This window comes from Miscanthus floridulus, chromosome 15 (genome assembly GCF_019320115.1).
Source record: "Miscanthus floridulus cultivar M001 chromosome 15, ASM1932011v1, whole genome shotgun sequence".
Classification (NCBI taxonomy): domain Eukaryota; kingdom Viridiplantae; phylum Streptophyta; class Magnoliopsida; order Poales; family Poaceae; genus Miscanthus; species Miscanthus floridulus.
The window spans coordinates 15,685,076-15,756,523 of record NC_089594.1 but is presented as its reverse complement, the minus strand read 5'-3'; the positions used below and the strand labels follow the sequence as shown (position 1 = coordinate 15,756,523).

At 47.2% G+C, this 71,448-nt stretch overlaps 3 protein-coding genes, 1 long non-coding RNA gene and 1 pseudogene across 5 annotated transcripts; 3 read left to right on the top strand and 2 right to left on the bottom strand.

Moving 5' to 3' along the window:
- The first annotated feature begins 14,213 nt into the window (after positions 1 to 14,213).
- LOC136509587 (uncharacterized) lies at positions 14,214 to 16,457 on the top strand. The gene is made up of 2 exons (XM_066504341.1): positions 14,214 to 14,399; positions 15,705 to 16,457. Exon 2 carries the CDS (start codon positions 15,720 to 15,722, stop codon positions 16,182 to 16,184), a length of 465 nt encoding a protein of 154 aa, XP_066360438.1. The 5' UTR covers positions 14,214 to 14,399; positions 15,705 to 15,719; the 3' UTR covers positions 16,185 to 16,457.
- Positions 16,458 to 22,511: 6,054 nt separating this feature from the next.
- On the bottom strand, positions 22,512 to 23,629 carry LOC136507072 (uncharacterized). The gene is given in 2 exon segments (XM_066501912.1): positions 22,512 to 23,054; positions 23,138 to 23,629. Coding segments are annotated over 2 exon segments (1,035 nt in total).
- Positions 23,630 to 27,603: 3,974 nt separating this feature from the next.
- On the bottom strand, positions 27,604 to 29,155 carry LOC136507071 (protein ALP1-like; annotated as a pseudogene).
- Positions 29,156 to 31,194: 2,039 nt separating this feature from the next.
- On the top strand, positions 31,195 to 34,027 carry LOC136509511 (uncharacterized). Its single transcript, XR_010772365.1, has 5 exons — positions 31,195 to 31,517; positions 31,583 to 31,653; positions 32,238 to 32,364; positions 32,479 to 33,003; positions 33,633 to 34,027. It is a non-coding gene; the product is annotated as an uncharacterized lncRNA (long non-coding RNA).
- Positions 34,028 to 42,737: 8,710 nt separating this feature from the next.
- On the top strand, positions 42,738 to 47,808 carry LOC136508667 (probable serine/threonine-protein kinase PBL8). 2 transcript variants are annotated; one of them, XM_066503402.1, is made up of 6 exons: positions 42,738 to 43,099; positions 44,395 to 44,729; positions 45,417 to 45,552; positions 46,325 to 46,461; positions 46,563 to 46,686; positions 47,045 to 47,808. In XM_066503402.1, the coding sequence occupies exons 1-6, from the start codon at positions 43,045 to 43,047 to the stop codon at positions 47,488 to 47,490; spliced, it is 1,233 nt and encodes a 410-aa protein (XP_066359499.1). In that variant the 5' UTR covers positions 42,738 to 43,044; the 3' UTR covers positions 47,491 to 47,808. The 2 variants fall into 2 exon arrangements, with proteins under 2 accessions (XP_066359499.1, XP_066359500.1); XM_066503403.1 differs by having other exon boundaries at positions 42,739 to 43,099; positions 44,443 to 44,729.
- Positions 47,809 to 71,448: the final 23,640 nt, after the last annotated feature.

The window sequence follows — 71,448 nt, the reverse complement described above, 5'->3', positions numbered from 1 at the left end:
TTCTTGAATGGGGAACAAGAAATAACATGAACCAAAATGAATCCAAACGTATCAACTTCTCTAAAGGTCATGTCATAACATTGTGGAACTATTTTGTAGATTGCTTACAACTCTTACTAGCTACAACTTTTTACACCCCCTCCTTAAAAGGCTAGTATCCATTATAGTCTCTCTTGCATTGCGACATATATTACTTTAAACCTTAGTGATTTTTTACAATGCTAACAAAAGAGCTCTCTTTTCATAAGAGCTCCCTTTTCATACGGGAAACCAACATAAAGGAAAAAAATATAATCACAAAATTATGTGAATTGCTTGTGGTATATGAATAGTTACCTCGGGGCATATAGGGGCTATTAGGTTACGACCACAGCCTGCCACGCTTCATGTGCGGTGACGCTGTGGCTGTGGTGTCAAAAACCAACGCCACACTCTGTGGTGAATTCCTACTTTCTTTTTGCATGGTTGTCTCAACTTTTTCAATAACCAAACACGAACCTTAATTTTGTTGTGTCATCGCTAGTTTGTTACATGGTAAACGGTGGCGGTGTAGAATCAAACAACCTCATATATCTCATCATACCAGATAGGCAGGTAACATGGTCGAGCATCTTAGCCACCAAATAGGCAAGATCGATATAGTCCCATTGTTCGCAAATCTCATGTGGCACCATCGAACCATTCCTCCCTATTGCAAGGACCAAACATCAATATTTAATTCTCCTTCTCTTGTTGTGTGCAATTCTCTATTAGAGCACACATCACTAGTTAACTATTTCGAGTAGAAAGTAGACATAGAATGAAAGAAATCACTCACATATGGTGGACACAAAGAAGAAGATGAAGACTTGCGGATGGCAGCGGACTGGCGGATAGGGAAGCTGAAGAAATCACTCACATATGGCGGAACAAAGAAGAAGATGAAGACTTGCGGATGGCGGTGGATCGACGGCGGTAGGGAAGGTGAAGAAATCGCTCACATATGGTGGAACAAAGAAGAAGATGAAGACTTGCGGATGGCGGCGGGCCGGCGGCGGTAGGGAAGGTGTTGCGTATGCCTATTATATATGGGTGGGTAGGCGGCGATGTATAGGGTAGGGTTGCGAAATGAGTAAGCTTCTAGGGTTCGATCGTAGCTTTGGGCCTGTTGATCCAGCCCAGATAATCTTTTAATCTTTGGCCCAAGCCTCACCCACTTACTCTATACCTTTCCATATTCAACTCCCAAACTTTTTAGCTTGCATCTTTCACTGCCCGTCCAATTTGAACCTAGCCACATTCTTTTTTTGACTCCTCGTGGCACAATGAGCGAATCTGTGCTCATGTGTACTCCCAAACACTTTTTTGTTTGAATACGCCATGTAAATAAGATGGGGGTTTGTTATACTATATGGCCTAGAAAAATAAAGCTTTAAAATAGCACACACTCACCCTTAATACGAACCTTACTCCCTCGGACCTGAAATGTAATCTAGTTTTATCGTAAATAAAACTTCTCTATTTTGGACTAACACCGTAACATATAGAATACAAAACAAATGCACTATCAAGTCATATTCCAAGTTAGATTTAATGATATTTTATAAATTGAATTAATCTTGACATAGGCTACAAAAGTGGTTGCATTTGTGCTGCCTGTATCCATTTTTGTTGTATGAAACATTAATTATTAAAAAAACTTTGTTAGGTTACAAATATGTTTAATTCTATACAAAAGTGAATTATTAAAATTTTATTTCAAAACATCAAAACCTATTTCAAAAAATTTGGTTGTCAATTTTAAAATGCTAATGATTATAAATGTGTTTTAAAACTTATTTGGTTCGAAAAGGTTTGAATTTAAACATTAAAACAAGTTTACAAAAAAATTAAAAATAGAATTTGCTACATTGTGTTTTGGGCTGAAACCCCTTGGTCCTAATCCACAAAACCTTATTATTTTCTTCTTCTTCTTCCTTTTGATTCAACCCTAGCCCACCAAATATTCTTGTCAGGCCAGTTCTAGTATGGTTTGTGCTTCTCCCGCTAACGAATATTCTATACGTACTACTGCAGTGATGCGAGTGTCTTATCATCAGTACTTCAAAAAAATTCCTTTTGGAAGACATGGGATCAGCGGCGGTAGGGGAGCCCCACCCCCACCGATGGATCCGTCCTATGGTGATATGTGGCAATTGTTTTTCTTCCGTGTTTGTAGAGTAAGACTAATGTATGACATCGCAAAGATTCTTGAGGTAGCTAGGTCTCTAATTATAGGTCTTGTTAGCTACACAGCCATATCATATTTTTTTGCGATTACACAATACAACGCAGACACTCACAACACACGCACACTCACCCCTATGAATGCACGCGCGCAAACCCTACCCCTATGAGCATCTTATTCGAAGACTGAGCCGACAAAACCTCGAGATGGACGAAGCCTCGCTGTCGACGGGTACGTCGTCTACCACTGAAAGCACAACGCCGTTAAATTCTGAAAATTTCACTCCCACGGAGAGTCAAACCCAGAACATGAGGTGCTACTGAGACTCTTGTAACCATTACGCTACGCGCCCTTTCACACAGAGTCATATCATATATTTAGTAAAAGCAATAACAAAGCCAAGTTAGGTTACTATTTGATCAGACAGTTGTTATATATCTGATGAAGAATGACATATTTTCCTTGAAAGATAGAATAACATCTCTGTCTTGAAGGTTTTATTTTGATTGCTCTCTGCGTTTTGCCGTAAGGTATTTCAGTCTTAGGTTCATTGTTGCAGTAGATCTGTTCCTAAAAGACGAATTGTTGAACTTGTTTTTCTTAACTCTGGTTTAGATCAAATCCGAGCACTATTGTTTCTTGGCATCTGAGCTAAACTCGATTGGATCTAATTATAAATGGAAATACAGGGCAGGCAGCTTCATTAATGTTTCATGGGAAACTTGCTTCTCTATAGAGGACAAATTGTTTCTGTTTACTTTGGGCATCTGAGGGAGGACAAACCTTAAAGATATCCTCTGGTGCACCGGTAGACTATCCTGCATTCTCCTGGATCAGGAACAGACGCCAAAGCAAAAGTTTTTCTCTGACGGCGTTGGACTAGAAAGACTATCACTACTACACAAACTTTACTGGAGCGCGGGCGTTTTCGGTTTCCCGCGGCGGGCAAAGCTGTCCGCCGCGGCCTAGAGGCCACGGTAAATCGTGGCTTAACTGCGGCGGGCGGCTTTGCCCGCCGCGGTTAACCTATTTACCGCAGCGGGCGGTGTAACGTGCCCGCTGCGGTAAATATACTTTTACCACGGCGGGCACGTTACACCGCCCGCCGCGGTAAATTATTTTACCGCGGCGGACACCTTTTGTGGCCCGCCGCGATTATGTTCATTAGCCGTGGTGGGCTTTATTATTTGCCCGCATCGGTAAATTATTTCCTGAATTAAAAAAATACAGCAGGCATATAAATTCAAATTCAAATCACATCTAGATTTCACAGATTAAACTTAAAAAGTATGCAGGCATTACACATGAGATAATATACATATATATACATTCACTTAGTCGTTCTTGTCATCATTAATTCATTACATTTACATATTAAAGTCGTTATACATGCGCTAAGGTGTAATCCTGCGGACGCATCATCGTGGGCCATTTCCTCAGCCTCTCGTACTCCGGTAAAATCGCTAGCGGGCTGTTCTTATTGAAGAACGTGCCCCCTTCAAGCACGCATTTGTCTAAGACAAACTTACATATGTCCGCCTTTGTCTGCTTGAAGGAGTGTTGGGTGCTCTGCACGTCTCTCGACCAGTTCAATCCATTCTTGAGAACCCTCCAACTGCTACTGTACTGCTTGCACACCCTCAGGAACTCACATGCGTAGAAGCCACATGCTTGTGATCCTACCGGTTGTTTGGCACACTGCATGATCGATACACAAGCATTACAACACAGGCATTAGAACGCATATGAACGGAAAGCACAATTAAACCTTTCAAATACTTACCAGAAAGTTGCGTCTGATTTTGATGCGGTTCTTATGCTTAGCCTTAAAATTCTCTGGTCTTCGATCATAGCATTCAGGATCCTTCACGTACTCCTTATAAGCGCTATACAAAATATACTAGTATTAGGCAGGGCATTAGAACGCATATGAGAAGACAGTTCAGTCACTTACACTCTGAGGCAATCTTCAAAGGCCTTGTACCCTTTTAAGTTTGGCACTGTCAACGAATCAAATACGCAGGCCCTGCCATCCTGAGGGTAGATGATAAATGCAACCTAGTGACCCTCGAGGCCTTGGCTGCGCCATTGAAACAAAATACAGGTTACGACGAGAAATAATAATACTAGCTAGCTACCCACTTATCTCTACAGGCATGTCTTCGACTTACCCAAAGTGGTAGGCAGCTAGGATACAACCATTTCCCCTGATCTTCTTCATTGCTCCTAGTATGTACCTTGAAATGTTCAACTTCTCATTGTCCATCAGTTTCTTCCTGTGCGCCTCTCTCTGTCGCTTTGTCAAGTCTTTCATGGTTGGATGATTGTCATCTAGGTGGTAACCAATGATGATTCTTTGAGCAATATGCATTGGAGATAGATAGATAACATCAAGTTTTAGTTCCTTGGATATATAGGCCATCAACCTGCAAGGACAAGCCATCGTGGCATATATAAGTAGTCTTGACCGATTCAAAGGCAGGTGATATGTGAAACTCGCAATTCATCACTTACATTGAGAACAAGGTGACTTGGGCGATGTCAAGGTCTTGTGTCCCGCAGTAGTCTGTACATGTCATGGAAGTCGACGGGGAGTTCTACATCGTTGCCGGGCAAGTGGAAGTACTCCGCCACAACCTTGACTAGAAAACCATGCAGGCCAGCTTTTGCCGCTTCCATGTACCAGAGATGAAACCTCCTTGTCTCCCACCTTTCCTCGTTGACGAGCTGGGCCTTGGTTATCATGAACTTCCCATGCTCGTAATGGCCGGGGTAGTCATCCGATTCAGGAAATAGATGGAAAGGTGATCTCGGCCTGGGATAGAAATGTTAGTACCATATTATGGCAAAGAAAAGTATTTAGCAAATTATGCTCGCCGCTACCATACCTTTCGAACTCAAGTGAGTATGTGAGCTGCCCTTGGTCACCTTTAGTCTTCGCCGGCGGTGGAGGACAGTGGCTTGTGCTCGCAATGGCAGCAGGCGGTGTCTTTGCCCCTGGTTCCTCCGTGCCTCCCGGTCCTTTGCTCGTGCCCTTAGACGGACTGTCGGGAGGTGGAGGTGGACTTGTTGTTGGAGGAGGAGAACGAGGGTGAGGGCTTGTGCCTCGGGGTGAGTTCCTTCCCTTGTCATCCCGCCATTGCCTTCGTCATCGTCGTCGTCGTGATCCGGATCATCGGGGGGACAAGATCCAGCAACGGATGGTTGTGATGTTGGTGTCGCCGTCAGCGTAGAAGTCAGCGTCGAGAGAATGATCTCTATGTCATCCTTGTTCCATAGGACTTTAGAACCCATGGCAGCTCCAAGGATTGTTACCCCTTCTGTAGTTAGATATTCCATTTCAAATTCTTCGTATTCGGTCGCATACCATGTAAGTATCACGACAGCATAGTTGGTAGGGATCTGGTCTTGGTTGAAATCTTTGATATCTTCTTTGGGGTGCATGTAACCCTCACCCCACGGTCAACTTTTTCGCCCTGCCGAACGGGATCATGAGGTGGACGTGCATGGGTTCTCGGATGTCGTTGATGGGGTGCCTTGGGCGATCCTCGATCATCGGTAGTGGCTGCCCTTGTGTCTGCCCTTGTGGAACTTGAGGCACGGCCACGCCAGCCTGGTGAAGCATCTGTGACCTCATCGACACCATATCTGGGTCATTGCTCATGAAGGCTTCTTTTATGGACCAGCTGATCATTTCGGCCATGCCTTGATCATAGCCCTTCTGAAAGATGCCCTCCTTGTACCTCTGCCTTGACCGGTATGTGGCAGCGTCGGATTGCCATGTCATCTTCGACGACATGCCACAGACGCGGCCACGGTGCTCGGGGGTTCCCAGTGCTAGGGTCAGCAAGTTCTGGCCCCTGCAAACCTCGAAGCTGTCCTTGGATTTAGCGGCCTCGATGAGAGCCCTCTCCACCTCCTCGAACTTGGGCTCATTGAACTTGCTCGCGCCCTCCTTGAGCTTCTTCGGCTTGCGGGCATAGATGAAGTCCTTAGCCCTCAAGTCTACACCATCGTACGGATCGAGAAGCCCGGCGACAGCTCTAGCCCTTTCTTCCTCCCACCACTGGGGCCTCTTACCAGCAAACCCAGTCATGCCCAAGTGGTGGGGGTGCAGGTTCTTCTTCGCGAGTGCACTGAACTTGGCACTCTTTGCCTTTGCTTCTTCTGTTGTTCTTTGTTTGCAGAACTCTTCCCAGTGATGTTCCTTCACCATAGTGTATTTGACACAGGGTGACTTGCCTAGCTTCAGGTAGTACCTGGTCAGCATGGACTTGAAGTTTCTAAAGGCTCTTCCTGCCTCGTGCATGACCCACTCCCTGCACTTGTTCAGATCGGCGTCCTCGGGATAATGGAAGCTCCTCGTCACCTCACCCCAGATATGTGTCTTGTAGTCGACCGGGACATTGTTCCACTCCTCCCAAGTGATCTCCACCTTGTCCTTGACTATACATGCCACCTGGTTGCTGAACTTGGCAAGGACCGTGGGTGGCGACAACGGGTTTCCCTCTGGTCCCACCTCATGGATCACATGGACTTCACCGTCAGTTTCCCTCCGATGCCTCCCGTGTTCCCCCCTTCTCAGCTTTGTCCTCTGACCCCCTAGAATTGCCTGAAGTGGTTGGAGATGGAGCGGGGGGTTCTTTGTCCCTAACTTGTTCCTCCTCAAAATTCAATTCTCAAGGCACCACCGGCATCTATTTAGGGTTTGGAGACCGCGCACTTTCAACTTCGTCGTCCCTCGGTTGGTAGGTTGGATCATCTTCCTCCTATGTATGACGTTTCTTTGTTGGCCTCGGGGTCACAGACACTTGGCTCTCGAGGCTAGTTGTTGATGATGCACTAGGGGTAGGGTCGCGCCATTCGCTTATCGGTTCCTCCGCCATTGGAAAGCTACAATGAATACATATTTCAGCTGTATAGACACAGTTATAGAGTAGTAAAGTAGAGTAGTACTAGAGTAGTAAAGTAGAGTAGTACTAGAGTAGTAAAGTAGTAGTAGTTGGCTCAGATTTGCCCCATTGTCATCACATCACTTTTGAATTGGTTGCTTGTATTTGGTATACAAGCCATCCTAGTTTAGCGGGGGCACTCGATCATCATCGCCGCTGCCTCAGCATAAAAGGGTTCACATCATTGCTTATGCCACTACCTCAGCTTAGAAGTGTGAAAAGAATCATCATTGCAAATACCAAACAAAAGCCATCAAGATAGTTTCAAAATTCGGCCCCAAAGGGCTAAGTCCTTCGGCCATCAAGATAGAGTAGAAGACTAGAGGACACAGTGGTAGGGCTAAGTCTTCGACCATCAAACTGAGCACTCACACTTTTGTAGAAGGAAGCAAGGGAATGCAAAATCACATCATAGGCATCATAACCTATTAGAGGCATCATAGCAATTTATCAAAAAAATCATCATAGTAAGGGCATCACATATGCCATTCATCTCAAGTAGGCAGCAATAGTAGACAGCCATTTGCTCAGTTCAAATTAGGAAATAGAAGGCATCACATGCACTGCTCAGTTCAAATTAGGAAAAAGAGTAGGCACTGCTCAGTTCAAATTAGGAAATAGAAGGCATCACAGGCAACATGCACAATAGGAGCAGTAGCTGAACATTGGCAGTGGCATCATTGGTAGTGGCATCTGCTCTGTTCTCAATTAATTGCATCACAGGCAGCAGTTCGAATTCATCACAGGCAGTTCCAGTTCATCACAGTTCCACGTGTAGAAATAGGCATTGCTCAGAAATGGACACAGAAGGGAGAAATCACATACAGTTTCAAACCTCGGAGATGGAGCCGGGGAAGAAAGGAGCGAGCACGGTGCTAGGGTTTCAAACCTCGGAGATGGAGCCGGAGAAGGAGCGGACGGAGGCGGCGGCCCTTGGCGTCGGTGTGGTCGACCAAGGTCAGCGGGGATGGGGCGTCGGAGGAGCACGGGGGCGGGGCGTGGGCAAGGGAGAGAAGGACGGGGGCGGGGCACGGGCACAGGGGAGGAGGCAGCCCTGGCGTCGGTGTGGTCGACCAAGGTCAGCAGGGACGGGGCGTGGGCAAGGGAGAGGAGGACAGGGGCGGGGCACGGGCACGGGGGAGGAGGACGGGGGTGGGGGTCACCATGGAGGAGCTCGGCGGCGGGGGTGGCGGCGGTAGCGCTAAGTTTCGGCAGCCCTTCGGGGTCGAATTCGAGGGCGCGAGACTTAGAAAATTTGGGCGAGCAACGGCACATATAAAGCCACGGATTAACCGCGGCGGGCAATATAAGCCGCCCGCCGCGGTAAATGTTTACTGCAGCGGGCACCTTAGAATGCCCGCCATGATTAATCGATTAACCGCGGCGGGCGCTGTTACGTGCCTGCCACGGTTAATATTTTTGCATTTGCTCATTCAATCTAACACTGATATTTATTATCAATCTAAAACTTATTAATCTAAAATTTATTATTAATCTAAAACTTTTATACTGCAGCGGGCACTGATATTTATTATTAGTAGAGGGTAGTAGTGTGTAAGTAGAGAGTAGTGTTGTGTAGTAGTAGAGTAGTGTTGTGTAGTAGTAGTAGAGTAGTGCTGTGTTCAATAGATCGAGCTATATTATTACATATATGTCTCTGGGATACATATATCATTTTGGTGCAGGTGCTTTCACCGTCCTCTTCTCACCGTCGGGGCAGGCCCACGGCATCATCCTGGACTTGTTGAATCGGTCCTCGACGGCCTTGATCTTCTTTGGATGATCGGTAAAAAGCTCGAGCTCTGCGTAGTTGTTGTATTTTTCGGAACTCTGCACCCCATCAGCTCCCACAATCCGCTGCTTTCCGGACACAACCACATGCCTTTTTGGGTCCTCTGCATATATATAGTAGGCCACTTGCGCGACATTGGTTGCTAGTACCCACAGGTCATCTTTGTAGCCGATACTTTTGAGGTCCACGGTGGTTAGCCCATAACTGTCCACTGCAACCGCATTCGGTTTGACCCACTGGCAACGGAAGACGGTTATGCGTAGGTTTTGGCCGTAGTCAAGTTCCCATATTTCTTTGACTTGCCCATAGTATTGCCTCCTCTAGCCTGTGGACTCTTCTTCGCCCTCGTATCGAACACCGCAGTTCTGTGCCGAGCTCTTCTTGTCCTTGTCTTTCGTGTGGAACCTGTAGCCCTAGACATCATACCCTTGCCACGTGGTGATTTGGCTGGATGGGCCTAACACAAGCCTCTTAACGATCTTCGTATCTTCATCAGGGCATCCTTCAAGGGGTATGTGTTGCTCTTTGAGCCACTCTATGAAATTGCTCTTGTGATGGTTCTGGACCCATGCCTCCGTGCGTTGTTCGTCATTAGCGGCGCGGATCTCTTCCAGGTGCTTTTCAATGTATTTCTCCATGCTCACTAACTGATGAAGGATGTTGTAATGAGCTTCTTGCATCGTTCAGTTTGCCACATCGGTGCGTACTTTTCGGCCTATGCACCCCATCCCTGAGGTTTTGCCTTCGCGGTGATGGACAGGCAGCCCAATCACCCTCCCATCTCTTATGTACCTCATACACCAGTTCACGGCCTCCTCCGTTGTGTATGCCTCGATCATAGAGCCCTCCGGGTAAGCGCGGTTATGGACGTATCTGTTGAGGGTGGACATGAACCGCTCATACGTCCACATCTGGTGTAGGTACACGGGGCCTAGTTGATGGATCTGATCGACCATATGCATCATTAGGTGTGGCATAATATCAAAGTAAGATGGTGGAAAGCACATCTCGAGCTGGCAAAGGGTCTCCGCGATGAACTCCTTCAGGGCAGGCAGCTCAGCCTTATCAATGACCTTCTAGGTGATGCGGTTAAAGAAGTATGACATCCGTGTGATGACCATCTTCACGTACTCTAGACGGATAGCCCTAATCGCAATTGGTAGGAACACCGTCAGCATGACGTGGAAGTCGTGTGAGTTGTAGCCGATCATTATGAGGTCTTTCATGGAGACCAGGCTCTTGATGTTGGAAGAGAAACCAGGCGGCACCTTGATACCCCTAAGACCCTTAAGAAAAGTTGTCCTCTTGTCTTGCATTAGGTTGCAGGCTGCACCCGGGATATCGACTTTACCGTTCTAAGGTGGTCCCGGGTGAAGGTCCGGCCTGATGCCCAGATTGACAAGATCCGTCTGTGACTTGATACCATCCTTTGTCTTGCCCTTGATGTCTAGCAAGACACCGATCGTGCTTTCGAAGACATTTTTCTCCAGGTGCATGCAGTCGATGGCATGGGGTGTATTCAGTGTTTTCCAATACGACAGGTACTTGAAGAAAATTGACTTCTTCTTGAAAGGAACGGCGGCGGGGACTTCCTCCGTCTGGTCCCGCTTTCGCTTCCTTGTCTGCTTGGTCCCCTCTTCAGGCGGCTTCTTCTTCTTTCCAAACTCCACCTGATCCATGTCCTTGACCATCTCATACACATTTGTCCCCCAACTAGTCTGCGTCGGTTGATCACGCTGCGGCTCGTCCTGATTGTCAAAGTATTTGTTCATAATACTTCTTCTATACCTATGATTTTTGGCCAGGAACCGTCTATGCCTCGTGTACACCATCTTATTGGATCCCTTAAGGTAAGTGTAGCAGGTCCCGTCGATGCAAATTACGCAGCCGGTCTTCCCTTTGATCTGCCCCGACAGTGAGAAGAGATCGAGGTAATCGGTGATGGTGACAAAGATGATTGCTTTTAGTGTGAACTTCTCCTTGCGGGATGCATCCACCATCTGGACCCCAACATCAAATAGTATCTTCATTTCCTCCATGAACAGCTCTAGGAACACATCTATATCGTTGCCGGGCTGCTTCGGTCTGGAGATAAGCATGGTCAGCATAAGGTACCTACGCTTCTGACATAGATGGGGAGGTAGGTTGTACATGGTGAGCACGACGGGCCAAGTGTTGTGTGAGCTGCTAAGCTCACCGAATGGGTTCATCCCGTCGGTACTCAACGCGAACCTAACATGCCAGGGCTCCTTGCCAAACTCTGGGTAGGCCTCGTCGAAATCCTTCCACTGCTTGCCATCGGATGGGTGCCATAGCTTGCCATCGTCTTTCAGGCGGTCAGCTGATGCATGCCAGGACATGAGCTAGGCATCGTCCGGGTTCCCGAACATTGCACGCAGGCGATCGGTCACGGGCCGGTACCACACCGACAGTGCTGGACTTTTCCTGTGCGTGTAACCCTCTTCTTCATCGTCCTGCTGAGCTGAGATCTGTTTGGCCGCACTGCTCTTCTTTGCCCCTTCTTGTTCTTCTTCCGACCACCCCGCAAGCCTCCCTCGTCTTCTGCATCCACGCGACAACCAGCATTTTTCTTGTACCGACTAAAGCCGTAGTGCGGACAACTCGTCAAATTCTCATACTCATTGCCCCGATACAGGATGCAGTGGTTAGGGCATGCATCAAACTTTCTAAGCTTCATCGCCACTGGCCGGATCAGCTTCTTGGCCCGATAAGTATTGGCGGGCACCTTGTTAGCCGTTGGGTACATGGTGGCAAGGTAGCTTAACAACTCATTGAAGCTAGTGTCAGACCAACCATGACGAGCCTTCAACATCAACATATGGAGGTTAAAACGGAGCGCCGTGCACTCTTTCGGACAATCGCCGCCGTCCTTATAGAGAGGATCAACTGTCGCCTGCTTCAACTCTCTGAAATTCTCCAACCACTTTGGGCAACCCAACACAACATCGTCTTCATCGAAGTGTTTGACTAGATCTTCAACAAGCTGCACATCCTCGGGTTGGCTCACAGTATCCTAACCATCCACACTGTCGTCGGCTTCGTCGGCCATATCTTGCATTAGATCATCCACCGTGATGTAATCACGACAACTGTTGTCACTGTCGGCTGGCGCAACTGCTGCTGAAGATGATGAGGAGCCGGGTGCTCCTAAAGGATCTTTATTCACCGGTGGTGCTGTCGTCGTCGGCATCGAAGAGCTCACTCCAGATGCACCACCACTCGCATTAACTCTTTCGCCATGAAATGTCCAGACTGTGTAGCCCTCGACGAAACCATACATGATCAAATGAGTTTGCACCTCGCTGTCTCGGTAGGCTTTCAGGTTCTTGCAACGAGAACATGGACATATGGTTGTCATCCGCTTCAGTCTCTCACGGTGAGCTTTACCAGCAGCAATAAACTTCCTTAATTCAAAGAGGTACCACGGATCATTCACTCTATCAATCCGGTACATCCATTCCGACCTATCCATCATACCTGCGAACATTATCCGTCACAATCAACATTAAATAAAGAAGAATTAGGAGAAATTGATGATTTTTACGTCCAAAATCATGAAAAAGAGAGGAAATGACGATGTGAAAGATGAAGCATGCATCTATGATGAATCTAAAGTTAAAGAAATACATGACATCATTTTTCCATTAAAATTGATCTAGATCTATATCTAGATCTAGAGAGAACTCTAGGTGATGGAAATAAAGAGAGAGAGGATGGAAGGAGAGCCTTTATGAACCTCTTATGATGTTCTCCTCCCTCAAATCCAAGCCCTTCAACTCAAATCAAAAGTTTCCTCAAATTTTAGGGTAAAGCCTCCCCCCATGAGTTTGAGAGAGGAAGACCCGTGGAGAAGATGAAGGGGGTGCTATGTATTTGTACAGGCTTTACCGTGGCGGACAAGATAAAGCGCCCGCCTCGGTAAATCAACTCTTTACCGCGGCGGGCAGTTTAAAGAGCCCGCCACGGTAAATCGTATTAACCGCGGCGGGCGATTCATACCGCCCGCCGCGGTAAATAACGATTTCATGCGGCGGGCAAGTAAGGTGGCCCGCCGCGGTAAACCCTTTTCCCACAGCGGGCGCCTCGGTGGCCGGCCTCGCTGGCCGGCCACCGGTTAACCGTGGCGGGCAAAAGAGGTGCCCACCACGGAGCCCATTTTGACCACGCTGCGCAAATTGATTCCTGTAGACCACCAGAGATCCCAAAGAGTGACCCTTACGGTCATATTTTGGCAGACTTTCCGACATGCTCACATAGACTGTCTGTGAGCACATACCATTAATGAAACCCGTTTTTGTCTCATTCAGACGGACTGTCTGTGAGCATATACCAATAAGGAACCCTTTGTGTCCTATTCAGGTGGATCGCCCGTCTACACCTACAGATTGTCCGTAAGAAATAAATTAAGCCTAATCACGCAAACTGTCCGTTTAAACCGAATTGAGGCTTAACCAGTTTACACCGCCTAGAGCTTGTCTTGTCGGGCTGTCTAGCACCACCCGGCGGACTATCTGTGTAGCTTCTACATAGATACACGTATCTCCAAGGATGAAGTTGCACCCAAGCCCTTACATCTAAAGAGGCCTTTTGCCCTATATGATGTTACGCACTAGTTGGCTGTGCCCAATGAACCCGACCATCTATCTCTAATGACCTCCCTAGTAGTATCCCATCAATCCCCTTCAACCAATCAACTTCTCTATCACTTAACTATTGGCACTAAGCTTGACGCCATGGCCCATGCCGCCGAGCCCCTTGCCACGTCGAACATCATGTCCAAAACGTTGATGCGAAATTATTTGGTGCCAAGATGTACAACCAAGGCGCTAAATATCATGGCACCAATCTAGATCTATTTTTTGTAATTCTTTCTTTCACGGATCCATGTGTAAATTTCTATTGGAAAAAGAACTAGATCGTAAAAAATCAGGATACACACACCCCTTCCTTGGTGGAAAAAAAATGAGGTGGGCGATGGGTCCACAGATACACTTTGATTTTTTTTCCTCGGCGATGCATCGACCATCCAACCTAGGGCGCATGGGTGGTTCAATGGACCATCGCCCACCCTATTTTTTCCTTGGTCTTCCCTTTGCGAAACCGAGCACTCAAATCCTAACTGACTTTTTGTAATGGGGTCTGATCTAGATAGGAGCAGGCTCACCTTTATTTAGGAGTATTCAGTTATATTTTTGCATGGGTATTAAAAATAATAGGTTATTCACGAATTGAGCCCAAAACAATAGCCCCCTGCTCTCCCATCATCTCCGTCGGCCCAACTTCTCCGATCTCCTCCTACCTCCCATCATCGCTCGCACCCACTGAGGCCGGCGGCGGCGGCTCCGCGGCAGTGCGGCACCGAGGCACCGTGCCACCGAGGAGGCCGGAGCGCTGAGCAGCGAACAACGGAACACGAGTAGCCGAACAGGTCTGAATACTCCGAGTATCTGATCAATCGCAGCACCTACTGTGAATCATATTCAATTGGCTTCCCATTTACTGATATTATATCAATATTCGATTTTTTTGGAAGCCCGTCAACATTATATTGCTTGTGCGGTGATGAAAATAAGGGCAAAGGAAGAGAAGGGCTAGAGTCAGGAATATACGGGAGAGACATTCCTGTAACTAACCACTTTGTTGTTACCAGGACCAAGATCTTTTCACTGAAAACTGAATTTTTCCTTTTCACTGAAGACTGAATCTTGATTACCAAGATGGTGATATCTACTATTGTTTTGTTGTCGTGAGACAGCTTTGCCTTTGTGACCAGTAATCTTGATCATCTAGTTCCAAGTGTATATGCAACTATGCATGTATTATCCCTTCTAACTTTGATTGTTTTGCAAAAATTATGGGGGTGTACATGTGTGCACCCATGTCCTTACTGAGTCTGCTCCTGTACGTGCTCCAAGCTACTGCGGTTTGGATTCTCCATCAAATGGACACAGCTCTGCCTTTCTAGAGTTCAATTCGGAGTTCTTGTATCATACATAGCACCGATGACCAGAGATCATACCACTGCCCAGGGATTGACATGTTTGTTATTTTTATCTGTTATACAAAGTGTCTCCTCTTCCCGGTTTCTCTAGCTTCTATGAAAATAATATAATCATGCTTCTGCTGACAGAGGAAGCTGTGTCACTGGCTAACTCCTGATGCAAATTCGACAAAGATAGGTCTCTAACTAGATGTGTCCTGTTGGCTAGTCCCAGAGTCATATATATATATATATATTCAGTAAAGGCAACTAGCCAAGTTGGGTTACTATTTGATCAGACAGTTCACAGTTGTTATATATCTGAAGAATAAATCTTTTCCTTGAAAGTTAGAACTTAGAATAACATTTCTGTCTTGAAGGCTTTTATGTGTGATTTCTCTCTGCGCTTGCCATGCGGTATTTCTGTCTTAGTTTCATTGCAGTAGATGACTTTAAAATGACTAGTTGAACTTGTTATTTTGAACTCTGATTTAGATCAAATGCAAGTACTACTATTTCTTGACATCTAAGCTGAACTCGGTTGGATCTAATTGTAAATTGAAATATTGAGCATGCAGCTTCAGCAATGTTTCATGCGAAACTTGCTTCTTTACAGATGATAAAATTGTTTCTGTTTACTCTGGGCATCTAACGGAGGGCAGGCCTTAAAGGCACTTAGTCGGATCTCATTTTCAGCTACTGCTTCATTGACTAATGTTGCACTGTTTGATGGAAACTCTTTTTATAATGCAGACATACGGTTGAACGATGGCAACTCTGAAAGATGCAGTAGTAAGGAAGCCTGTACTGGCAACACTCCGTCTTATCGTCCCAGCTGGTGCAGCCCGTCCTGGACAACCAATTAGTCCAGCACTTAGTTCCTATCGGCTCAATTTGATGGCTTTCTGCAAGGATTTCAATGCTAGGACCCAGAAATACAAGGCAGACACTCCAATGCACGTCACCGTAACTGCCTACAAGGATAACACCTTCGACTTTGTGGTCAAGTCACCCCCAGTATCATGGTTCCTCAAGAAGGCTGCAGGAATAGAAACCGCCAGCGGTCTCGCTGGCCACAGAAATGTGTCATCCCTCACTATCCGCCATGTGTATGAGATTGCAAAGCTGAAGCAGGCTGACCCCTTCTGCAAGCACATGTCGCTTGAAGCGCTGTGCAAGTGCATCATTGGCACAGCCAACTCCATGGGTATTGCGATTGTCAAAGATCTATGAGCAGTGTGTCGCCAGCCTTTTAGTCATGAATTCTGTGATATTTGTCATCCTAGTTTTTTTGTTGGTGCTGGAGAGGTTACAACTCTTCTGTCTCACTGAGCTTCCTGCCAGTGCTATGTCCTTCTAGGAGTATGAAACTCTATTGTGCAATTCCTGGCATATAGCCTTCAGCTCAGCCATTTTCTCTTCTTTTGTTCCTTTTGTAAATTAACTGATATATGTGGTTTTACGGTGGTGTTTTAAATAATACAATGCAGTCATGCAGTGTTGGTGTTTTCCACATCCACATGGATATGTTATACTTTGCATATGGTAAAAACAAAATTTCCTGATTGACGAGCGATGAGCTCAACATGATTTTGCATAGAGCGGCCTGGAATGCAGTATTTGTTGACAAGGGACATGCAAGTCTCTACGGTTAACCCGTGAGGCACGTCCGGTTTCATGGTGAAACGTACATGTATTGCACTATATATTTTTTGTGTGCTTTACTAGAACGCAAAATTGTTTCTTTCATCATGCCTCTGATAAAAATGTGGAGAAAACTCTGTTGCTGGCAAGATGCCCTCTTGCTGTACCTTCTTATCTTTAAAAAAACAATTTGGTTTGCCTTCTTATCTATTTTCTGTAACCACCTTTCTGTCAATCCATAGTTGAATTTGAGGAGTGGAAACGTACTTTTTAAATATCCTCTGAGTTAACAGTGCTGCACTAAATATATTTTTTCAGTAGTAAGTCTGCAAACTGGTGCGCAACTATCTAGCTAGATGGATCACTTCGCCACATTGATGTTTCCTGGCTTACCTAAAACCATTATCAAGAGCCTGTTGTACTAAAGTGCCTGATGTTTTTTTTTTTTTTGAAAAGGAACTACGGAGGGAGAGTTTCCCCGCCTGGATTTCATTAAGGAAACGAGAGTAAGTTCAGTTTGCAGGTACATATCAGGAGCTAGCCAAGCCTTGAGTGGACACACATGAACGTAGATACAGGCGCCAACGGCGCAGACCAGGTACTAGAGAGGCAGAAACAAAACGTCCTTCCCAAACAGAGAGATCATCACAGACACGGGACACTACATTTCGTGCGCTTAGTTGCTCGCAGGGTTTACAATTTCGGCGAAATATCGCCGAAATTTCCGAAATATCGCATTTTTCGCTGAGGTCCGAAATTTTTTTGTATCGGTCAAAATTTTTCGGTTAAATTCATCTTTCACTCTAAAATTACACCAAACCACGCTAAAATGACCCTCCATATCATCTAGTCTTATCAAAGCCCTAAATTTCTTCAAATTTATTTAATTTTCTCACTCACACATTGGACGGCACTAGTATATGCAGCTCGCCCACCGTCAGCACACTGTATTACCGCGGCTCTACTTATGTGATATATTATGTTATTTCATCGATGTTATATAAATTTATGATAGATGATGGATTATAGAGTTTTTCTAGTGAAATGATGCCAAATTTGTTTAAAACTTAATTTAAATTTATTTAAATTTGAACCGATATTTCCGAAATTTCCGAAATTTCATATTTATCGCTGGGGACCGAAATTTTTTTCTTACCGGTATTGTAAACCCTGGTTGCTCGTTTCTGAAGACTGTCCCGTTCCTAGCGTCCCAAAGTCGCCAGAGCAATGCTTGAAGGATCGACGGCCAAATCCTGGGATCCTGACAAGAGGGCGGTTGTAAGGACCAGACATCAGTGTCCTCTACTTTCTGACAGCGTCGGCATGCCAATGGATCTCCACACTTCTTTGCTCAGGGGACAATTAAAGAAGACATGGCACCGGTCTTCAATAGGGTGGCTGCAACGCTGACAAACTGAATTATCCAACACATGCTCGTGGAAAAGATTCGATTTGGTGCTCAGCCTATCCTTGAAGTACAGCCATGCAAAAAATTTAACTTTGTTCGGCACTCTGGATTTCCAAATCCATCTCCCATGTAGATCCTGTACGCTCGGAGAGGGAGCTAGTGCAGCATATGCGTCCTTGGTGTTAAACGGCTTGCGAGTTGAAGACATCAACCTGGTATCTTGCCTGTCCTGCAGCTGAATCCCCTGCAAAATAGACAGAATAGACTCGAGCTCGGAGTGAGCTGCAGCTGTTAGTCTAGGTCGCAGATGCATTTCAAACCCATCGGAAGACTTGCTGCACCGAAACATTAGGCCGAAGGGTGTGCGACAAGAGGGCAGGGTGGGAGGTGGAAATGGGAACGGAGTCTAACCAGTGATCGAGCCAAAAGGCAGTGGAAGCACCATTGCCGACAACAACAGTGGTGATAGAACGGTAGGTTGAGAGTTCATCATTAATGATTTTCCAAAGATAAGAAGGAGAAGAGGAAGGAGATTCAGTGAAGATGGAATCATTACGAAGAAGCCAATCTCTCCATGGAACTTCAGCACCAGTAAATAGCTTGTTGACGAATTTAAGAAGGAGACTGCGATTTTGAAGCTCAAGGTCTTTGAGGCCCAAGCCACCCGAGAGTTTGCTGGAACATACATGTTCCCAGGCGACTAAGCATTTGGAGCCATGGCAAGAGTCCTCACCGGTCCAGAAAAAAGCTCTGCGTCGTCGGTCGATAGCCTTGATGACGGTTTTGTGGATCCCAATGGCCGACATAAAGTGGAGGGGAAGGGCACTAAGGACAGCAGACGCAAGAATGAGGCGTCCCGCCCTGTTGAGAAGAGAAGCTCGCCAGCCAGAAAGGTTGCGGTCGCAAGACGAGATAATGGGAAGACAATCTGCAACAGAGAGTTTATGAGGGGAGAGAGGGAGGCCAAGGTAAGTTTGGGGGAAAGTAGAGACGCTAGCACCAAAGGTGTTAGCAAAGATCAGAGGCAGCCTCGTTGGAGAGACCGACAGGAAGGAAGGTGGTTTTGTGATAATTGATGGACAGGCCGGTGGCTCGCTCGAAGTCACAAAGAAGCTGCAGCTACTAGCGGCGTGCATGCTCGTGAGAAGCGGAGGGGCACGAGCAGGGACTCCCCACGTGCAATCGGGCGGCGTGGGCCCCACGTAGGCGGGAGCGGGATGCAGGTGCGTGGGGGGAGATAGAGTGCAGGCGCGGGCGTCCGGATGCGAGCGTCCGTCCAGACGTCTGGGTGCTAACACTGTGGAGTCTAATAAGGATCATGCTATCAAATCAAAAGCAAATTTCAAAGGTGCTTTTTATTTAAGTGTGTTAGGTACTGTCAGTTTTTTTTTTTTTTTTGAGTGTCTACTAGTGGCGAGCTGGTATTGTGCCATGGGCCAACATGGACGGCCCATGGAGGGCCCAAGGCATACCTTTGGAAACTTAATTGGTTTTGTGACAGGATACGACTGTTCATGGTGAAAGAGAACCATGGTCAAGAGACAGTGCATGAGGAGAATGCCAAGTCCTGTGAACATGAATATGCAAGTTACCGCCTCTGGGCTACTGAACATAGGGAAGTAATGCAAGGACGCCATTGTCAAGAGGCTTAAAGGTCAACTTTTTATGGCAAGAGGTCATTATCCTTGGGTTGCAAAATTAAAGCAACAGGAAAGATTTACACATGAACTGAAGCAATCCATTAACATGGCTTTGTTTCTTGTCTTAGTTCTGTGTCTGCATTTTTATTGAAGCAATAAAGGATGAGCATACACAATTATGATGCTTGTGACTTAATTCGATAAAATAATGCACTGCAATGCCCTCTTTTTGTTCTATTCTCAAGATATCTCTGGTGGCAATGACTGGTTACTCTTTTCAGTTTTGCAAAGAAGCTGTAGAAGATGGAGAACACAACTGAGAGCCAAATCTTGTGGAGTAGGATGCTCGAAAATGTTGAACAAAAACTTAGGCAGCTACTTGATATAACTGAAGATGAAGCTTGCTTCCATACAAGGCAGAGTCAGAGTGTATTTCTATATCATCTTGGGGTCCAGACTATGCCGAAAACTCACCATTGCTTGAACATGAGATTGACAGTAGAATATTTCAAATCCAGATCAAGTCATATGGATCGGTTAAATGAGCAGAAGCTCGAAATCCAGTTGGGTTGCATTGGAGACCCACATGTTATTTTTCCTGAATTGTTGGCTACAACATGAAACTCTGAATGTCAACATGATTAACTATTTGCTGCCGCTAGCTGTTTCCCATCCGAATTGAATTATGAGCATGGACTGGACTGTCTGAATTAAGGCCAGCGATAGCAACCGTGACTGATGGCACACCTGAGCTGGGTTGCTGGATGAATCTAACCCAATGTTGCCATGTTGGATTGGGATATGATGATACGATATGCTTGGAATGGATCTGTGAGTATCTGAGTTTTGTTGACAAAAGGTTGCTGCCAATCAGCTGGGCCTGGCCGGGCTAGCTCTGCCCGACTGACTACTTGGAATGCTACACGTTGTCGCTCGCCGATGGAAACTTGGAAAGGGATGTGCTACCTGTGATGCGATCTGCCTCATTGAGCAGCCCAGGGCCCAGGGGGGCACACATCTGGTGCTGGGCCTGCTTGTGCTTGGTCTCTTGGGGCGTGTTAGGTAGCATGTATGTGGTCGGCCTGGCCTTGAGGCCCGTCCCAGGCCAGCCAAGGCCCGGCCTAAGGGGAGCAACCCCTCTTGTTTGGTTTCCTGTACCACAGCGAACAGGCCCAAATAGAGATGATGTTTAGTTTACAGTTGGGAGTTCGGCTAAAGTCCAACTGCCACCAACTGCCAAAGTGAGATTGTGTTTGGCGTGGGAAAGTTTCAGCCCGGCCAAAAGCAAGAAAGAACAATGCAAATACATAACAGCAATCTGCACAGCTTCATTTGAATATGTAATTGAGTTCCAATGCAATAACAACAGTTACGATAAATTAAGTGTGTCACTAATAAGCCTCAGACCTCATTACTACATCAGATACAACCACTGCTAGCTCCAAGTAATTACAAGCTAAAACGACAGTAAGAACAGAGAACAGGAACCACCAACTAAAGTTTGCAAAGGAGATCAACAGTTTTCAGTCATGGATTAGCTAGGGAAAACAACAACACATGGAGCTAGCTAATTAACTTGTCAAGGTTGTCATCATCGGCCTAATACCATCAGCAAAAGAGGGCCAGCTTCAACAAAAGAGCAAATAGCAACTCTTAAGAGGGGCAGCAGTGCTATCCAATCTTGCTCACCTCCTTCCATATCCCAAACAGCAAAAGAACAAGTGAGATGATTAACACAATCTTCCAATAACCAGCCTTACCATCAGCAGGTGGAATACCTTGGAAAAGCATCTTGGGGCAGATCAGGGGGGCAGGGGAGGTGCTGCTGCCACAAGTGCATTGAAATCTCTCAATGCTGATTGATAAGCTATAAGAGCCTTCTCATAGATACTATACTTCTTGTATATAGAGTTTCTGACCTCAAGGACTTGTTTACTACACTCATGCCAATTGAGGTAAATCCCAAGATTCTTCTCATGGAAAACCACATAGTAATTGCCCATTTCTGTGAAATGAAAAGAGTGTTTAGCCTCAGTCAAATATAATAAATGATACTTGCCATGAGTGCGGAACTTGAAGATCTACGGTTTGTGAGGAAACAAATCGTTGATCTCAAGTCCCTCAATGATGACCAACATCATCAGGTTCAGAGCACTAAATATGACATCACAGCCATTATAAAAAAACATTGGCCTCAGCTTTAGAGTGTGGTGGCCTAATTCATTGGTTCTATCATTGGTGGCTACCATACAAATAATAAACCAGTAGAACAGCAAGTGGAAATCTAGAAGAACCAAACAAGTGCAAATCCAAGCTCATGGCTGCCATGGAACCCTAGTGTGCACATACATTCACTGCCATCAGCATAAGATAGAAGGTGTTGTTGCTAGGGAATGGATGTGCACACGTGGGGTTTGATGACAGTCATGAAAAAGATCAAGAACCAAGTAAAAAGGGCGGCCACCTCATGTATATGTTTGCATCATAGGCCATTTCAATATCCCACAGTTGCCACCAAAGCACAGAAACAAAACCAAGAGTTCATAATTAAGAGAATAAACATCAAGTGGTCTCAAATAAAGCAGCCAACAGAGGCTACAAATAGTACCTTACAACAACAGGTTCTGCCCAACATTTCAGGGCTCAAATGCCTACCATAGTGCCCTCTAGCACATATAGTTAGCCACCCTCCCAGTATAGAAAGCAAAAGGACAGGTGTGAATCAGCTAAGTAAGCTGCACAAAATACCTACAGGAAAGTGTGCTCAACTGTAGTCAAAAGAGGAGAGAGTGGGTGAGGGAGGTAGAGGAACTATACATCTCAACAGTCAACCCCCTCATTGGCCATGCAGCCCAGCAGGTAGTGGAACTAGATGTAGTAGTTCTTGGCTACGTAGTTCCTAAGCCAAATGTCCATGTGGCTGTCACTCATGCCAACAAAGCCCCTGCCTTGGGCCTTATTATCCAGCAGGTAGGTGTAGGCAACTATCAGTGCCTCCTCAGTGATGCCAGGCATCTCCATCACAGCTAGGTACATGTTAGCATCAACATGGGCTGGTCCAGTCTCCCTAAGAGCATTGGCAACATTGTTGACAGCATCAGACATGTTTGTCAACATAAGCATCTCATCCTCAGTAAAGTTGCCTCTCTTCCTCTTTCCACCAACAACTGAGGATAGCAGCTCTGTGGCCTTACTGCCTTCTCCAGCCTCAGTTTGGGTCTTGGCAGCAGGAACTTGGGGAAAGGGAGCACCCTCAGCTTTAGCAGCAACACTATCTGCCTGGTTCACCCCTAGGGCTTCACCTGACCCTTGTGCAAACCTACCAGTGGCCATGCCATGGCCAAAGATGGACTCCATCTCTGTGTAGAACCTTATAGGGCAGTTTAGAAATTCTGCATCCTTAGGATGGTCCTGCAGTAGGGGGGTACATTTTTAGGTAACTAATACAAAGTTATAGGTCCATGTTGGAAATAGGAAAGGAAACCATGATCTACCTTGCAGTGCCCTAGGTAGTGCTCCCCCTCAAGCATGATAGCATTGACACCACTATCCCACAATGCACCACTAAGGTCTTTCAGCTTAGAGATCCTAGCCCACTTCTGCCTTCATTTCCTTAGGTGGTTGTACACCTAAGTTGGGCTAACTGCCTCTCCACTGTACTCCTTAAGTGCTTTGGCCACATAGTTAACATCTTTGTCCTTGAAGACCTTGTCAGGCCTACTACCATCACTAACAAGCTGAGCCATCCTCCTAAGCACAAAACCAGAGGTGTTGTTATTCCACCTCATGGCCCTAGCACCCCTAGCACCAGCAGCACCATCTGCAACAGCAGGACCATCACCAGCTACTGTAGCAGCACCAGCACCAGCTGCAACAGCAGCACCAGCACTAGCACCTGCTGGAGCAGAACCATCAGCAGCACCCCTAACCAAAGCATTCATTACATCAACAGCAACCACAAAAGGCCCCCTGAACACCAAGCACATCAGCAGGGACTAAAGCCATCCTATATTGGTTGCTGTGGGGGTATGGCCCCTAAGACATGGGCCGCACCATCGGAGGTGGCCCAGCCCACAAGATCAAGGCATGCACGGCGCTGCTCGGCGTGCACCGCAAGACATTGTATAGTACCAAAAAGGATATTTTACTTGTAACCCTACCCCTCCAGAGTATATAATGAGAGCCAGGGGTCCTCTACTGGACATGATGTATTCAATACAATACACCAAAGACACAGGACGTAGGGTATTACGTTGATCAGGCGGCCCGAACCTGTCTAAATCGTTGTCTCTGTGCCTTGTGTCACCATCCGGTTCCTAATTACGCGCACCCCCACCGACAAATCTACCATCGCGGGATACCCCTCGGTGGACTGCCGATGATATTCTGTCGACAGTTGGCGCGCTAGGTAGGGGTGTGCGCTTGATCCATGGCGAGCCAGATGGACCTCAAATCAACAGCGCGTTCTCGTCATCAATCTCGTGGAGATCCATGCCGGTCCACGACGACGATTCATCGTTGGCTACACCAGCCCCCGCGACAGCAGATCCGATCTCGAAACCACCTCCGAGGTCGTCTTCACCAACAACCGCGACCGCCGCCATGACGACAGCTCAGAAAGCTCGAGCGTCGGGCAACTTCATCAACGCCGACCAGATAATGCCATACGTCGCCGACCAGACGCTCCGTCTAAAGCTAAGTCACGCTTTAATATTCTTCTAAATATTCTCCAATCTTCGTATATCGCCATAATGTTTCTCCAAACTATTTTCTCCATGTTTGCTCTCAAAACGATTTTCCGAACCCCTGAACAGTCATGTTGATGCTCGGACGCCTCTAGAGACGGCCCTGTCTTTGGCTCCTCCCTACACGTGCACGAGCGTCTGCCCTCTGCGTTATGGGTGGTCGACATCGGTTCCTTGGTCACGCCTGTTTCTCCTACACGTGCATGGGTTCCGCGCTCGACGTTATGGACTATGGGCTAGCTAGGGCTGGAGACTCAGCTACACACTAACTGTTTGGGTGGTTTATATTAAACATAAATATATTTTCACGCCAACTGATCGCCGAACTGCATACGCCGTTTCATCACCATTGCTGATTTTTCTCCGAAGTTCATATATTTTTACATCATGTACTACTCGTTCTACATGTTTCTATTGCAGGATCGTCGTCCAGGTGATCAGATCACCTAGTGCTCGGACTTCTCTACCGATCAACTGGTCGGACCGCTTGGTTCATGGACTCCGTCGCCGACCAGTTGATCGGACTATTCGCTGGTCGCTTCTACTCAATGCTCACTTTGCCGCCGACCAGTTGACCAGACAGTTCATCGCTCATGCTTCATCGCCAGCTACGCCGGTTACTCCTCGGCGCACGGATACTTCATGCTCGAGGACTAAGTGGGCACACTTCACCGCACAGACGTCGTCAGCTATGTCGGTGCTCGAACCTCACCAGTTTCGCCAAGGACTCCTCGGTGCTCGGACATCGCCGCCTACGTTGGGGACTCCTCGGTGCTCGGTCATCGCCTGCGACGCCGGGGACTCCTCGCTCCTCGATCATCGCCGGCGACGCCGGGAACTCCTCGCTCCTCGATGCTCCGACATCGCCGGCGATGTCGGGGACTCCTCGCTCCTCGGTGCTCGGTCATCGCCAGCGATGCCGGGGACTCCTCGCTCCTCGGTGCTCGGACATCGCCACCTATGCCGGGGACTCCTCGCTCCTCGGTGCTCGGTCATCGCCAGCGATGCCGGGGACTCCTCGCTCCTCGGTGCTCGGTCATCGCCAGCGACGCCAGGGACTCCTCGCTCCTCGGTGCTCGGACATCGCCGCCTACGCCGGGGACTCCTCGCTCCTCGGTGCTCGGTCATCGCCAGCGACGCCGGGGACTCCTCGCTCCTCGGTGCACAGTCATCGCCAGCGACGCCAGGGACTCCTCGCTCCTCGGTGCTCGGTCATCACCGGCGACACCGGGGACTCCTCGCTCCTCGGTGCTCGGACATCGCCGCCTACGCTAGGGACTCCTCGCTCCTCGGTGCTCGGTCATCGCCAGCGACGCCGAGGACTCCTCGTTCCTTGGTGCTCGGTCATCGCTAGCGATGCCGGGGACTCCTCGCTCCTTGGTGCTCGGTCATCGCCAGCGACGTCGGGGACTCCTCGCTCCTCGGTGCTCGAACATCACCGCCTATGCCGGGGACTCCTCGCTCCTCGGTGCTCGGTCATCGCCAGCGATGCTGGGGACTCCTCACTCCTCGGTGCTCTATCATCACCAGCGACGCCGGGGACTCCTTGCTCCTCGGTGCTCGGACATCGCCGCCTACGCTGGGGACTCCTCGCTCCTCGGTGCTCGGTCATCGCCAGCGACGCCAGGGACTCCTCGCTCCTCGATGCTCGGTCATCGCCAGCGATGCCGGGGACTCCTCGCTCCTCGGTGCTCGGTCATCGCCAGCGACGTCGGGGACTCCTCGCTCCTCGGTGCTCGGTCATCGCCAGTGACGCCGGGGACTCCTCGCTCCTCGGTGCTCGGTCATCGCCAGCGACGTCGGGGACTCCTCGCTTCTTGGTGCTCGGACATCACCGCCTACGCCGGGGACTCCTCGCTCCTCGGTGCTCGGTCATCGCCAGCGACGCCGGGGACTCCTCGCTCCTCGGTGCTCGGTCATCGCCAGCGACGCCGGGGACTCCTCGCTCCTCGGTGCTCGGACATCGCCGCCTACGCCAGGGACTCCTCGCTCCTCGGTGCTCGGTCGTCGCCAGCGACACCGGGGACTCCTCGCTCCTCGGTGCTCGGTCATCGCCAGCGACACCGGGGACTCCTCGCTCCTCGATGTTCGGACATCGCCGCCTACGCCGGGGACTCCTTGTTCCTCGGTGCTCGGACATCACCGCCTACGTCGGGGACTCCTCGCTCCTCGGTGCTCAATCATCGCCCACGACACCGAGGACTCCTCGCTCCTCGGTGCTCGGTTATCGCCAGCGACGCTGCGGACTCCTCGCTCCTCAGTGCTCGGGCGTCGCCAGCTACACTAGGGAGTTCCTTGCTGCTCGGATCTTGCTACGTCTCATAGGTGTGCTATCAAGCTGCTCCATGCTATTCGGATCAGGGTGCTGATCTTGGGCAGCGCGTCGGGGATCTTGATACGCGCATGTCAGACGACATCGACAAGCTTTCAGACTTCTTTTTCTTTGACCCTGCTACAAGATTCATTCTTCATCTTCCAGCAGGCTCGGGGACTAAGTGGGCACACTTCACCTTGCGGTGAATGTGCTTGTTCTCATCTCGAGGCTACGCCCGGGGACTGGCTGTCTGCTCGGTTGATTTTCTACTTTATGACCCTGGCACCACGTGACTACGTCACCTACTGTCAGGCTCAGGGACTGGCTGCCTGCTCGGCTGGTTTTCTACTTTATGACCCTAGCACCACGTGACTACGTCACCTACTATCAGGCTCGGGGACTAGCTGTGGGGGTATGGCCCCCAAGACATGGGCCGCACCATCGGAGGTGGCCCAGCCCACAAGATCAAGGCGTGCACGGCGCTGCTCGGCGTGCACCGTAAGACATTGTATAGTACCAAATAGGATACTTTACTTGTAACCCTACCCCTCCAGAGTATATAAGGAGAGGCAGGGGTCCTCTACTAGACATGATGTATTCAATACAATACACCAAAGACACAGGACATAGGGTATTACGTCGATCAGATGGCCCGAGCCAGTCTAAATCGCTGTCTCTACGCCTTGTGTCACCATCCGGTTCCTGATTACGTGCACCCCCACCGACAAATCTACCATCGCGGAATACCCCTCGGTGGACTGCCGACGATATTCTATCGAAAGTTGCCCAAGTAAAGAGTAGTACAGTAACATCAGCAAGAGTAACAACAAACAAGCATGTATATCATGGTCACAAATATACAAAAGCTCTGGCCATGGGACACAGCCATAGAACAGCAGCATCATAATTCATCTATGCTGCTACCACTGTATGGCTGAGTTTCATGGCCAAAGACTAGGTAACAGTGACATAATTGAGCAGATAAGAGACACAATTGAGCATAGCATGAACATTGAGGCAACTTGAAACAATGAAGACAAATTAATCTTAGTTTCAGCCATGTCCCACAAGTTATTACACAACCATTACACAAGCATGAGTTCCATAGCAGGGTAATATAACTGAATTCAAGAACATAGTTAATGCATGATTAGATCCTAGAGGTACCCTACCTTCCCACGTAGCATTGCAGATGGCATCCCTCCTAAGAGCCATGGCATTGGTCTCTTGAGACTGGCTTTCACTAAAAGGTAGAGTGTCAAGTGGGTTAGGTTGGGTGCCAGTGAAACCCTCCTCAGCTAGCACAACTTGATCAATCCCAAAACCTAGGATCCAATTGTGCAGAATACAACAGCACAATACCAGCTTGACCTATGTCTTGTATGGGTGGAAGGGCTTGTTGTCTAGGATATGAAACCTGTTCGTCAAAGCACCAAAAGTCCTCTCCACAGTGACCCTTAGGGATGAGTGCCTTAGGTTGAAAAGCTCATTTGCATTGGTTGGGTGGTTTTTGTTCCCATACTCAATCAAGTGGTACCTGACACCCCTGTAAGGGGGTAGAAAGCCACTGCGGCATGCATACCTAGCATCTACCAGGTAGAATTTACCTACAATTGGACATCTACTGTGAGTTTGTGTGCCAATGGTAAGGACATAAGTGCAGTGACTAGGTAGTGCAGTTACCTGGTGGGACAGTGAACCCATCATCCCTCTCAATGGCATCAGCTAGGATAAGTGCATCATGGGCAGAGCCCTCCCATCCAGCAGGGACATAAGTGAACTTTAGGTCAAAGTCTACATCAGCCATGACATTCTGTGTGGGGTTGTGTTTCCTACCCCTGAAAGCAGCTTGCATGTGTCTAGGCACCCTTGCGAACACATGTGTGCCATCAATGGCACCAATGCATTTCTAAAAACCATGCAAGTGAGATGGCAGTACATGTGAATATGTACATCTACCAAATGCAGGAAACTTGTGCTTTACAATTACCTTGAAATATGGATTCCATCTATGGCTTCCAAGTACCTTTGGGTGAATGGCAGTGCTAGGAGGCTTGATCATTTCATTCCTAAGTTCACCAACAGCATACAAGATCTGATGGAAGTGCATGTGGACTGTCTCTATGGACCTCCTAAATGACTGGTGGACAACTCTAAACCTTTGGTTGTGGCCAACAACATGAAGAAACATTGCAACCTGCTCCTCTATTGTGCATCCTTGCCTTTCACATACAAGGCTCCTCTCTCTAAAAAGATTGCATAAAGCAAAAAAGGGAGCTCTAGTCATCCTAAGCATGGAAAGGCACTCTCCATCAGTGGAGTTATAGATAGCATTTAGGGTCTGTTGCCTATGCTGCTCAGCTTCATTTCTAAGTGCATACAGTAGAGGGTTAGGTTCAGTTTTAGGTTCAGGCTTTTTCCTTTTTAAGCCTAGTGGTGACAAAGGAAACCATGGCTGCTGCTTGTTTACACATCATCTCACGGCTATCAGAGGGATCCATCTACATGCATATAACAATGAAACAGGAACTCAGATCATCATACCCTACCTGGCTTCAACATGAATGTACAATGATTAAAGAAACAGATTTAGCACGGCTGCATGTAAAAACATGCCTCCCAAGTGCCTAGGACAACATCATCGACCGCAAGAAAAAATACAGGCAACCATCACAACCATGAAACGCATTTGGTGCAAAATGTAGAGTAAACAGATAGGGCATAATAAGACAGAACAAGCTACTGTAACTACCAACATCAAATCAATAACAAGTGAAACCCTAATCTATCATGAAACAACAGCTTGTACTAAGAACACACGAACGAACAGTGAACTGCAACTAGGATAACAAACCCTAGCATCATCACCATCAAGAGGAAGCGGGGATTGGGGGTTGATTTCACCTCGGGGTGGCCGTCGGAGCAAAGCAGCGACGCAGCTGGGAGAAGAAGAAGTACCGACGAGTAAGAAGAAGCAGATCTGGACGGAGAGGAAACAGACCCGGCCGGGGAAAACCAACCGCACCACTGCAGCAATGGAAGAAGATGGAAGAAGATGGCTGCCTCCACGGAGTACCCGCGGTCGACGGAGCGGCACTGCGTCGAAGCAGATCTAAGGCCGGGGAACAGAGAGGAAGTCCGCCGAGGAAAGAAGCCGCCACGACGGACACCAGCTCTCCAACGTCGTCGGTCTCTCACGTGGGTGGAGGGAGGGAGACGAAGGAAGGAGACGCAACGGAGGACAACGACCGCTTATAAAGGCGGCAGATTTCGCCGGTGGGGAGGGCGCGCGGAGGTTTTCCCCTTCCCGCTCGAGCCCGCCAGAGCCACCCGCTGCCGCACCAAATCGCCCGCCGCGCGCCGCTCGGAGCCAAGCTCCCAGAAAACGAACCCTAGCTTCGTTTCCCCACAGCCAGGCGGAGCCGTCCCTTTTGCATATGCGCGCCCTGGCTTAGGAGCGGCCCAGCGGCCCCAAACACGGGAGTTGCAGCCCACGGGCGCAGCCGGGCCGCTGGGCCACGTCTCCAAACACGCCCTTGGGAGCAACTTCTACAGTATCCTCCGTGGATTGATCGATTTGCTTGTCTTGCCAACGTTGTTTCGCTTTGCATTGATTTCTGATTTGGACACTTGCCTCCTGGTCTCTGGCCGTTGTTCTTCATCTGACTCCATGCATGCATGCAGTGGCAGAGCTAGAGAAAATTCAAGGGAGGTGTGCTTGCCTTGTGAGTGCCTAGACTTTTATTTTGAGGGTGTGAATATGGTGAAAGTTTAGCTATTATCACTCTGTTTTTGCGTGGGTGGGGCTGCAGCCACTAATAATACATCCGCCACCGCATGCATGCATGCATGTTGCATGGCAAGGGGCTGCAGCTGCTGTATGGTAGTAGTAAAAAAAAAAACTTGTGGTTGTGCTATATGGCTTTATGAGCATAGCACACTAATACTCCAGGGTAGAACGAAGAAGCTACAAGCTTTGTTAACAATGGTACCGCTGGAAAGTGTAGAAGAGGGGGAGAGATGATTTTTCGTGATGGATTGATATTATTCGTAGTATGTACGTATGTGTCTGCTGCAGTTTTTGCTGCTACTGCTGATACATACTTGATACTCTGACCTTATGCTGGAGATGGATACGTACGGGTGCCATTTTAACTGATGTATGTATTTACTCCTACACTAGCAGTGATTATATTAATTGGGTAAATTAATGAGTCGCTCCACTTCAATCCAAGTCTCCATCTCCAAGTCTCCATCATCGATCCTTGCATGTGCGTGCTCATATGTGTCAGAACACACATATCAGGACTGATCAAGTTGATGAAGAGAACAGAAGAGCAGGCCAGCTTTAATTTTGTCCTGCAACCGATCAACTGATCGAGCGTGCATGCAACTTTTTCTCTCTTTTTTTAACTTGCATGCACCTAAAAAAATAACCAGGAGATAACACCTAATATGGTACTGCCACCAGAAAAACTTCCTACCACCGGTGGGCGGCTGCGGCCTGCCCCTGGGGGCTGGGTCCTGGGGCCAGGGGCAATTTGGTGAAGATCACCCATGCATGTTTCGCGCCGCCGAGATGGACCAGCACACATGGAGGTGCGCCGTGCGCGGGAGAGGGATCAACGCTGCCTGCTCGACCTTGCAATCGAGTCCGGCTTCGACCCCGACCTCCATGTGGCCGAGGGCATGAGGTCGGCGGCAGCGGCACTCTGCTGCTCATCCGCGTGGTCGAGGGCGCGACGGATCTGCACAGCGGCGGCGCTCTGCTGCGCGTCCACGCGGATGGGGGCGGCGCTGAACCCACCACAGCAGGTATGCCCACCCCTTCTCTTTCCTTCCTGCTGTGCAAAATTGAGGACCACTTTGTGTCCTTGCAGGAATAAAGGACTCATGTATTGCAGAGAAACTGAGCCAAAGTGGTTGATAAAGCAAGATCCACAGTTTGGGGGTAAGTCTGTGTGTCTACCATTTATTTATTTTTAGGCATCGTATAATTTGGTTCGACTGTTAGTAATATATGTTAACTATTCGTTAGAGGTTACATGTTGTTTGGTTTGGATAAACTGCAATCAGATTCCATGTATTGTATTGCCAGCCCAATCCAATCAGTAGGCCATTACCCCCATGTGGTATTTTGGTTTTTTTATGCTACATAAACGATCTTGGTAAAAGCCTATTCAGCGTAAAAGTAGAAACCTAAAAATATCTCTACTTTTATAACTATATTGTATTCTGTAGGATTATAACTGGTGTGCATTTTATAACTTTTACATGACAAGTAGTATTTGATAGAAGTTGTACTCAACTGCAAAAGTCATATACTTTTTACCTCCTATACTATCAAACTGTCCTTCGTGTGCACATGTGCATTGTTGCATTTTGCTCAATATTTTGTCGAAAAGATGAAGCCTTAAGTCAAATGCATTGTCAGTTTAATTGTGGTACACTCCTCTTTGGAATGACAACCTTAACTTTTAAAATTTTCCTATAAAATCAGAAATGCAAACAACGTCTAAAGCTTTTCAATCACAGGACTCTGCTATATTGGCGCTTAACAAGCCACCCAAAGTTCCCAAGAAAGGACATTTGCCGGTACATAACAGCATGGATGTGCTTGCAGGCAGCATTGTCATATGGAAATGAATAGGTTCCAAAATTGGTGAGCTCACGAGTTGCTTCTTCTGATTGACTTTTGGTCACTGTGTATAGTCTTAGGAGCTCTAGAGATCTCTTTTCCCTGTGGCTTATGAGCTCATGTCCATCGACTGGATAGGGAAAGCAGCAGTTTGATTTTGATGGGCAGAACAAAAGAAAGCTTTTCTCTGTTGAGGAGCTACCACTTGAGCAGGTAGGGCTACTAATCCTGCTCGCTTTTGCAGAGCACGTGTGATTTTACCTTCGGCTGATTTATCATGTCATTGCACAAGGGTGCTAAACGCTTACGATTTTACCTTTGGCTGATTTATCTTGTAATTACAGAAGGGTGCTACTTTTTTGTCAGATTTATCAGGGTAAGCTAAAGGCAACAAGCAACATCTTCTCAAAACGATTGCTTATTCGTGCTGGCGCTAAAATATGTTACATGCATTGTCATGATTTTTTGAAAAGTTATTCCTGCTTCATCTTTATGTTTTCATCTTGCCATACATAGTTGTAGGCACTAACAAATTGTACCTTTGGACATTACCTTGTTTGTTTGTTTGGAGCTAAGCCACTAAATCAGGAGGTTCCAAATGTATCATGGCTGAAGAGGCGGTACCTCTTTTTAGGTGTTTCTACGAGCAAGGAAACTCAAAAGGTTGATATTATTATAAAATGGTTTCCAGAATTATTGCCTCTGCATAAACTTCTCATGCAGGTCTGAAGTTATAATAATATTACCTTGTATTGCTTATTTTGATTTTGTATGGTTAGTTGGGTTCACAATTTGTGGCATTATTACATACAAGTAAGTATAATTTTCATTAGACCTCTCATGCCTACGGAGAAAATTGAGAACCGTCTATTGGTGTTATCAGAATAAAAACTAACTGGATATCAGGATCCACATAGCATGGTTAGGCTAACCATCATTTTTGCATATTCAATTAGTCAGGTCTGAAGTTACAATAATATATTACCTTGTATTGCTTATTTTGATTTTGTATGGTTAGTTGGGTTCACAGATTGTGTCATTATTACATACAAGTAAGTATAATTTTCATCAGGCCTCTCATGCTTAAAGAGAAAATTGAGAACCATCTATTGGTTTTATCGGAATAAAAACTAATTGGATATAAGTCAGAACCACGCATATCATGGTTATGCTAACCATCATTTTTGCATATTCAGTTAGTCATTTTACATACTGGCTTCATACAAGAAAATGTAACTTTTTCATGTCATTTAAGCTTCTGATAAAGTTTTTCTCTTGTGTACATGTTTCAGCTCCAAGGCCTCACGGACCAATACGAATACCTGAACAAATGATTGTTTTGTTTACCTGGACTACAATCATAATGCATAAACATCAGGAATAAGCAATCTTGACGGAGGAACTTGTGATGTTTTTGCTCATGATGTTTTTTATATCGGTCGTACAATAGAGGCACTTGTGATGTTTTTTATATGGGTCGTACAATGGAGGCACTTGTGATGGAATTATGTATAAGTCTTGGGAGATTCCAGGGGAGAGCAATATATGGATACTATGAAGAGAATAAGGCATTTTTATTTAGGATCTTTGAAATTAACAATGACTGGTTTGTTTAATGCAAAACCTTCAGGAATAAGCAATCTTGGAGGCACTTGTGATGTTTTGCCCATGATGTTTTTTATACGGGTTATACAAAGGAGACACTTTACTCCTGGGAGATTCGAGGTGAGAGCGTGGTTATTATGAGGAGAATAATGAATTTTTATTTAGGATCTTTGAAATTAATTGGCAAGTATTGTTACGCTAGCAAATAAAATAAGTATTGTTGCTTTTTTCTGGTACTATATTTGTCAAGCTAATATATATTGCTTGTAATAATATACAATAATGTAATATATTATTGATTATCATAACCACAAATATGTGTGTTCCGCACATGTAATGCTTGGTCCTTGGTGTCATAGGAGTAATTTTCATCACAAGTTTAGATACGAATATGCCTTTTCATAGAGATAAATATGTCTTTTCATAGAGACACGCACGTGTCGTCCATGCATGGCCACCAGTTAAATTAAAGTCTCCAGTGAATGAAGGAATCAGTCAATTTTGGCGTCAACTACCGAACAACTAGTGGTAGTTAAGTTAACAATGATATCATCAGCCTGCTTAGGGCATGTACAACCCACAGACGGCTTGCTGTCTGTATGATGACGTCGAACTACATACAGACAGCTAAACAGACAGCGTGTATAGTGGGTTGTCTGTGTTAGCTGTCTGTTAATTATTTAATGTCTGCATGCAGTCATGATCAAGCCTAAATATGATTCATGTATACCATTGTGTTGCTTGTTGATAAAAAAAAAGATTAAGCATAAATAAGACAACCATTGCTACAAAAGATCAAGCATAAACAAATTAGAAATATATTAAAAATAGATGGAAAGTAAAGAAAAAACAATGACAAAAAAACAAAAGTAATGAAAATACCATATTGCTCTATATCTTCCTATCCTCTACCTCTGCTCAGTTGTGACCGTGTGGTTCTTATCTCCGTTTTTTTTCTCTTCCTATCTCTTCTGTATTCTCTCTAGCGTCTCCTCCATCATGATGAGACAAAATTCCAGTGCTTGGCCTTGCTTGGGCGATGAGCAGTGCGGCGAGCTCCCCGCACCGGCCTTGAAGCCAGCGATTCCTCACTCCTCGGCCTGCATACAAGTACCGTCGACGAGCTCGCGGCCACTCACCGTCGCCATGAACAGCAGTGCGACCAGAAGCTACAGGTGGCGTCGCTCATCAGAAAGAGCTACACCATCACGCGCCTGGACCTTGCCTCCCTCGACAGCGTGTGGCAGTTCGTGGACAGCTTCTGCCGCGCAGGGATGCCGCTCGACTCGCTCATCTGCAACCCACCGTCTACCGCACTCAATCCTGAGAATTTGGCGCTCGGAGTCGACGATTCATACAACGCGCGGCGAAGGCATCGGTTTGGCGTGGGAGCACGAGCCGATGCCGTCGTTTCACCAGACGACGGCTTGCATCTCTCTCTTCTTTGAATGCAGTTCGCGAGGGAGTATTTTGCAAAAAATACATCATACAGACGGCACTTGGAAGCCCGTTGTACGTGCCCTTACTATTAATCTAACATATCGCGAGGTGTCTTAAAACTAATAACCATGTGCATGCACACACGTACTCCTAGGACAACAAGCGCTTTGCACGTACTCCTAGATACTAGTATCGTTCAGGACACTCACAATGCAAGAAACTATTAGCACTTCGTTAAGAAAATGCAACTAGTGTCGGTTAAAGTGGTTCATGTTTAATTAAGTTTTTAACAAATGATATTCACATTTATGATTTCAAATCAATTATTATAAAAATACATTTCGTAATTAATCTAATAGTATTTATTTGATATCATAAATATTGATATTTCTTATTTTTAGTTGGTCAAATTTAAGATATTAAAACATGACACTACGTTAAAATTGCATTTTTTTTTTCTAGGACGGAAGGAATACTAGAAATTTAGAAAGATACGTCGTCATTCATTAGCAGCAAGGTGCGATGCATACGTGCATGGCCTAATGACTAATGAGCCGTCTCCCTCTCCCTCTCTCTCTCTCAAATGGAAAGAGAAGCCTGTAAGCAAAGCGCTATAGCTGCACGTTCTCCCCAACTGTCACTGCGGTGCAGGCATTTGTTTACCAGCTGCCTGCCCATGCCCAATTGCCCATGTCCTTGCCAATACTTTTCAGAGCTCTAACCTACTACTACACCGATCGGTGCTGTGTTAATAATTACTAAGCAAGGTGGATTAACAAACACCGAGTACTACTTGATCGTACTCCTTTCTGCTACATAAAATAAAGTGATCTTGTTGCGCATGCTTTGAGACTGATGAAAAAAGTCGATCGCTTGTGTTGAAAAAAAAGAAAGCACGCATGTAACTGTACTCTTCTGCCTGCATGCAGTGCAGTGCAGCTGCAAGGCATGCAATGTAGGGATGCGGCAGCTTTGATCGATGTGGACGGTGCGTGGCTTTCGTAAATTCCAAGGTACAAGATCTTCATCGTCTACTGCTAGTGTAGAAGTCGTCTCTCGGCTACCTGGCTTTTTTGCTCTTTTTTTGGAGTCCGTGGGTGGCCAAAGCCCAAAGGAAAGGCACGCAGTCAGAGACCATCATATGCAGGAACAGAGTGCACTGCACTGGACCGGACTGCATGGCTGCTGCTGTTGCTCCCACTTCCGGTCCCGGCCTCCCATCATGATCATGGCCACACGCCCACACCACAAGTCCACTTCGCTTGCATGCTTTGCCACTTGGCTTGGCAGCTCCGCTCCGTTCTCACAGGCCGGCCGGCTCGCTTCTCCGCGTGCTGCTGCTGCTCTGCTCGTCAGATCAGTCCCCAGCTACTGCTCCTGTTGTTGCCAGTGGCAGGCACAAAGCAGGCCGACGAGGCAGCGACCACCGGCCGGAGGCGCCCGTGCACAACCACAATTGCACACATGCGTGCATGCATGGCATCGCCAGCGCGGCAGCTAGCGCTTGCCCATCCTCCTCTTCCCCCATTGTGCCTGTCCGTGGTCCTCCCATTATATTTTCTCCGCTCCACTCCGACCCCTTGTCCATTTCCATCGTGCAGCCATGCAGCGGCGTTGATTAGGGAGAAGGGGCGGACAATGTGATAACACCTGGTAGACGTGACAAATATATGTATCGAGTGTACGTCTCAACAGTTTTTCGATACTTTTACATATATATTTAGTATTCATAGCGGAAAATCACAGTATTATCAAAAAAAATGGATGAAATGGTATTTTTTGTGCTATATAATTAAAATATTTATATGCTATTAAACACTTTTTCACTGTGTGTGTGTGGGTTGGGTTGGGGTGGGGGGGGGGGGGGGGGCATAGCCCCTGCTGGCCCCCCTGGTTCCACTAGTATAGCGGCACCACTTTGCTATGGTATGGTACTATGGGAGCCTACAAGCCGTTTGGTTTGAACATAGGCAAAGCTGCCTGATCTACACATAAATCCTAGACGTTCGATTTCAGGTCACTCTTCTGGGTCTGGGAGTTGTCTGCTGAGGCTTACAACCCCAACATGCCCTACAAGCATGATCGATTCTTTCATTTTATTAAACACCACGAGCCAGTGTAACTAAGGGCTTTGGTACGTCCGAGCTGCACCCAAATGCTCTGGCATCGCTATGCTCCGACAAAGAAACCCCTTGGTTCGCGCTGAGAGAAGCGAGGAGAGAGAAGAGGAACTGGGAATATTAGCTTCGCATGGTTCCTTGTCGATTCCGTGGGCTCAGTGCGCGGACAAAGTCCAATTTGCCTCGGCGAGCGAGGCCAGCTTGAGCTTGGGAGGTCCAGGGAGCAGACATCAAGCGGCAGCGTAGGGCGGGCCTAGGAGGGTCGATGGCGGCACAGCATGGGGGTGGGCCGGGAGGGAAAGGGCGACACGCCACAGCGAGCCGGAGCTAGAGGGCTGACGCGGTGGAGGCATCAGTGGAGGCATGAGGTTTGTTCGCTTGAACTTATCAGCCGGCTTATCAGCTAGAATCTACAGTATTTTTCTCTCACAACAAAACAGCTTCAACCGGCTTTAATACCAGCCGAACAGGTCCGAGGTGGCGTATGGTGGTCACGGGGGATGATGACATGAGAGAGATCAGGCGGAGAGAGAAGAAGGAAAGAGAGAAAGGGGGGGAGGCATTACAGACGTTTCACTCTTATCAACGACCAGCATAAGCTGTTTTTCTAGGCGTTTTTTAATTAGTAAAGCTAGAGCAAGAAAGAGCCGTTCCATCGAACAAGCTATGTTAAAGTATGCCAAATTTAACATATATACACAGCACCCCTGATTCTTTTTTCCCTACAAGGGCTGAAAAAATCCCTAGCTATTAACCCATATGCAAGCAATGATAATGTCAAATAAATCATCATCATCCAGCAAGAGGAATCTTTGGGAAAGTGGTGTGGATCCCTCTGCTCCTGTGTTCCCTCGTACCTTGTAGTACGTCCTGTCTGGTAGCACTGAAACAAATCTTCAAGATATCCAGCAAATCAACTATTAGAATCCACAATAATAATCTATGGAGCCGTTGGTAACAGACTAACAGTAGGCTCACGCGACTTTGTGTTTTTAACTTTTCAATGTTGTTACCCACTGTAAGATCATATCCGGTAGCCTCTTCGTCTGTAACCAAATTGGAGTGCAAATGATAAACATAATGTATTAATATTTAACAACTCAATTATTAATATATATATATATATATATATATATATATATATATATATATTATACGCAAGGCAATACTCACAAAAAGAACAACATTCCATTACATCAGAGCAAGGCTAATAATATAGCCGGCTACTAGCTGTAAGATTTCTTTGCAGCCTTCTCTCAGTCTACTCATATAGTAGTTAGCTCATCACTATTAATATATGACCTACTTGTCTCTCTCATAAACTTTTTTTTGGTTCTTGTGCCTTAGTCAGCTGTAAGCTTACAGCCCGCTTCTGCTCTCTCTCTTCTCTCCTCTCTCCTTCACCTTAGCATTTAGCTGGCTTACAGCCCGCTATTATACTATATACACTAGTAGAGAAATGACATTTCATCCGCTTTGATTTTGGGCTTTAGTCTCGGTATTTTTTGCGTCCGGGGACTAAAGGCCCCTGTCCTAGCACGCTTTCGCAGTAGGTCACCTTTAGTCCCGGTTGAAGGTACCAACAGGGACTAAATGCCCCTATCCTGGCACGCTTTCGCAGCAGGTCATCTTTAGTCCCGGTTGGTGTTACCAACCCGGACTAAAGGTCCTTCAACCTTTACCAACCGGGACTAAAGGGTGACATTTTAGTTCCGGTTGGTGTCACCAACCCGGATTAAAGGTCTCCCACCCGGGACTAAAGGTACCCCACAGGTCAATTCAAAAGGAGAGTGTCCAGGATACTGTCACATGTGGTGTACAACTGAATTGGTAAGGAGTTTATGCGCGAGGAAAGAGGTCCTGGGTTCAGATCTCACACATCGCAAGAGAGGTCTCCCTATAATTTCGTTTATTTTTCTCCTGAGGATGGACCTTTAGTCCCGGTTATGAAACTAAAGCCGGTTCCCAACCGAGACCACAACCCATTTCTCTACTAGTGATACTTGCTCTTATCAACATGTAGGCCCCTTTTGTCATGCAAAGGGTCTTGGTTAAGTGGTCCAATGGGTGGTCATGTCTATTTGCCATGGTCACCTAGCTTGTATAGCATGTCTTAAACGGTTGTCATCCGAAGGTGGGTCGTTTTGCAATAGTCCATGTACCTGCGCTCAAGGGTGATACTATGTTCGAGTTGCCTGGTGCTAATGCGCATGCACCACGGTTCAATTTTTTTGACACGCAACAGCTTCACTTTCGCCATATATTCTAACAAAAAACTGTGTATATATATGCTATTTTTTTTCTGCGATTGTGCCTAAGTACATTTTTATGCATTCTACTTATATTAAACATGCACCAGGATCAATTCACTTGTAGCTTCGCCACTTACCAAGATATAGGCCATTCTATATATGGCCAAAATTATGAGATCTTGATAGTTTAGATAAATAGAAATTAACATGAAAAAATGTGACATTTTGATATGACCATAGTAAAGATTAGGTTTACCTACCTATTACTGAAAAAACCACCCAGTTTTACTGGTTTTTTTTTTTTTGCAAACAATTCGGGGAGATCCCCCTACATTAAATTGAATGAACCAAATTACATATGAGTACAGGAATACTCCAAGCATTGAAATAGAGATTAATGTTAGGGGCTCAACCTCAGTGAACGCAGTACCAAATGACACGTGGAAACCACCTTCGTTGAACTAACCAATTTCACAGGAAATGAACCTTCGGGTCAAAGCTTCGTAAGGAGCCAATCGACGAAGGTTGTCTATATCGAAGAAAAGGAATCCCAAGGTTCTGTGCAATGACTCGAACCCAAATGAAGACATCACCGGAAGGACGAAGTACACTAATAAGGAAGTCCTCACCAAACGGAATGAGGGTTTGCGGGAACCTATGAACAAATCTCAAATAACGAGAAGGGCTTTGTGAAGCACAATGAAGGCAAGTGGCACGAAGGTATACGCAAATGAAGATAGAGGATGGCGAAGGTATGAACAAGTCACTACTAGGAATTTGCACTTACATGACGAACATCTTGTGACAAGAAGGGATAGGCTTGTTATGTAAATGACTACATTGTCCGTGAATGGAGTGTTGTGTATTTCTAGTTGTAGTAGTGTCAAATGAATGGGTACCTGGGGGAACCATATTGTGCTATAAAAAGATTTTTTTCCTAATAAATACCCCCTAAATTGTACAATACCAAGGGGTGAAGGAGGAGCCGATTCATGTTGCCATATCTACTATCCCTCATTCCATTTATAATAGAGCGTTTACACCCCAACATCTGGCCCTCACCGTTTATGTGAGCAAGATACCACCACAACCACGATGGCGTGGCCATCCAAGAAAACAAATCAACCAAGCAATGAAGACGGCACAAAAAACACCACAAACGAAGATGATACCACAATGGAAAAGCAATTGAGAACAAACCAAGACAGGGGGAAGCTGCAAGATCACAAAAAGCAAAACATGAATGATCAAACAACAACACGAAACCAAAGCAACCAAGAAGAAAGGCTATCTGAACTCGAGGAACAACTCAGTATCAAAAAGAAAGAACTAGAAGCAGCCAAGGCAAGAACAAGAACAAGAATAAAAACACTCAAGCAAAGAATATATAAGAGGCAAAAGCGTCACTTCATCACATCAATGAAGAACTCAAACATGCCAATCCACAAATAGTTCGCTTAGAAGTACTAGGATCTTCAGAATAGCCAGAGGTGGCGGCTCAGTGCGGCACAAACGCGTGTCAGCTAGCGGCAGCCTGGTTTGACCAAGTCCGTGTGTCTTGTGCCTGTTTAGTTCCCAAAATTTTGCAAAATTTTTCAAGATTCTCCGTCACATCGAATCTTTGGACGCATGCATGAAGCATTAAATATAAATAAAAAATAAAATTAATTACACAGTTTAGACGAAATTCACGAGACGAATCTTTTAAGCCTAATTGGACTATGATTGGACACTAATTGCCAAATTACAACGAAGGTCCTACAGTACCATTTTTCAAAAAATTTCGCCAACTAAACAAGGCCTTGGTGTAGGGGGCGGCGACGATTGCAAGAGGATAACGACAGGGGTAGATGGGAAGATTGAACAGGGGACTCATGTTAAGAGGTAACTGCCAGTTGAGGAACTTGTCCTGTATGGGCCTTGTTTAGATTGAGAAAAATTTCAACCCGATGAATAGTAGCACTTTCGTCTTATTTGGTAAATATTGTCCAATCGTGGACCAACTAAGTTCAAAAGATTCATCTCGTGATTTCCAACTAAACTGTGCAATTAGTTTTTTTTTTTTACCTACATTTAATGCTCCATGCAAGTGGCTAAAAATTGATGTGATGGAGAGAGAGTGAAAAAACTTGGAATTTTGGGGTAATCTAAACAAGGCCATGGTATCTTTTAGATGACTTGGCAATATACGACCCAACAAGATGACTTGACTGCTGAGTGCTTTAAATAAATTTTGTTGGTGATTGTCCACATAGGCTACTCTCTGTCTTTTTCTTTTCCTCCTCGTTGGACTGGTCTGTCATGCCCCACTGCTTCATGAGTGGCGACCCTAGGGTCCGATGACCCTAGGCGCCCGCCTCCGGTGTGGGTGCACGCTTAGCTATTTGTCGTATTGCACTCTGTTACAAGCTAACAATACATGATCTCGTCAGTGTCTTGAGCTTCGCCCGAGCTCCATTTGAGCGCTGGGCCCGCTACCGCCGCTCACCATCTTTGTTACCATTTACTGCAATCCGTACTAACTTCTCAATTCCCCGCATGCCACCACCGTACTTCCTCTTGATGGCACTCTAAGCTCCAAGTTTCCTGGTGAATTGGAAATCTAAGGTGAATCTGAGTTTTACAATTACCACTTTACCAGCATTTGTTGTTGGATTGACACATCATCTGTGAAAGAAAGCACATTTTTATATATAGATGTAAAGAGGATATACAGGTAATGAATGGCAAATCCAATATCTGAAAAAGCAATAGAGTCATCAGACAATTTAAAAGGCAACCGTGGACTAGGAGCACTTTTTAAGGGATCCACCCGTCTCCCCCACCGTTCGTTCGTTCGTTCGTTCCGTTTCACCACCATTGAATTGAACACTGTCTGTCTCGCTGTCTCCCTCCCTCCCCTCGCATCACAGTCACAATCCATCCGCAGGCCAGCCCTGCCCCACCTTGTTAACGGTTGAGGCGTTGCTGGTACACTGCTGCCGGCCAAGCTGCCCCTGTTCTGTTCCGCGCGAGCATCCCACAGGAAGCAAGGAGGCATACAGCTCTGCTCTCCTCACGCCTCGCCTCACCTCACCTCACCTCACCAAAAGAGGAAACGCCCACGGCTTGCTTTACCTCCAGCAGTCGTCTCGCCTAGTCGCCTCGTCTCAGTCTCAGAGTAGTAGGAGGGTGGAGGGAGAGGTGGATGGCATGAAGCAACCTGCCAAGAATGAGAGCCTGGGCTGCCCCTGGTAGAAGCAGAGCAAGACCGGGCCACAAGGAGGAGGGGGAAGGAAGAGGGTGAGATGGGCAACTGCGGCACGCGAGAGGAGAATGCCGTTGTCGCCGCGCACGCTCAAGGTATCCATCCTTTCCGGTTTGCGCCTGGGTTTTCTTGGGCGGACTCTTGTCGGTGGTTGTTTGGATTGGATCTCAGGCTGGGCACTTCGAATTGCATCGGAATTTCGTCTTTGCTGGATTATTTCCCAGCTCCTTCCTGGCTTCTCTTTCTCTTGGTTGGTGGGCTCATGGTCACGGTGGATGTGGATTACCAAAAATGCTTTCTTTCTTGGCTTTCTATTGCGATGCCTTTTGGTTTATCTGTAGTTTCGGACTGGCGATTTGGTTGCAAAATTCGATTTTTCTCAGGGTATAACCCATATCGACATTAGGGATTTAAAGTCACATGCCAATCTTCACTCGAAATGTTTTAATTCTAGTACTTCAGCAGGGGGAGTTTGATGATTTTTTTTTTCATTTCCCCCCTGGAGTCTGGAGATGAACCTAGCCTTAGGACTTTGGTTCTGTTAATCCGAATTTACTCAAGTTTTATGTTCTTTGGTTGAAAGCTTCGTTTAATTCTTCTTGTCACAGTTCAGGTTGTTGGTCTGTGATCTCTTCTATGCTGCATCTTCTTGTCCAGTCGCCGTGCCCTTGTGCTTCATTATCTTCTTGATTTTTTGAAACCTAAAGCCTACTTGAATTGACTGTGTACATTGAGAAAATCTAATGGCACTTTTCCCCACTATTGACTTTCGATTTCACATGGATTAAAAAATTTACGATCCTCCAAGTTGAATAAACATAATCTGCTTTAGTCGGTACTTGCATTTTTAAAGCAATTTGATTTTTTCCCCTGCAACTGTGCAGTAGATCTGGTCCCCTGACCTGTTTACCCTTTGCTTTAATCAATTTGTGCATGTATTATGTCTTTATTGTTTCCCTGTTTCCTACTAATAAGAAAGATAAGTGGTACAGTCCATTAGAAGCTTGTATTTTAGGGGAAATGTCATTTAATGGATGCTAGCAGTTGGAAATTCATTCATTTCTACTTGTTCTCATGTTACTTCTGTAATTTTCAAATAGCAATTGTATTTCAGCATGAGTAATCTAACTTTCATTGAACCCTGTTTGTAAATGCTTAATTCTACACGAATCCTTGAGTCATACATTTTTCTTAGGATATATCCGTGACCTGTACTAGCTAATATAGAACTGAGCGTGAGAATATTTTCTAGTGGATAGCTTTTGGTCCTTTTATCTTATATATATGTGAGAAATCCTTGTTACTTCAATTCTTTAGTTACTTGATGGGCAATAGTTAAACTTCATATTGTCGAGGACTTATATTTCTTTCTTGAATACCATGTTCTCAGTTCAGCAGCTCCACTTGTTGCAACATCCTGACAAGAACGCCCTTGCAGATAAGAAGCACACCCGCTCATCGTCAGATATAAGTGATCCTTCAACACCTAGGAAAATTGAAGATGCCAAGAACATTTCCATATACAACGATGTGATTGCCTTCACATTGTTTGAGCTAGAGACGATCACAAAGAGCTTCCGTGCTGATTATGTTCTTGGTGAAGGAGGATTTGGGACCGTTTATAAAGGTTACATCGATGAGAATGTCAGGGTTGGGCTGAAATCACTGCCTGTTGCAGTCAAGGTGCTCAATAAAGATGGACATCAAGGGCACAGAGAATGGCTTGTGAGTACCCAAGTTCTTCAGTGATTTTCATGGAAAGTTCCTTTTGTTATATGCATGGCAACATAAAAAATTCTCTATTAATATGTTGTACATGCAACTATGTATGGCACATTCGCATGGAAATATGTAAATATTGCCAAGTTCATATTGCCAACAAACATGCTCACAAGTAAAAACACACATACTGAGGGCTCCATGCAACTATTGTTTCATTGGCAGTCATGTTTTTGTTTCCATGGCTGTTTGGATTGGTTCTCACTATTTTTTCACAACGTTTTGTCAGGCATCTATTATGAAAAACAGACATGGAAAGTTGATAAGCTTAGGTCATCCATATTGATTCCATTTACAGACATGTGCAGTCTTTGTGTTATGCTTTTAGACAGAGCATATTGTAGTTTTCATGCTTGGGAATTTGAAAATGTTGTAGCACACTTGCTTGGCCAGAATAAGCAACATCACTGAGCAAAGAAACCCGATGTGTTAAGATGGAAATCCATAAGAAATGTGTTTCTTTGAATGCCTAAGCAGCTGTGAGTGACTGCTAGTAAAATGCTATTGGGTTATTTTTGCTCATGGTTTTCATAGTTATCATGCTTATGTGAGCCTAGAAAATTATTGTTTCAATACTGTGTTTGGTTCAAAAAAATATTGAAAATGTTTACGCATCTTTTTTTTTTTTGTCAGACTGAGATTAACTTCCTGGGGCAGTTAAGGCATCCAAATTTGGTGAAGTTGATTGGATATTGCTGTGAGGATGATCATCGGCTGCTTGTCTATGAGTTCATGTTTCGTGGAAGTCTAGAAAATCACTTATTCCGAAGTAATCCTCTACTCCTTATTGTCAGATTGTGTACGGTATCATAACTGAGTTTCTGTAATGCCACTTTTTACATACTATCTTCTGTTTTCTTGAATGTTGTCCACTGATCTCAACACCTTGAGCTCATAAAATGTTGCTGATAGAGTTATACTTCATTTTCATAACTATTGCCGGTATGATCTAACTTCTCTAACTGGCAGATGGTTAGGCATATTTATTTGTCTACCAAAAACTGATTCATTATTTTTGGTACTTTTTTACATGCTATTTCGAAAATAACCACCAAGCATCCAACTCTTTAACTTCTGATGACTCACTCAACATCCTGGATGATTACTTGCTTGGTAAACTGTTGATTTTGATTAATTACAGGTGGTATATACTACCTTAGCTGGTAACCATCTATTTTTCTGGCTTCTGTATTTAGCTTTTTAGGCAGCTTCCCAATCTGAACTTATGACTTCTTGTCATTTCCGCTGAAAGATATTTTACATTTGCACACTACCACACGTTGTTGATTTCTTCTGCATCTGTTGATTTTTGTCGTGCTTCTTTAATTAGGTACTATAGCTTCTACTTGCTACATTTCTTGATGCTTTTACAAATTGGCAATGTCCCCAACTAAAAGAGAAATAATTGAATGCTTCCCACTGCTAGAATGTACGATATATAGTGTGCCAGTATGCTATTTTCCTTGATTCATTCACAACAAACTGCTACTTGAGAGGAAGGAGATTTTGCTGACTACATATCCTATTTTTCATGTTCTCAGAGACAACTACACCATTACCCTGGGGTACTAGAATGTCAATTGCACTGGGAGCTGCTAAAGGGCTTGCTTGCCTCCACAATGCTCAAAGGCCTGTAATCTACAGAGATTTCAAGACCTCAAATATTCTGCTGGACTATGTTGAGTGTTAATTGCTTGCTCATGCTTTCTTCTCCCATTTCAGTTTTAAGAGAACATATGTGTATGAGATAATGACTTCTTTTTATTTCCATGGCTACAGGATTATACTGCTAAACTATCTGACTTTGGTCTGGCAAAAGCTGGCCCCGAAGGTGATGAGACTCATGTGTCAACAAGGGTGATGGGAACCTATGGATATGCTGCCCCTGAATATGTGATGACTGGTACTTTCCTCATTGTTTCTATATGTTTAGTAATTTCATTCTTTTTTAGAAGATATCATTGTTTCAGATATAAACTTCTGCATGTCAAATTGCAGACATAAAACTATTGTTTCTACTCATGAGCTGAGATCGCATATATTGCCATTCCCTGCTTCTTTCAGTTTTTGAATATTACTTCATAGCAGCAAAACTTATAGTCACAGAAAAGTATTATTTGTAATGCATGATCTGATGTCACATATAGATTGTTCGCTACTTGTTTCAGCATTTGTACAGCAAACTATGGCCAAAACCTACACATGTATGTACTATTTGTCTGTGTTCATTTGTTGTTCTCATGTAAATAGCTGGTGTGCAGGTCACTTGACTGCTAGAAGTGATGTCTACAGCTTCGGCGTCGTCCTTCTGGAGCTCTTGACAGGGCGCAAGTCAATTGACAAGTCACGGACCAGCAAGGAGCAGAGCCTAGTTGACTGGGCCCTCCCCAAGCTCAATGACAAGAGGAGGCTTCTCCAAATAATCGACCCGAAACTGGAGGGACAGTATTCGATCAGAGCGGCTCACAAAGCCTGCAGCCTTGCATTCTACTGCTTGAGCCATAACCCCAAGGCAAGGCCACTAATGAGTGACGTCGTCGAGACCCTGGAGCCACTGCAGGGCTGTGGCGGTAGCGACGGAGCTGGCCAATCTTCTGGCCTTCCTGACTATAGAGCTCGACGCAGGCTAACAGGGAACAACGTCCACTTCAGGGCCATCCCAAACCCCAAGTGCTCCCCTGCTGTCCCGGTTTGCAGAGTGCGGTGATGGTCGCCGCCAACGGTGCTGTTTCAGTTGCTGCTGGAATAGGTTCGGTTGTATATTAGAGAGTCTAAACCATGGGTGATGTGTGCGCCTGTTCTGCGCTGCTGTGTGTGTTTGAGTTTTTGTTTTGGAGGTTTTTGGCCAGCGTTTTGAAATGTAAATTTGATCTGCATGCTGGTGCTTGTAAGGCCCGCTAATTTTCACAGTGGTCTTATGTATCCTTGTCTCCTTGACTGAGTAAGCCCTGCCAAAACAGGCGGGGTTTAAGTTTAACCCTAGAAATGAAAGGCTGAACTAGGACCTGTTGGATGGTTGATCTGCTATCGTGGTGCGCTGTCCATATTTCCGGAACCAGTTTGTGTTGAATTCCTTGACAGTCCTCTCTTATTTGGCACCCTGCCATGCGCCCATGCCACAGGGAAGAATGATGATTCTAGTCAAAAGTAATTATTTGTCATCGAAATTGTAGTTGTATGATCTTTTGATGCATTGTGCAATTGTGTAAGGCCTGACATCTCTTCTGCTAACCTGTGCTAGGAACTGGGATCTTGTCTGGATGGCTGCCGGTCAGTGGGTTTTCTTGGTCCTGTTTTTCAGACTTTACCAGTTTGCAGATACGAAGTTATGTTTTCATGCGTCTATCTACACAAACACAACGAATAGGAATTCTGAAAAAAATATTAATGAGTATGGTTGCCTGCATCTGTTATCTTTGGTAGGTGCAGAGGCTCTAGTGTACCTTCATTATCATCTAAAAAAATGCTGAAAATGCACAGAAAGTAAAAGGCTTGATGATGGGATGGAGATGAATCATTGTCTGGGCTTGTTATAACCGAAGTCCACCGTGCAAGGAGTGCTTCTTGTTATTTCTTTTATCTTTTATAGATGCTACGTTTCTTAAATATGTCGATTTTGATGAACAAATATGCTGCATCACCCTGGATGGGTCTGTACTCTTTACAGATGAATGGATCACGCTCTGCCGTCTGAGCAAATAACAAGCCTATACACTGTAGTAGTATTAATGTCAGAAACTAAATGGGCAGGAACAATCAGATCAGGGCCATGTTTAGTTCCACCAAAATCCAAACTTTGACACTATGTAAAAAGAAGATTCCCCGTCACATCAAACTTGCGGTACATGCATGGAGTACTAAATGTTGACGAAATCAAAAACTAATTGCACAGTTTGGTTGTACTTTGCGAGACGAACGTTTTGAGCCTAATTAGTCAACGATTGGACAACTATTACCAAATACAAACGAAATACTACAGTATACTACAAGAATGAACAGTAAATCGGCCGGCGCCGACTTCGGCGAACTAAACGCGGCCCAGAGAACGCAGCTTCCTGCATTCAATTGTTTAACATTCAAATTATTTCTTGATGTCAAATATAGTAAAAATGAAGCATAATTTAATTTGAGAGGTTAAAAAAATAAATATAGAAAAATAGCTTTTTGATGTTTTTTTTTGAAACAATGGCAGGAGCTCTGCCTTTCAATTAAGACGAAAGAAGTTTATATACAAGCAAAAGGTAGCCAAGCGTGGCGCCAAACACCACGAAAGGTTACCCACCCACGCAATGCGACAGAGTACACACTACCATGAGTCATCGTTGCCGAGCATAGTTGCAAAGCAGCTAGCAGCTCCGACTTCCCATGGCAAAACACCGACAACCCATCATAAGATGTCAGACCAACGGGCCCGAAGCAGTAGGCTGCAGCAGGTCATCGTTGCCGAGCTCAACGGCCCCGCGAAGAGCAGCTCCGACTTCCCGCCATGATCCGACGCCCCGCCCACGACGATTGCCGAGCCTCTAAAGCTAAAAACCCAGCCGTCTGAGAAGGAGGGTTCGACACGCGTCATCGTTGCCAAGCTACATCCCCTGATGCAGCAGCTCCGACTTCGCGATGCAGAACTCACCGTCTCGCATCAACCGGGCGCCGAGAGGCGGAGGACATCCGCCGAAGGAGACATCCCGGTCGAGACAAATTTCCACAGCGACGCCTTCAGGAAGGGTACGACGCCGAATGCGTCGCCGTCGCTTGTCCAGGAAAGGACCGGGTTTTCACCCGTGGAAGACATGGCTGGGGGCACAAGAACACGACGCCCCCATCAAGGAAAACGGCGCCCACAGGCGTCGCCGTCGCGGGCCCCTAGCACATACGTCGAGCCAAGATGTTGGACCGTTGCCTGTCGCCACTGTCGTCGTCCCTGCCATCCCGCAGAAGCTTCTCCAGAGGGGCATCGATGCGTCGGCTGCTCACAGCAGCCGCACAGCTGCGTCGGCCGCCACCCTCTCTGATCGGGCAACATGCAGAACTGGACTTACCCTGCCACGCGCGTCACTCTGCCGCACGCCGAAGCCGTCGCCAGCCACCGTCGCCAGCACAAGGACCCGCCGTCGACGCTGCCGACCTCCGCCAGCCACCGTCAGGCGCATGCCCCACCACGGGCGCCGCCCCTTGCCCCGGGGGCACCGGATGTGGCCGTGGCGCCAGATCCAGTGTCCCCAGCAGGCGCCGCCTCCACGCCAAGGTCGAGGAGGAAAGGGGGAAGCGGAGGAGGAGGAGTCCCCGCCACCGTCCGGCGCCTGCACGGGCAATGGCCAGCGCCGCCGCAGCCGCAGCAGGTTGCCCGCTGCCCCGCTACAGTGCACGCCGCCAACACTGCCGAGCGCGAGGAAGAGGAAGAGGCCCGCCCCAGGCCGACGCAGCCGCCACCGCGCGCGCCCCTGGGCGCAGCGCCCCGAACCCCGCGGATCCGGCGACAGCGCGGTGCCATGGACAGGAGCCGCCGCCACCGACGCCCAGCACCCGCCCAGGCGCTGCCTACCGGAGATCCGCGCGGATCCGGTCCTTGGACCGCCGGATCCGGTCGCCGACGCGAGGAGATTCCTTGGGTCGCCGGATACGGTTGCCGACGCGAGGAGACCGCCGCCGAAGATGCCGGCGCCGCCCCCAGCCTCAGCCACCTCGCTGAGCCCCAGGAAGCCGCACGCGAGCTCGTCCTCGACCGTCGCAGCTTCCACCGCGAAGAAGAGCCTCGCCGCCGCCCTCCCGACAAGCCGCACGGCCATGCCGGCGGCCCGCTCCAGCGACGGCGCGGCTGGAGAGAGGGAGGGAAGGAAGAGAGGCGCTAGGGTTTGGGTTCGCCTCCCGTGTCGCCTGCGTGGGGGCGACGCGGGGGCCGGGGCTCTCCAGCTTTTTGATGTTAGCTATAAGTGACTGAATCTTAAATCTTAAACTTTATATAAGGAGATTAATTTAGAGTTTAATACTATGTGATGATAAATTCTCATAAAAGAGTAGAATATAAACATCATAATCATCCGCGTGTCTAGTCTAATGGAGATAATCGAGATAAATAAATGCAATAAAAGGATACGTACGCAGGTCGCTGACAGTGGAAACACAAACACTCATAAACTACCGATGATCATGATTTGAGAGCAACCCTGTTCATTTTCCAATTGTAACCTAGTCCGACACGCATCGCCAACACGAGATGATACATCAGCTAGAATCCACGCCAGTCAAGAAAGATGGCTAATGTTATTTTTCCACTCGAGAGAAAAAGAAAAGTTCAATTTCGTGTATGTAGCAATTAAGACGCTGCTGCTTCAGATTAAAATCTTTCCCGCCAATACGATAATTTTTTTTCTCATCCTATTTTCCACGGGAGAGAGGAGAGTCAATTTGTTTTCTCACAGGAGATTTTTTCCGATCCGATTTTTCGCCGTTGATGGCTCTGTTCCTGTCCCGCTAATAACTCCAGTTTGGCCCGTCCTAAATTTGCTACGGGAATTTTCACGAGAGCTGATTCGGTTTCGATGCGTTTTTCCACAGTTGACTGTGTTCCCATTTAGCTACAGGATGTTTCACGCGATAATATGATTTCGATTTGCCAATTCCAGTCGCGGCCGTTTCAATTTTGCTACGGGTTTTTCTAGTGATGTCGACGGGGAATTTTCTCATCGGGAAACATAGCTCTCCATCCCTATCTACGTGGGGGTCAAAAAAAAAATCCCGTCCACGTCTGTGCAAATGCTCGCGGGAGGTTCTCCTCCCATCCCGTCCCGCACGTGGAATTTTATCCCTGCGCCGAGTTCAACCTCATTAGGAAATACAGCATTTGAACGAGTAAGATTTCATATTATATTATAAGAGGCATCTAGTTTAGTGTATAATTTGCTATTTACACTAGGCTATTTGTGGAACTTTTGGTAGGATTTTAAGGGATTTTTAACTTTTTGCCATTCTTACGGATGACACTCCTCCGTTTGCCAGTTTTATGCGCGCTCCTACATAATTGCCATCATAAACAGTGAAACTCAACGCTTTTGCCACTTTCGCTGATGTGGCACGCCAGCTGGGCATGTCAGCGTGGCATCGAGCCTGGAAACCCTCACTTAGCACGAGAAATGACCTACTTACCCATGCTGTTGCTCTCCCTCTACTCTCTGACGTGTGGGCCCCACATGTCAGCTTCATCCTCAACCTCCGGTCATCACCACGCAGCGAGGGGAGGGGAGGAGCTCGTGACAACTGCATGCCGCCGATCGGCCAGCTCGAGGTGCTTTGATTCGATCCATGTTAATCTCGGCCGCCCATCTTATCTTGAGACAACACAACCAATAATTTGCGGGTTCGCGCAGCCCGCAGCAGGCCGGTCGGGCATGCATGAGCGATAGCTACCGTCTCGACGCACGCATGCGAGCTGGCCTGGGAGTGAGTTGGCCATGTCAGACCCGGCCGACGTACACCGAACTGACCGAAGCAACTAGCCCAACCACCGGCTGTTAGATCGGCTACCCAAACAACGCCAATGCAAACAAGTAGCTAGATAGCTAGCTCGTCCGATCCCTGGCTTGCCGCAGCGCACCTGCATCTTCTTCGAGGTTCGACTCGCGCGGCGCACCGCTGGTTGGCTGCCCGTCTATAAAAGGAGGCACCGCAGCACCGTCCGGCCCATATTTATCACTTCGATCCATCGCTTCTTCCACAACACGAACATGTACGTACGTAGCTAGCTAGCTCGCAGAGCATCTATCGCCAAATAAACCAGAGAGTAGTAGTGCTAGCAGGCCGATGGCTAGCTCGACGACCATGATGAAGCTGCAGCTTGCCAAGCTAGCAGGCCTGGTGGCGTTGCTGGCACTACTAGCTCTGCTGGAGCCGGCGTCAAGTTCACCACCGACGACCTCAACTCCGAGGCGTCGCTGTGGGGGCTTTACCAGCGGTGGGGTGCGCACTACAATGTAGAACGTGACCCCGTGGAGAAGCTCCGCCGATTCGACACGTTCAAGGAGACGGCGCACCGCGTCGCCTCTCGTGCTGGAGTCGCAGGCCACGCTCCGGGTCTGAACGCCTTCGCCGACTTGAGCTCGCTTGAATCGCAGGCTCAGGCGCACTCCAGGCCAGGCTGTGGAGGCATAGGAGGTCAGGATGCGGCCGGGACTCCGCACGAGCTCCTCCCCTCCCCTCGCTACGTGGGACTCCGCACGAGCTCCTCCTCTCCCTTCGCTGCGTGGTGATGGCCGGAGGTTGAAAATGAAGCTGACATATGGGACCCACACGTTACAGAGTAGAGGGGGAGAAACACCATAGGTAAATAGGTTATTTCCCATGCCAAGTTAGGACTCCCAGCCTCGCTGTCACGCTGGCATGTCCACCTGGTGTGCCACATCAGCGAAAATGGCAAAAGCGTAGAAGGTTCACTGTTTACGATAGCAATTGTGTAGGAGCACGTACAAAATTGACAAACAAAGAAGTGCCATACGTAAGGATGGCAAAAAGTTAAAAATCCTAGATTTTAATAGACGTAGGGTATAATTCGTAGTAAAAGCATTTCACGGGACGGGTATATGGAGATCGGGACTGATTTTTTTTCCATATCAATCCTCATAGAGACTAAATCAGCCAACTCTAAAAGACTCTCTAAATCCTTTTTAATTGTTAGAAATAGAGATTTTAATGAAAAAATACATTTTAACATAATTTTTAATTGGTTATCCAAATATAGTCATCTTCTATTCCGGATTTCTCGCTAGTCAAAGATAGAAAAAGAGAATGACTCTCTTATGTGCAAATAAGATATAGAAAAACTGTTGGAGAGTGAAAAGATATAGAAAATAATTTTTGTGCAAATAACTCTCCAAATGATGATTTAGAAAGTGAGCTTTAGAAAGACTCTTGGAGATGCTCTAAGAGAGGAATTTCCCGTGGAGAATAAGAGATCGGGGTCCACTATCATCTCTAGTTTTTTCTCGTCGTTTTCACTCGGTTCTTTCACGCATTCCAATAAATATAATAAGTGAAAAAACAATGAACTTTTGTGTCGGAGTTTTTGACCCCGCAATGAAGATCAGCATATTGCATATATACAGGGAATAAGAAGGGTAACATATAGACATAGATTAATACTGGTTCAGGTACGCCTTCTATACTACGAGGGGTACGGTTACATAGATAGAGATCGGCTTACAGATATATTTCCTAATTGGTAACACGAAAATAATAACAGAAGGACTATCGTATCTCGTAGCCTAATCAGCAGCCAACCTCCTTGCGCCAGGTTCCTTGATCACCATGTCGGGTAGCGAACCCTAACTCGGCCCATCCCACTGGTAATGGCCTGATATCAGAGCGGTGAGGTACCTTGGGGCCTTGTTTAGATTGAGGTTAGGAATCAGTATTTGGCACTGTAGTACTTTCGTTTGTATTTGACAATTATTGTTCAATCATGACCTAACTAGGCTCAAAAGATTCGTCTCGTAATTTACAATCAAACTATATAATTAGTTATTTTTTATCTACATTTAATACTCCATGCATGTGTCCAAAGATTTAATGTGATGGAGAGAGAGTGAAAAAACTTGCAATCTAAACAAGGCCTCACTACAGGAAACCGGGACTTTGCCCAGTGCTCAAATCTTTGCCGAGTGCCAAATATCGGGCACTCGGCAAAGGCCACCTTTGTCGAGTGCCGCACTCGGCGAAACTTGGCACTCGGTAAATAGGGCTTTGGCGAGTGTCTGGCACTCGGCAAAATAAGGCACTCGGCAAAGCCAAACTTTGCCCAGTGCCAGACACTCGGCAAAGTTGGACACATGTGATGATGTCCTGGTTTGTGACACCATACGTGATGACGTCCTCCAAACGTTTTCAATTTTTTACCACCGCATATGCATGTGATATCACGACATCTCGCCAAGTTTCATGATTTTCGGGATTCGTTTGAATTTTATAGAATTAAATAACCACTCGCACGCAAGTTTGCGACGTTGCCCCGTGAGCACGTTGATCGAAATTTGGAGACAGTTCCTAGATTTAGCATAAAGTGACACTAACAAACATGAATAACATTTTTGGAATGGATCAAAACAATTATTCGATGCACCTGCAGTTCAAACCTACATTTTCCGGAAAATTGCAAGAAAACAAAATAAAGTGAAGAAATATAGCAAACAGCAATGAAATTGTGCCAAATTTGAACATGTTGTTCACGGTACAAATACAAATTTAAGAAAAAAAGTTGGTGACAAAAAACAAAACAAAAATTTATTTTGCCGAGTGCCAAGGTTTGGCACTTGGCAAAGTGAATATTTTGCCGAGTGCTAGCCCTAGGCACTCGGCAAAGCCAGGACAGGATTTTTTTTTAATTTTTTATTTCGCCGAGTGCCAGATAGGGGGCACTCGGCAAAATACTTTCTTTGCCGAGTGCCCCGGATCTGGCACTCGGCAAAGAGGTTTGAAATATAAAAAAACGGACACACGCACACACACCACGCACACACCACGCACACACCACACACGCACACACACGCGCGCGCCCGCCCCGCCGGCTCCCCGGCCTGCGCGCCCGCGTGCCTCGGCCCCGCGCCCGCGCGCCCGCAGTAGGGAGGAGGAGGTAGGAGGAAGAGGAGGAAGGAAAGGAGGAAGGAGAAGAAGGGGAGGAGGAAGAAGAAGAAAGAGAAGGGAGGAGGAGGAGGAGAGGAAGGAGAAGGGAGGAGAAGGAGGCAGGGGAGAAGAGAGGAGGAGGGGAGGAGAGAAGGAGAAGGGGAGAAGAGGAGAAGAGAGGAGAAGAAAGGTGTCGCCTCAGTTCGTCGACCCTCACGCCGTAGCGGTCGTCCCCGTTGTCGTCGCCGGCCCTCGGTCTTCGCATTCTCGCTGGCAAGGTATGCCCTAATGTTAGTATTAGTTAGTAAGTAGTAGTGTTAGTAGTAGTAGTTAATTAGTAGTGTTAGTATTAGTTAGTAAGTCGTAGTGACAGTAGTAGTTGTAGTTGTTGTTCATAGTTTTAGTGTTAGTAGTAGTTATTGTTGTATGTATGTGGTTGATGGCCTTCGTGCCTATGTTTGGTATACATGTGGTTGTTGGCCTTCGTGCCAATGTTTTCTACAGGTTTTGGGAACCTCTCCGTGCAGGGGAGGTGCTGCCGAAATTTTCAATGGAGTCTAACCATTTGCCTTTTCTTTGTAGGACAAGGACCGTTGGGAGGCACTCGGCGACCCCGATCGTCTTCGTCGGTGTTGCGGTTCTGCCTGCACCGCGTCGCCTCGCCACTGCAGCAACTTGCCACCGCCCCACTAGCCTGACCTCACCGACACCCTAGGTATAACCCATCTTCCATACTTGTATCTCGTGTAACCCCAGTTAGGCGTCTCCCGTCCGAAAGAGATACGGTCGTTGGTATACAGATCTTTGCATACCAAATTCCGTACCTGTTTTGGATTGTCCACGTTTTTTGGATAGCCCGCGGATGCGTAGATGGGTTGGTTTCCGTGGCCCGCTCCTGTCCGAGACAGAGTTTTGGCACCACCTCCTCGTTGTTCTCCTGATACACAATCTCCCTGCCAGGACGTGTATCGGGAGAACAGCGGGGAGGTGCTGCCGAAATTCTGTCTTGGATAGGAGCGGACCATGGAAGCCAACCTCATCTACGCATCCTCGAGTGGGATTAGGACCTATCCTTCACCTATTAGATGTATAGTAGGAACGCCTTGTGGATTTACCTGCAGTTTTTATTACTCGCTTACATATGCATGTGCCAGAGGATGGATAACCGTGAGTGGATGTACACGGGCCACGCAAGTATGACCCCAGAATGGATGACCAAGACCAATGCTTTCCTGAAGCATGCATTTGGCGAGGCTGCTAAAGGGTTAGCCCGGATGCCGTGTCCGTGCAGCAGATGTGGCAACAAGAAAAGAAAAATTAAGAGGCTCGTGGGGGAAGATCTTATCAAGTATGGATTCACGGCAAACTATACCCACTGGATCCACCATGGTGAAGCCGATCGTATTAGAGAGGAGGTGGTGAGATAGCGTCTCGGGGATTATGATGGAGATGGCGGGGTAGCAGACTGGATGGATGACATTCAGCAGGCACGGTTCGGTGAAGGATTGGAGGAGAAGCCAGAGGAAAGCACAAAGGCGTTCTATGATATGCTGTCTTCAGCGCAGAAGCCCTTGCATGAAAAGACAACGGTATCGCAGCTGGATGCAATTGGACGCATCATGGGGTTGAAGTCGCAGTTTAGCATGAGCCGGGACAACTTCGATGGTATGTTGGCAGTTTTTGGATCCCTGCTTCCAGAGGATCACATCGTGCCGAAGAACTTGTACAAGTCACAGAAACTTCTTCGTGCACTTAAGATGCCGTATGAGCAGATCCATGCTTGTCCGAATGGATGCGTCCTTTTTAGGAAAGATCACGAGGGAGCAACGCACTGTCCAAAGTGCAAATCCTCTAGGTACCTGGAGGTCGACACTAGTGATGGCAAGAAGGAACAGCTGAGTATCCCTACGAAGGTCCTACGGTACCTTCCTTTCATACCGAGGATCCAACGGCTGTACATGACAGAGGAGTCCGCGAAACAGATGACATGGCATAAAAATGGCAAAAGGTACAATCCGGACAAGATGGTACACCCATCGGATGGCGACGCCTGGACCCATTTCGATGGCATACATCGTGTTAAAGCTGAGGAGGCTCGCAATGTACGTGTAGCGTTGGCAACAGATGGGTTCAACCCGTATGGATTGTCCGCGGCCCCATACACTTGTTGGCCCGTGTTCGTGATACCCTTGAATCTCCCCCCCGGTGTCATCTTTCAACCCAAGAACGTATTTTTGTCGCTGATAATTCCTGGACATCCGGGGAATAATATGGGTGTGTTCATGGAGCCTGTGTTCGATGATTTGATCGATGCTTGGGAAAAGGGGGTACTGACATACGACCGAGCTACAAAGAGAAACTTCACAATGCATGTGTGGTACCACTACTCCCTGCATGACTTCCTGGCATATGGCCTATTCTGCGGGTGGTGTGTTCACAGGAAGTTCCCATGCCCAATATCCAAGGCAGGTGTGAGGTTCACTTGGCTGAAGAGTGGTGGCAAGTTTTCTTCGTTCGACCAACATCGTCAGTTCCTCCCCCTTGACCATCCATTCAGACGAGACATCAAGAACTTCACGAAAGGTGTTGAAGTCACCGATCCTGCACCTCAGATGATGACCGCTGCCGAGATCCGCGCTGAGATAGAGGCTCTCAAAGTTGATAAAGAGAAAGGTCGTTTTGATGGATATGGTCAGTACCACATGTGGACTCATAAATCGGGCTTGACTAGGCTTCCCTATTTCAACGATCTTCTTCTTCCACACAACATTGATTTAATGCACACGGAGAAGAATATCGCCGAGGCGCTTTGGGGAACACTCATGGACATAGAAAAGTCAAAGGACAATGTTAAGGCAAGAGTGGACCTGGCAGCACTGTGTGATAGACCAAAGCAAGTGATGAAGACTCCCGCGCCTAGCAAGAAATGGAAAAGGACTTCGGTCGATTTCGTTTTGAAGAAGGACCAAAGGAGGGAAGTATGTCAGTGGGTTCAGTCGTTAATGTTCCCTGATGGGTATGCGGCGAATCTGAGGAGGGGAGTGAACGTGTCCACTTGCCGAGTGTTAGGGATGAAGAGTCATGACTTCCACATATGGATTGAGCGGCTCCTTCCAGCGATGACCAGAGGTTTCGTCCCCGAGCATGTGTGGCGCGTCCTGGCAGAGTTGAGCTATTTCTTCCGCCAGCTTTGTGCCAAGGAGCTATCTCGAGCCGTGATTGATGACTTAGAGAAAGTGGCACCTATGTTGCTCTGTAAGATGGAGAAGATCTTCCCACCCGGCTTCTTCCTCTCAATGCAGCATCTGATTTTGCACCTGCCTCATGAGGCACGAATGGGGGGGGCCCGTGCAAGCCCGTTGGTGCTATCCAATCGAGAGATGTCTAAAGGTTCTTCGGAAAAGTGTAGAAATAAAGCCAGAATTGAGGCATCCATGGCAGAGGCATTCATTCTTGAGGAGGTGTCAAACTTCACAACATCATACTATAAGGATAGCCTTCCCAGTGTGCACAATCCAATCCCTCGTTACAACACCGACGAGAGGTCATCAAATCTCAACCTTTTCAAAGGTCAACTTGGCAGGGCAAGCGCTTCGAGCACCAAGACCTTGCAGAATGATGAGTGGCGCACTATCATGTTGTATGTGTTGTTGAACCTTGACGAAGTGAACCCTTATGTGCAATAAGTTCTCAATGAGCTTGTTACATACGCCGTCACTATCGTCTATCTATCCAACCCTAAGATTGGACAAGTTGAAATTCGACAAGATTCCCTCTATCAAGGAGATGATGTCTATATTGTGGCTCAACAGGCCACGCAAGTTTATTATCTTCCATGGGCGTGCCAAAAAGATCCCACTCTTGAGGGTTGGTACCTTGCGCAGTTGGTATCACCGCATGGCAAAGTGCCTGTCCCAAACGATGAGGATTACAACTTTGACCCAAACACATATACAGGGGAGTTCTATCAACCCGAGGGGCTAGATGGCATGTTTGACATAGACATGTTTTCGCTGATGGGCATGGAAGTAGACAATGACATTGATGAGGACGATGGAGATGAGGACGATGGAGAAGAGGTGCAAAATGCCAAAGACTTAGCACTACTTGAGCGATTACGGTTTGGTGTTGCCATTGATGACAACGATGGAGATGAGGCGGAAATGTTAGACAATATTGATAGTGATGACGACACTTATGATCCGGCCGCTGCCGATCCTGAAGATTATTTCTAATTCATGTAATACTATATTATTATTATTTTCTAGTTATGTTTCGTTCATTTTGCATCTCTATATTTGTCTATATTGTGCTAACTGGTTTACTCTTTGTATTTGCAGGCACTCGACAAAATGCCAGGCGGAAGGCGGACCCAGACCTGCAACTCGCTCTACGCGAGGACGACTCAGAAGGCGGAGGCGGAGGCGGAGGCGAGGAGCCGTCCGGCCCACCACCCCCACGGCCATCCGAGGAGGGCGGTGCAATCGTCTGCCATCCCCCCGCCTGAGGAGGACCGGACGACGACCACTGACGACGAGGACCAGCAGCTGGCCCCCCAGACAGGAGGGGGTGACACTTCCTCTGGGGGGTGGCGGGGGGTGACACTTCCTCTGGGGGGTGGCGGGGGGTTCCACTTCGAGCACCTCATCGGTACCGTACTTGCGCGGGTCCTCGCAGCTCCCGACGCGGCCGATCCCGTTTCAGAGGAGGCCGGTGATTCGTCCCAAGGGCGACAAGTAAGTATCCATTCATTTTGCATCTCTTCTTGTTCATATGCTGAAAACTGAACTGTGGACTAACAATTCTTCTTACTGACTCCTGTAGGAACTGGGAACTTGTGTCCGGGGGCGATCTTCGGCAGTGCAATGGGATCCTCGGTGGCCTGATCCGCCTGCACTACCCTGGTTTGGTCACCCACACCCAGGTTGAGTCACCTCCCTGGACGTGGGACCACTTCAACTCCGCCGTGGACGCCGTGTACAGCACCGTACAGGAGTGGATCAGGCGTGAGTTCTGGGTGAGTCTACATCACACTACATTGCTCAATACTATGAATTCATTAGACGTTCTTGAAATAATGAAAGGACACATGATGTCTGTATGCAGGACTTCTTCACGTTGGAGGAGGGGCATGACCCCGCCTGGGTGACGAAGGTGCAGGACAGGGCATGCAGGGGCCGAGTCACGGACTTGTACTACGAGGCGAGGCTGCAGTGCCACATCAACCACTCGTGCGACGTCCTTGGTCGGTACCTGGGGAAGAGCGAGGCTAGGACCATGACACTCACCAGGGAGCAGTACCTCGCAGTAAGTTATAAAACATTGTTACTGACTCATTCCATGAAGAATAGGTAGCCTTCATTTTATATTCTAACATTTCTAATACTTGATGGCATGCAGATGTGTCCTTCTTGGTGCGCCACCCACAGAGACTGTTGGGCGGCCATCGTGGACAAGTGGGTCTCCGATGAGTGGAGGGAGAGGCACGCCCTCCATCGGGAGTGCCGCCTGCAGATGGGTGGGCCGGCGCACCACCAAGGCAACCGGCCCCTCAGTTCGTACACCCAGGCCTGGGTACACGCTACGCACTTATTTATTTATTTGTTCTAACGCTCAATTCTCATTACTTCTAATCGTCTTTGTGTTTTCCTCGCAGTCCCAGTCGCATGATGGCTAGGAATGCAACGAGTTCATGGCGTATGCCATGGCACACAAGGGCAAGGCGACAGCCCCAGACACCGTCTACAACCCGGAGGACGGGCCCGAGGCATACAGCAACACGAGCGTCCACAGCAAGCTCACTGACTACGCCTCGGCGGCCCGCGAGCGGCATGGGGAGGACTTCGACCTCGCCACCCAGCCCCTTGATATCGACCTCATGATGAGGCTTGGAGGAGGGAAGCAGCACGACCGGTACTGGATGGCCTCCAACATGGTCGACTCGACCTCTATGCCCAACCTCGCCCAGATCCGAGCACAGAGCACGAGCTCCTCCGTCCCCATTCGACCTCGGCAGGCGAGCACACTGCAGCAGATGGCGGCACTCCAGGTTAGTTCTATTTCATTCGCCGTTCATTACTTTTACACATGTACCTTGCATTTGCATTGTTTAAACGTTGGTGATTGAATATTGCAGGCCACTGTGGAGAGGATGGAGGCCAAGAGGGAGGCCGAGAGGGTCGAGAGGGAGAGGGAGAGGGCCCAGAGGGAGGCCGAGAGGGCCGAGTGGGAGGTCCTGAGGGCCCAGAGGGCGGCCGAGGCACAGAGGATGCAGGACATGTTCTCATTCATGTCGAGCCTCGGCACCACTCTCCCAGGTGTGGTGGTGCCTGTCGATGTTTCACCACCGATAGCCTGCCACGGGGGTACCCGGGGCAGTATGTTCGGGCTTCGGCGTATGCTGAACTCGATGGTTAACGCAAGAGACAGTCGATTTATCCTGGTTCAGGCCCTCGATCGTAGATCGAGTAATAACCTTACGTCCAGTCGGCCTTAGCCTTTGCGTTGGATTGATTGTGATATGCTGTGTTGTACAATTGTCGTCCTCTTCTCTCAAGAGCCCTGCCCTCCTTTATATAGTCAGGAGGCCGGAGTCCTGGTCGGTTTACAATGAGATTTCCTAGAAGGATTACTTAATAGTTCTACTACTAAGATTACATGGGAAGAATCCTAGTCGAACTAGACCTTCTCTCTCCCTTGCGGGGTATCCTGTGGGTCCCGTGTCGACAAGCCCCCGAGCACTTCATGGTTGAGCTCTGAAAGTCTCGCCTTGCTCCTTCAAGTCTTGTCGAGTAGGAACAAAATGTCATCCGAGTGCTTTCTGGAGTGAAACCTTGTAGCGCTTCTTGGGATCTTCGGGTGGTGAGTGCTTTTTGAAGAAAAAGTGCATCCATCTGGTTGTAGCCCCCGAGCCTCCTGCTATTTGGAATAAGGAGCTGGAGGATCTTGTCTTGAAGTTGCTCTGATTGTTTGTTGAAGTTTTATCAAAAAGAACTTGAACATGGCTCGTTCCGGGTTCTTTTTTTCATAATGTCTTGAAGTGATCTGTGTTGAGGAAGTCTTTTGGTGACGTGCGCTTTTTCGAAGAAAAAGTGCACTCACTGAGTGTAGCCCCCGAGCCTCTTGCTATTTGGAACAAAAAGTTGGAGGGTCTTGATCCTTTATGTTGTTTGAAAATTTGTGTTCTGAAGTAGTCCCCGAGACTTGGATTATGTTGTCATCTGAGTAGTTTTGCGGCATCTTTCCGAAGCGGCCCTTTAGTCTTGGTTTAAACCATCGTCCGAGTAGTTTTGCGGCATGCAGCCCCCGAGCTTATGTCCGAGTTCTTTTTGGGTGGGTGCAATTTTTCGTAAAAATTGCACTCACTGAGTGTAGCCCCCGAGCCTCTTGCTTTTGCTTGCAAAAGTTGGAGGGTCCAGATTCTTGTCTTCAAAAAATTCTGGGGCTTTGTATCCCACAGCCTCGTGCTTTCTCCGAGTTCTTCTCTTTAGAAAAGAAGTCGGATGAAGAGTCTTGATGTATCGTCGTCGTTGTAGTCTTGAGTTTCTTGTATTCTTGGTCCTTTGTCTTTGGTTCCGAGCCTCCGGGAGTAGTTGAAAATGAAGGCCGAGCTCCCTAGCTTAGTGTTGATTAAGCTATGATGCTGGCCGAGCCCTCGAGCGTATATCCGTGTTGTTTTGCTCAGGAAGAACTCGGATGCGAGGTCTTGGCGTATTCTTTGATAGTCTGCTGTTGTCAGATGTAGTTGTATGGTGGTGGTTGAGTGTAAATGCCTTTTGTTCACGGGTTGTACTGTGCTGGTATATTCTTCCGAATATGCCCGTCTTCGAGTACTGCTTCCTCTCGCCTGAGTCATCCATTATTGAGTCCTGTCTTTTCACTGTGTCCTTTGTTAGGCTTATTTCGTTGGTACTCCTAGTCCATGTGCGCCGTTCCTTTGGTCTATAAATACTATCCCGGAGTGCTTGTTTTCATCCATTGGACATTCTGTTGAAACCTTCGCGGTTGTGAACATGGTAGTTTGTGAAGTAGAGCAGCCCCCGGGCATATTTTGTAGTTCCTGTGTGTCTTGTCGTAGCTGGAGGAAGTCTTGTGATAGGGATTAGAGGTAGGCTAATCCCGCGACAGCATTGTGCCAGGATGTACGTGGTGGTAGTTGGAGGAAGTCTTGTGATGTGGGCTTTGTTCCTTCATCCAGCAGTTCTGGGTTGATCCTCGTCGCCTGTCTTGAGACTGTCCGGTGCAGATCAACACCATATCCAGCATTACATCGGTCTTGGGTAGACAGATGCCCGTCGGCCTTCTCTACTCCATGTTGCCCTGCCGTGCTGCCGATTTCCGCCTTGGATGCACTGCGTCCGTCCTTTGAAGAAAACAGTGTAGCTGATGGCGGTCTGTCCTTCCGAGTAGCAATTTGGGACACGTAGTCGTTCCAGAGCCTAGCCGTGTCCGTGTTCCTTTTTGCTACTTTGCTTTTCGTGGCGCTGAGTTCGTTGTGTCTTGTAAGATTTGTAATCTTCTATTTTTGAAGTTGCTTGTAATGTAACGAATCTTGTCTTCTGAGCTGTCTTTTACTTTCCTGCTGTGATCCCTGTCGTTCATGAGATTACCGAGTTCTTTCTAAAATAACCGGGTTACTTTGTTCCTTGCGAGGTAGCCTTTTCTTTCTTCTTGGTTTGACGAGTTGTTCTTGTAGTTGTCTGATAACCCTGCCGTGGTGCTGTGCGGATAAGTCTGAAATCTGCCCGTTGGTTTGTACCGTTGTGTGGATTCGTGCCCTCCGTCGTTTTAGCTGCGTCGGTAAATGGACCGTTGCGTTCTCACACTGTGTTTTAACGGGCCTTGTGGGCCGTTTTTGTTACTGAAAAAATCTATTTAAAGACCTTTTATTTTCCTTTCCCTTGCTGCCTAGCTCTTGCCTTTAAACCCTAGCTTTCAGAAATCCGCCGCCGCCATCGTCGCTATCACTCGAGCACCTTCATCCTAGCTTCATCTTCCCTAGTGCCTTCTTTGCTTCCGCCAGTTCATGGGAAAGAAGAAAACCGCAAGCAAGTCTCAGGCAACCTTCGTGGACGAGGAGTCATCCCTTTCTTTGATCGAAAACCAGGAGTTTGTGGCTATGAGGGCTGCTCAGAAGGTTTGGCCGGCTCCAACAACAAGCGAAGACCAGCTGCGCGAGCTCGTTAGCGATGGCTTGATCCAAAGCAAAGTCATCGCTGAATGGAGAGTTCCGGGCGAGCATCGGGTTCCGGCTCCGGGTCCTGGTGAGATTGTCCTTTTTGTTTCCTTTGTCCGCGCCGGACTTTGTCTTCCTGCTTCCGCCTTCCTTCATCAGTTTCTTGGTTATTTCGGGGTTAGTCTGAACCATCTAACCCCCAATGCCATTCTCCATCTTTCTGTTTTTGTTCACCTTTGTGAAACCTTCCTTGGGATCCCTCCTTCTCTATCTCTTTTTCGTTTTTTCTTTCGTCTGAAACCCCAACCCCGCCGTGAAGAAACCAGCGTTCTTGGCGGTTGCGGGATTCAGTTTCGCCAGGGTCTCAAGATTAAATTTTTTGACTATGACCTGGTCGATTCCGTAAAAGATTGGCGTGCCGAGTGGTTTTACGCTGCCAATTTGATCCCTTCCCTCGTCGTCCACTCTGGATCTAGTCCTGTGGTGAATGACCGATGGGACAAGAAGCTTGAGTCACCTGCTGAGATTCAAGTGATCCAGCCGCTCCTTGATAGGATTAGCATGCTGAAACAGCAGGGTTTGACCGGCTTCGGTATCGTTTTGAGCTTTCTCCGTCGCCGGGTTTAGCCTTTGAAGGAGTGGGAGCATCTTGGCTTTGAGTATTCTGGGGCCGAGGATCCTTCACGCATGGTCCCAGCTCTTGAGCTGACCGGTGAGGAGGTACTCGAGCGCCTCCTGAAGATGCTGAAAGGAGTGAGCGTCATTCCTCCTGCCATCTCCGAGTTCTCAGCCATCAACCCGCCCCCAGCTGTGAGTTATCTATCTTTTTGTTTGAGTACTTTATGTACTCTTGCTGCATCCGTTCTTGCTTAGCTTTTCCTTGTCTCGGTGTTTTATCTTTTTTCGCAGGAGCTTGGGTGGAACTTTGTCGATCCGATCCCCCTTGATGTTCTCCCTGCCGTGGCGGAGACTGGGGATCGTCTAGCTGGAACTTCTGCAATTAGTAAGTCCCAAACCTCTACAGCCCTTCCTAGGGTTTCTTCCGGATTTGTTGATGTATATGAAGAATATGTTCCTCGTCTAGTCCCTCGCGGTCCTCACAGTGTCCCGAAGAGGGGGCGAACGGATGGGTCTTCATCTAGCCTGCCTGTCTCCAAGAAGCCTCGCAAACCAAGTACTCCCTCAGGTACTCCAGTCGTTGCTAGCATGCTCTTAGGTGAGCACATTTAATACTCTTTGTTCCTTTATTTTCATGTTTCTCTCTTGATCCGAGTACTTTTTATTCTCTTTTCAGTAGGTGCTCTGGTTTCCTTGGCTGAGGGAGAAGAGGATGATGAAGTACCCCTCATCATGCGGCGGTGAGTTGTTTTTCATATTCCTGCTGCATTGAATTTCTCTTCTTTGTCTTGACTTTTAGTCTTGAACTTTTTGAAGTAATCGGAGGTCGGTTGTGAGTTCTTCCGAGGCTCCCGCGCCGACTTCTTCTGAAGCTCCGGTGTCGAGTTCTTTGGTTGCCTCTGTCCCGAGCTCTACCGCTCCTCCGGTGTGGAGTTCTTTCACGGTTCCAGCCCCGGCTTCTTCCGCGGCTCCGTTGTCGGCTATCCTGCTTCCGTCGCCGGGTGGCGGGGATGTTTTCACCGTCGTGGTTCCCCCTGCGAGGCCTTCTTTTGGCTTCGCGAAGAAGAAAGTAGTCGGGTGAGTAAATCCTGGCTTTTATCTTTTTGGCTTCTTTCTTCCTTCCTCTGGTTCTTATTGGTGCTTCCTTTTATCACTTTTAGTGTTTCGTCTTCTCTCGTTTCTTCATCGACTTCTTCTCTGCCTCCCGCCGTGCCAACGAGTTCCGAGCCTCAGGACTCACAACATTCTGTTGCTGAAGTTGCTGCGGGGGCTTCGGAGCTACCTGGTGAAGTTGCGGATTTGGCCGCTCCGGAGGTGACTGTGGCCGTCATGCCGGGTCCTTCTGAGGGTTTGGCTCCGGCTTCTCTGGAGGTTGCTTTGGTTGCTCCTTCTTCGCCCCAGCCGGCCTCTCCTTCCCCTTCTCTTGCTTCCGGCGGTCCCTCTTTTTCCGGTGGCGTGGTGCAACAGTTCGATGCCACTCATCAGTTATCGGAGCTGACCACAGCCTGGGGGAGCTTGTCGACCCTCGCGACTTCTTTTGGTGAAAAGCTTCAGGTAGGTTTTACTGCCACTCTTTTTTATGTGCTTGTTTTTCTTCTGTCCTTATGCCTTGTTTCTTTTTGCCTCTTTTCGCTCAGTCTTTCTCTCGTGATCATTCTGGCTTCTTTTTCTCATCTGAAAATGAGAGAAAGCTGTCTTCTGAGGTGGACGCTCTGAAAGCCGATCTCGACCTTCTCCGGGCTGAGTTGGAGATAGAGCGTCAAATGCACCGAAAGGAGGAGAAGACCCTTCGTGCCCGGGTAGTGGAGACGGAGAAGCAGAGAGATGCTGTGGTGGAGTCTGCGAAGAATGAATGCAAAGGTGCCACGGGTTCTGCCTGTTTCTTCTTGTATTTTGACTTCTTTTTCCGCTGACTTATTCTTGGGTGTCTTGTCTAGCTCTCCGAGTTGAGAAGCAGAAGCTCTCGGAGAGTATTGATGAAATGAAGGCTCTTGTCCGCTCTAGTCATAATAAAGATGAGGAGGTAATTACTCATGCTGAGGAAGAACTCGCCCTTGCTAAGCTGATTAGGCACGGAGCTGACAGAGATCTTGTGCAGGCCCAAAAAACTATTGAAGGCTTGTCCGGGAAGCTGGCGACGGCTACTGAAAATTGGAACGTTTTGTGGAAATCTTTTCGTTCAGTAGCCGATGTCCTCCGGACTCCAGCGGATGACGGGCAATCTTGGGCGCAGTTCATTCCCCGGATTCCGACTCGTTTCCAAGAGTTCGCGAAGAAGTGTGCCCAAGTATGTACCAAGAATGTGCTGGCCCAGGTCCGGGTCCTTGCTCCAGAGGCGCCTCTGTCCAAGATAGCAGAGGAAGCTGAAAGCCAAGAATACCTTGACGCCATTGAGAGGATGGAGCCTGAGGTCGAAGGTCTAGCCAGTAGGGTTGTAGACAGTCTAAATATTGACATTTCCCTTTCTGATGACAACGCCTGATTCAATTGAGCATCCCCTTGTAATATTACACTCCTCTTTGAATGAAGATTCTTTATTTTTGTTGATGTATTCTTTGCCTGGGTGCGGTTGAAGTTACTTGACTTGCTGAGTACTTTGTCCTGTTTCCGTCTCTGCTCCGCAAAACAACTCTGTGCGTTATTCTGACGAGACCCCTCGATTTGTCGAGTACTTTTCTTTTCTTCCTCTTTTGTGATCCCTCGAGTGCTTTGTCCACGCTATGACTTGTTAGATGTAAATCTTTGTGTTGATAACCTTTCGTCCGCGCTATGTAAAAATGACTCGGCATAGAATGTTGCCTTGACGAACTTGGCGCTTGTGCTTTTCTGAGGAAAAAGTATTCCTATCTGGATGTAGCCCCCGAGCTTCTTGCTTTTCGGAACGAAGAGCTGGAGGGTCCTTTGAAGTTCAGTTTCGGTCGACTAGTTTTAGCTTTTAGTTACCTTCATCGGCGGGCTCAAGCGTCTTTTCAGCTATTTTGCTCTTGGCCGGGATGCTCAGGTATGTTTTCAGCCATTTTGCTTTTTGTTTCGGGTGTTAGCTTTTAGCTACCCTCATCGGCGGGCTCAAGCGTCTTTTCAGCTATTTTGCTCTCGGCCAGGATGCTCAGGCATGTTTTCAGCCATTTTGCTTTTTGTTTTGGGTGTTAGCTTTTAGCTACCCTCATCGGCGGGCTCAAGCGTCTTTTCAGCTATTTTGCTCTCGGCCGGGATGCTCAGGCATGTTTTCAGCCATTTTGCTTTTTGTTTCGGGTGTTAGCTTTTAGCTACCCTCATCGGCAGGCTCAAGCGTCTTTTTAGCTATTTTGCTCTCGGCCGGGATGCTCAGGCATGTTTTCAGCCATTTTGCTTTTTGTTTCGGGTGTTAGCTTTTAGCTACCCTCATCGGCGGGCTCAAGCGTCTCTTGAGCTATTTTGCTCTCGGCCGGGATGCTCAGGCATGTTTTCAGCCATTTTGCTTTTTGTTTCGGGTGTTAGCTTTTAGCTACCCTCATCGGCGGGCTCAAGCGTCTTTTCAGCTATTTTGCTCTCGGCCGGGATGCTCAGGCATGTTTTCAGCCATTTTGCTTTTTGTTTCGGGTGTTAGCTTTTAGCTACCCTCATCGGCGAGCTCAAGCGTCTGTTCAGCTATTTTGCTCTCGGCCGGGATGCTCAGGCATGTTTTCAGCCATTTTGCTTTTTGTTTCGTGAAAACAACTTGTTGGAAGTCATGACAAGACATGCTGTGGATGAATATCATCTTTATTGATCATGAGTATAAACTACTACATATGTTGTTGAAGAGTATTGTTTTTCGTCGATTGTGAACGTTGGTCCCTTGTGGCTTGCATATCTGTTTTTTCTTGAGTTGCTTTTACGCGTAGAATCTTCTTAGCTGGCTGATGTGCCATGTATTGCTGACTTCTTTTCCATCTTCGGTTATTAACTTGTATGTGCCTGGTCCGGTGACTTTTGTGACAATGAACGGACCTTCCCATGGACTGAGTAGCTTATGTCGTCCATCAATCTTCTGTATCCTTCTTAGTACTAAGTCTCCGACTTGTAGTGATCGAGGTTGGGTACTCTTGTTGTAATGCCGTCTTAAACCTTGTAGGTATCTGGCTGATTGGAGGGTAGCGTTTACTCTGACTTCTTCTGAGCTGTCGAGTTCTAATCTTCTTGTGTGTTCTGCTTCTCCTTCATCGTATTGTTCTATCTTTGGGGATGTCCAGATCAAGTCGGCGGGCAGTACGGCCTCTGACCCGTAAACTAGGAAGAAGGGTGAGTAGCCTGTTGCTCTGCTTATTTGAGTTCGTAGCCCCCATACTACTTTCGGTAATTCTTCAATCCATTTAGACCCATAGTCCACTAGTTCTTCGTATAACCTTGGCTTTAATCCAGCTAGTATGAGTCCATTAGCCCTTTCTACTTGTCCGTTGGCTTCTGGATGTGCAACAGACGCATAGTCTATACTGAAACCACAGTCTTGTGCCCAGCTCTTGAATTTTGTAGCTGTGAAGGGGGAGCCTAGATCTGTGATGATTCGATTGGGCATGCCGAAGCGGTGCATAATGTCTTGGATGAACTCGACTGCTTTGGTTGCGCTGTATTTCGCGAGTGGTTTGTATTCAATCCACTTGGTGAACTTGTCGATTGCTACAAAGATGTACTCGAAGCCGCCTTTTGCTTTTTTCAGGGGTCCTACTTGATCTAGCCCCCAGCAGGAAAAAGGCCAAGCGGGTGGGATGCAGATAAGATTGTGAGCTGGTACGTGGGCTTGTCTTGCAAACATTTGGCAACCTTTGCATTTTCTGACAAGCTCTTCTGTGTCTTTCAAAGCGGTTGGCCAGTAGAATCCTATGCGAAATGCTTTGCCAACCATTGTCCTTGAGGCAGCATGATTTCCACAGCAACCTGAGTGTATTTTGTCTAGGATCTCTTTACCTTCTTCAAATGAGACACATTTTAGGAGTACTCCTGATGATGCTGCTCTTCTGTAAAGTTTATCTCCTACTAGAACGTAATTTTTGCTTCTGCGAACAACTTGGGTGGCTTCTGCCTTATCTGCTGGCAACTTGTTTTCTTTGATATAGTCGGTGAAAACTTGGCTCCATGAAGTGTTGATTACCAAGATCTGAACGCTTTTAGCCTGAATTTCATGTGTTGTTTCACCGGGTTGTTTGATAGAGGGAACTGATAGCTCTTCTATGAATACGCCGGGTGGAACCTTTGCTCTGTCTGATCCGAGCTTGGCAAGGACATCTGCTGCAATGTTGGAATCGCGTAGGACGTGTAAAATTTCTAATCCTTGGAAATGTTTTTCAAGTTTCCATATTTCAGCACAGTAAGCACCCATGTTTTCTTTGGTGCAATCCCAATCTTTGTTGACTTGGTTGATGACTACTGCTGAATCGCCGTATACGAGTAATCTTTTTATTCCGAGGGTAATTGCCACTCGTAGCCCGTGGATGTGGGCTTCATATTCTGCTTCGTTATTTGTAGCTTGCCATAATATTTGAAGGACGTACTTGAGTTGTTTTCCTTCTAGAGAAATGAGGAGAACGCCTGCACCGGCCCCGCCTAGTTTGAGTGATCCGTCAAAGTACATCTTCTAGTGGTTAAGGATTGTATCTGATAAAGGCTGTTGAATCTCTGTCCATTCGGCCACAAAATCAGCGAGGGCTTGAGATTTGATTGCTTTCCGTGGGGTGAAATTGATGTCAAGAGCTCCGATTTCAACTGCCCACTTGGATATGCGCCCCGTGGCATCTTTATTGTGTAGGATGTCTCCGAGTGGAAAATCTGTCACCACGGTAATCTTGTGGCTTTCGAAATAGTGGCGAAGCTTCCGTGAGGTGATGAGTAGAGCGTAGAGTAGTTTTTGTACATGCGGGTACCGGATTTTGGATTCTGACAGTACTTCGCTGATGTAGTATACGGGACGTTGCACTTTATACATGCGCCCTTGTTCTTCTCTTTCTATGACTATTGCCGTGCTGATTACGGTAGGAGTTGCCGCAATATATAGCATTATATCTTCATCTTTCTTTGGAGGTGTCAGGATAGGCGACGAGGTGAGGTATTCTTTAAGTTTTTTGAAAGCTTCGTCGGCCTCTATTGTCCACTCGAACTTGTCTGTCTTCTTTAGTAGTTTAAAGAAAGGTAACCCCTTTTCGCCGAGTCTTGATATGAAGCGGTTGAGGGCCGCCATGCATCCTGTTAGTTTCTGCACATCTTTGACACTTCTAGGTGGGCCCATTTCTGTTATAGCTCGAATTTGCTTGG

What these genes read in the sequence shown, in the direction of transcription:
- LOC136509587 (XM_066504341.1), top strand. Translation starts at nt 15,720, where the DNA reads ATGGCAACTCTGAAAGATGCAGTAGTAAGGAAGCCTGTACTGGCAACA.
- LOC136508667 (XM_066503402.1), top strand. Translation starts at nt 43,045, where the DNA reads ATGGGCAACTGCGGCACGCGAGAGGAGAATGCCGTTGTCGCCGCGCAC. An exon ending in AGAAAATCACTTATTCCGAA is followed by an intron (nt 45,553 to 46,324) that starts GTAATCCTCTAC and finishes TCATGTTCTCAG; the next exon opens with AGACAACTACACCATTACCC. An exon ending in CAAATATTCTGCTGGACTAT is followed by an intron (nt 46,462 to 46,562) that starts GTTGAGTGTTAA and finishes CCATGGCTACAG; the next exon opens with GATTATACTGCTAAACTATC.